The sequence below is a fragment of the Lemur catta genome, chromosome Y (genome assembly GCF_020740605.2).
Source record: "Lemur catta isolate mLemCat1 chromosome Y, mLemCat1.pri, whole genome shotgun sequence".
In the NCBI taxonomy this organism is placed as follows: domain Eukaryota; kingdom Metazoa; phylum Chordata; class Mammalia; order Primates; family Lemuridae; genus Lemur; species Lemur catta.
In genome coordinates this window covers 1493482-1565570 of record NC_059156.1, presented here as the reverse complement: position 1 = coordinate 1565570, position 72089 = coordinate 1493482, and the positions used below count along the sequence as shown (strand labels likewise).

Here is a 72089-nt window from a genome sequence, read left to right as displayed (position 1 = left end):
ACTATGTTGAATAAGAAGAGTAAATATGAACATGATTGTCTTGTTTTAGATCTCAGAGGAAATGTTCAAAATTTCCTCGTACAGTATGGTGCTGACTCTGGATTTATCACATATGGTCTTTATTATTTCAATGTCTATTTCTTCTACAACTAGTACTAGTTTAGAGTTTAATATTGAAGGAATATTGGGTTTTCTTGGATGCTTTTCTTCACCTTTTGAAAGGACTGATTTCTTAATGTAATGTATCACATTTATTATTTTTTGTATGTTGGATCATCCTTGCATTCCTGGGATAAATATCACTTAATTAAGATGAATAATCATTTTAATATGTTGTTGGATTCAGTTTGCTATCATTTTGTTGAGAATATTCACATCTACTTTTATTAGTAATATTTGCCTATACTTTTATTGTGTCTTTATCTGTTTATGGGATGAGGGCAATGCTGGCCTTGTAGAATGAATTTGGAAATATTTCCTCCTCCCTGAATTTTTTGAATACTGTCAGTAGGATTAGAATTATTTTGTCTTTAAATGTTTGGTAAAATTTAGCAGTGAAGCAATCAGGTCCTGGGTTTTACTAAGGTGAGAGACATTTTATTACTGTCTTTATCTCATTATTTGTTCTGGATATGTTCATATTTTCTATTTCTTCATGGATCAACATTGGAAGGTTGTATGTGTCCAGGTGGTTATCTGTTTCTTCTAGGCTTTCCGATTTATTGATATATACTTGCTGATAATAAATTCTAGTGACTCCTTGAATTTCCATTGTATCTGTTTTAATGTCTCCTTTCAGATCCCTGATTTTTTTTTTTTTTGTAGCTTTTTCTTAGTCTTGCTGAAAGTTGGGTGATATAAAGCTTTAATAAAAATAACTTTTTGTTTCATTGATTTTTCATATTTTTAGCCTCAATATTTTTTGATTCTGCTGATATTTATTAATTTTTTCCTCCAAAGATTTGGGATTTGGTTTGTTATTCTTTTTATTCTTCTTTTAAGCTGTATAATAAGATTGTTAAAGTCTTATTTTTTCTAGTGTAGGTGTTCATTACCTATATATATGATATATATTACTATAATTGTAACATAATTTCTAAGATATTGTTTTTTGCCTCTCCCAAATAAATTTGCAATCAGCTGATATAAATGAAAACAAGACTTTAAGTATTTTAAAAAGTTTTAAAACTTAAGTATAGAGCTAGAATAATACTTTCTATTTTCACAATTTAAATAAACTTTTAGTCACAAGGTTAGAGGGTTTTTCTTAAAGGAACTCCTGGAAACAGAAAAACACATATTGTTCAGTCTCTCTACTAAAAATATTTGATAATTAAAAATTTAAATACTGAATACACAACTTGCTTAGAAAGTTTCTCATCTTATCTTTTCTCTCCACTAAATATCAAAAACATAGCATCAGGGCTTATTTTCAAACCTGGCATATTTCATTGTTTTACAAAGCAGTTATGAATGATATTGTGAAAATAAGAGAGTAAGAAACTACACAGCCTGTTTCTATATCTTTGGTATTGTAAATAGTATTGCAATAATCATAAGGACATAGACTTCTCTTTGTAATGCTGTTTTTAATCCTTTTAACATAAAACACTAGTGGGATTGCTAGATGATATATGGTAGTACTATTTTTAGGTTTTTTTCTCTCATAATGACTATACTAATTTACATTCTCAACAATGTACATATTTTTTATTTCTTCTTGTCTTCTACAATGCTTGTAATTTCTTCTTGTCTTCTACAACACTTGTAAAACTTGTAATAATAGCCTTTCTAACAGGTGTGAGTAGATATAAATCACAATAGCCAAGATATAGAATCAAACTATGTTCCAAATAATAGATAAAAGAATAAAGAATGTCTTATATATACACAATGGAATACTATATACCAATTAAAAAGAAATACTATGTCATAGGTGGCAATATACATGGACCTAGTAGACACAGTGCTTTAAGTAAAATGAGGCAAGAACACAAAGGAAAACACTGGATAATTCACTTATATATGAAATCTAAACAAGGCATACTTGTAGAAGCAGAGCACAGGATGATGATTAACAGAAACTAAAGGTGGGGGAAATGAAGATATGTTGATCAAAAAATACAAATTTTCAGTTAGACCCTGAGTAAATTCTGGCACAGAATATACAACAAAATTACTACACTTAATAATAATGTATTGACAATTTAAATTTTACTAAGTTTTTGTACGTGTTCTCACTACCTAAAATGCAACCATGTGAAATGGTAAGTTTGTTTATTAGCTTGACTATGATGATTACCTCACAATGTATATGAATATTGTAACATCGATTTGTATACTTTATTTTACTTTATTTCAAAATATTAAGAGAGTACAGATGTTTTGATATGGGGACTGGTTCAGTGTTATAAAAGTACCCATCATTGGAAGAGTCTTCATTGTATTATACATGCTAGGTGGGGTTGTGTCCCTTCCCCCTTTCCTCCCACTTCTTGATTTCCAATGACTTTTACTTCCTTTTGTGCACTTTCATGATTACTGATTAATTCCAATTTATTAGGGTAAACGTGGTGTTTGTTTTTCCATTCTTTAGAAACTTCATTTGGGATAATGGTCTCTGGTTTCTTGCATTAATTTTTGTAAATGATGAAAAATAGAGGTCCTGCTTCATTTTTCTGCAAGTGACATTATAATTTTCCCAGCAGGATTTATTGAATAGGGCTTCTTTTTCCCAGTATGTTATTGTCCTCTTTGTCGAAGATCAGTTTCTTATAGGTAGCTTGTTTTGTGTCTGGGTTCTCTGTGCTGTTTCATTGATCTATATCTTTATTTTTGTACCAAACTGTATGGACAATTCTCAAAGAACTAAAAATAGACATAGCACTCAATCCAGCAATCCCACTACAGGGTACTTACGCAAACAAAAAAAAAGTAATTTTATCAAAAAGACACCTACACTAAAATGTTTATCTCAGCATAATTCACAATTGCAAAGACACAAAATTGAAACAATAATTAAATATCTCCTAATGGAAGAAAGCCCAGAACTAGGTGGATTCATAGTTGAATTTTACCAGACCTACATGGAGGAAGTGGCACCTATTCTAGTGAAACTATTTCATAAGATTGAGAAGGGGGGTATACTCCCTAACTCATATTATTAAGCCATAATCAGCATTATGCCAAAGCCAGGACAGATACAAACACAAAAGTGAACTACAGACCAATAGTTCTCATGAACATAGATGAAAAAATTCTTTTCAAAATATTAGAAAACAAAATCCAATAGCATATTAAAAAGATAATTAACCATTATCATGTGGGTCTTATCACAGAGTGGCAAATATTTTCAACATAGACAAGCCAAGAACCATGTGATTCACCACAAGAACAGCAGCAAAAATAATATTTATATGTTCAACTTGATAGGTTCAGGAAAACTATTTGATAAAATCCAGCACCCCTTCATAATAAAACCTGCAAAAAAGAAGGCCTAAAAGGAACATACTTCAAAATTAAGAAAGCCACATATGAAAAAGCCTGTTATTGGGTTATAAAGATTATCTCCAAAAAGGGAGGGGGTCAGGATGAGGAATGTCTGACCTCCCTCTTCTTGGCACACAATTCAGTTTTAGGATATCCCCTTGGCCATTCAGGCAGCTGGTCGTGGGGGAGCCATAACATTTCATTTTAGTTCACAAGGAAACCTTCCCAGTGATGTGGGTTTCAATTTTTTAAAAGTATGTAAAAAGATGAATTCCTGTTGTTAGGCTTCAAGAATTCACCCTCCCCAAACTTCCATAGAAAACTCCTATAAAAAACACCCTTTTCCTCTTCCTAGGGTGCCTTTTGGCACACAGCTTTCCCAGTCCCCTAGGAAATTAAGAGAATGAAACTGAAAAGGGAAACTTATTTTCCTTATGACTTCTGATAAGGATTAAGTATATCCCTCTGGGTTGTTCCCTAGGGAGATAGAAAAATAGAATGTAAGGAGGGAACTTACTTTCCTTATCTCTCCAGCTTGTTTGAAAAGTATTTACTCCTCCCAGAAAAACCCTCTATAAAACTCAAGGTTCTCGCCTTTTCTCTCATGGATGCCTTTTTTGGCCTTCAGCCATCTGCACCTATATGCTCAAAATGAACATTTTGCTACACATAAGGCTTCACTTATCTCTTTCTTGGCTCCAGATCTAACACCTATCTTCTACAGTAATTTAACAAAAACACTTTGAAGAACAAGTGTAAAAAGAAAATCAAGGGGACAATAGACAGTGAAGTACAGAATGGCTGTACCCACCTCACCAATGAGTGAGACAGGTTCAGCCCCACAGCAAAGTGGCTTGTTCTCCCCACTGACCTTCACACCCACTCAATCAGGGATCTGATGAAAGTCGGTGCAGAATCACCAAGGGAGATGTGGAGCTCTGTGGACAGCTGGGGAGCTACTGTGGGCTCCAGTGCTCGCCAGGCCCCTGGCCCTGGTGCCTATTGGACTCTGAACATTCTCCCCCAGCACCGGCAATCTGCAGGTGTGCAGTCACCATCTTGAGGTCCACACCCTAGTCGCTGGGGTACTATAGGGTGCCAGGTGGCTCCCTCACCTAGTCTGTGAACCCACACCAAGAGCTCTGGCTTTGTATGAACTCTGTGGATAGGAGACATCAGTGGGAAACAGCTTAGACTTAGGGGATCTCCGCAGGGACGCGGCACTTAAAGGGAAAGGGGCAGAACTGGGCTAAGGCGAAAAGCCACAACGGGTCATGGAATTAAAGTTTTTTTTTCTTTTCTTTTTTTCTCCTCTTTGGTGGCCCTCTAGCTGGGGAACTACTGTGGGCTCCAGTGCTCACCAAGCCCCTGGCCCTGGTGCCTGCTGGACTCTGAACATTCTCCCCCAGTGCCAGTGATCTGTGGGCACACGGTCACCATCTTGGGGTCCACAGCCTAGCTGCTGTAGAACTATAGAGTACTGGGTGGCTCCGTGGGTGACTCTCTGCCGTAGTCTGTGAACCCATGCCAAGAGCTCTGGCTTTGAATGAACTCTGTGGACAGGAGACATCAATGGGAAACAGCTTAGACTCTAGGTGATCTCTGCCAGGATGCGGCTCTCAAAGGGAGCAGGATGGAACTGCGCCAAGGCGAAAAGCAGCAAAGGGGTCACCGCATTACAGATTTTTTTTGTTTCTTCTTCTTCTTTTCCTCTTTCTTTTCAGTGGCCCTCTAGCCAGGGAGCTGCTATGTACTCCTGAGTTAGCCAGGCCACCCACTCTGGTGCCTGCCAGACCCTGAAAATTCACCCCCAGTGCTGGTGATCTGTGGGTGGGCAGTCATCATTGTGGGGTCCAAGGCCTAGTTGCTGTGGAGCCATAGGGTGCTGGGCAGCTCCTGGGGCAGCTCCTTCCTCTGGTCCGTGGGCCCTCTCTAGGACCCTCACCTGTGTGTGAACACTGACTGCTTCCCCAGACACAAGAGTGTGGAGCCTGGACCTCAGGGACACTGAGACAGGGCAGACCTTTGCCCATGGGAGCTGCAGCAGCTGGGGCACTGAGCTAGAGGGGGCACCACCTCGTCCCCCAATCAGTGTCTTCCTTGCAGAAAGAGGCAGAAACCACCCCTATAGAGGAAAAACCAAAACACAGGAAAAAAAAAAAAACAGATAGACTTTCTGCCTGCAAATAGTGTGAATCCTGCCTGCTAGTGTGAAAGTGAAAGTCCACAACACAGTGACTTAACTTGCCAAACCAGTCTTAGGTCAAACTAATCCTCTGGGGCTGGACCCATCAGAAGCAGCCCACAAACTGAGATAGAAAAAACTCTAAATAATACACAACAGTCTCCCCCTCTGGACAAAGGAGGCAACATACCTAGCTTCTTTCACAGCCTAAGAACAGAGTACAGGGCATGCTGCTAGCCAGACTAAAGCTGTGAGAAAAGATCTACTGATAGATCCAGATGGGAAAGGCTCAGCAGAAAAATACAGAGAGCACAAAGAATCAAATGGAAATCTCGAGGGGGGCAAGATGGTGGAGTGGAGGTGACCTCCTGGATTTGTGCTCCCGGAAAGGAGGCATGGATCTCGACGTGCCACAACACTAGAGGATTGCTCCCCCACAGGAACGGCGGGGTGAACCTATGGAGAATCACCGTGGGACAAAGAGAACAAGAAAAAACAGAGGCGAGTCGGAAATCAGACTGAGATAATTTGGAGAGTGCAGGACAGAAAACAGACAGCGGAGTGTGGGACGGCCGTACCTGCCTCACCAAGGAGTGAGGCAGATTCAGCCCCACAGCAAAGCAGCTTGATCTCCCCACTGACCCCCACATCCACTCGGTCAGGGATCTGACTGAAATTGGTGCAGAATCACCATGGGAGACGTGGAGCTCCAAGGACAGGTGACATAAGCGGGAGGGAGCTTAGACTCGGGTGGGTCTCCTTTGTGCCCTATCTCCTTGGTACAGACGCGGACCTGCACCGAGGTGAGGAGCCGCGAGCATGAAATATTAAAGAGGGACTTTTTTGCTCTTTTCTCCCCCTACGGCGGCTTTCCGGCTGCGGAGCTGCTGTGGGCCCTGGCGCCTGCCGAGCTCTGAACACTCTCCCCCAGCGCCCGCGACCAGTGGGCGCGTGGTCGCCATCTCGGTTCCCACAGTTCACCCACCGCGGATCCATAGGAGGCCATGCGGGTCCCAGGGCAGCTCCCCCTTTGATAGCCCATGACACAACACCAAGAGCCATGGCTCTGAGTAAACTCTGTGGACGGGAGACATCAGCGAGAAAGAGCTAAGACTCTTGATCACGGAATAACAGGTATTTTTTTTATTTTATTTTAAATATTTTTTATCTCTTTCTTTCTTTTTCTTTTTCTTTTCTTTCTTGTTCTCTCTTTTTCTTTTTCTTGTTATTGATTTATTTTTTATTTATTTTTTATTTATTTATTTTTTATCTATTTCTTTCTTTCTCTTTTCTTTCTTGTTTTCTCTTTCTTTTTCTTGTTATTCATATTGTTTCTTTTTTTATTTTTTTATTTTATTTTATTATTTTTTAGTATTATTATAGTGGTTTTTTGTTTGCTTGTTTCTTTTTCTTTTTTTTCCTTTATTTTTCTTTTCTCCCTTTCGGTGGCCCTCCAGCCCAGGAGCTACTGTATACTCCTGAGTGCTCCAGACCCCCAACTCTGATTCCTACCGGACCCTGAAAATTGCCCCCCAGTGCCAGTGATCTGCAGGGGGGCAGCAGCAATCATGCGGGCCAAGGTCTAACTGCTGCAGAGCCATAGGGTGCCAGGTGGCTCCCCAGCAGGCTCCATACCCTGATCCATAGACCCTCTCCAGGTCCCCTTCCCAGGTGTGAACACTGAGTGCTTCCCCAGATGCAAGAGTGTGGAGCCCGGACCTTGGGAACACTGGGACAGTGTAGACCTTTGCCCATGGGAGCTGCAACAACTGGGGCACTGAGTGAGTGAGGGCACCACCTCATCCACCTAGCCAGTATCTTTCCTGCGGAAAGAGACAGAAACCACACATCCAGAGGAAGAACCAAAAGACAGGGGGGGAAAAAAGAAAAAGAGAGGGAGAAGAGGCTTTCTGCTTGCAAATAGTGTGAATCCTGCCTACTAACTGAAAGTCCACAACACAGTGATTTAACTTGTCAAGCTGGTCTTAGGTCAAGCCAACCCTCTGGGGGTGGACCCATCAGAAGCAGTCCCCCAACTGAGATAGAAAAAAACTCTAAACAACACACAACAGTCTCCCCCTCTAGAAAAAGCAAGCAACATACGTAGCCTGTTTCATAGCCTAAGAACAGAGTATAAGATGTGCTATTAACTAGGCTAAAGCTGTGAGAAAAGATCTAAAGATAGAGCCAGATGAGAAGGGCTCAGTAGAAAAATATGGGGAGCAAAAAAAACCAAACAGAAACCTTGTCCCCAAAGAGAAATACCAATTCTCCTCCAATTGGCACAAACCAGTTTCAGAATACCAACATGTTACCAGAAGAATTTCAGTCTTGGGTTATAAATAAGCTGAATGATATACAAGAAAAAATAGACAACCAACACAAAGAAACCACAAAAAAAAATCCAGGATTTGGAAGAAAAATTGACTAAAGAAATAGAAATATTGAAGAAAAACCAAACTGAACTCCTAGAAATGAGGGATTTATTCAGGGAGCTACAAAACACAGTGGAAAGTCTCAAGAACAGGGTAGATCAAATAGAAGACAGAAGCTCAGAGATCAAAGATAACTCTTTCCAATTAAATAATACAGTCACAGAGATAGAGCAAAGAAATAAGAAAAAAGACCAGAGTTTTCAAGAAATGTGGGATTATGTGAAGAAACCTAACGTAAGGGTTATAGGCATCCCTGAAGGTGAAGAAGATAATAAGCAAGGGCTGGATAAACTATCAGAAGACATAATAGAAGAAAATTTCCCAGGCCTTGCTAAAACTTTAGATATACAGGTTCCAGAAGCTCAAAGAACCCCTGGGAGATTCATAGCAAATAGGAAAACACCACGCCACGTAGTCGTCAGACTGACCAAAATATCCACTAAAGAGACCCTTCTTTGAGCTGTAAGGAGGAAGAAACAAGTAACATACAAAGGGAGACCCATTAGAATTACGCCAGATTTCTCAACTGAAACCTTACAAGCAAGAAGAAGTTGGGGCCCCATTCTCACTCTTCTGAAACAGAATAATGCCCAGCCTAGAATCTCGTACCAAACTAAGTTTTCTATACAAAGGAGAAATTAAGACATTCTCAGATAAACAAGGACTGAAGGAATTCACCAAAGACAAGACCAGCCCTCCAAGAAGTACTCAAAGGAGATCTACACACAAATCAGCACAAAAAACACCCATGAATGTAAAACACTCAAGAGCTAAAGATAAAATACCAGCCACCACAATGGCTCAAGAGAGAAAACAGAGGAATGAAATTCTACCCAACAAGATGAAGAGAAATCTGTCCCACTTATCAGTTCTCTCACTAAATGTCAATGGCCTGAATTCCCCACTCAAGAGACATAGACTGGCCAATGGATAAAAAAACACAAACCAAGTATCTTCTGTCTTCAGGAAACTCACCTAACCGGCAAAGATGCATTTAGACTGAAAATAAAAGGGTGGAAATCGGTATTTCAAGCAAACAGTAGCCAAAACAAAGCTGGTGTGGCAGTTTTAATTTCCAATAACTTAGTTTTTAAACCAACAAAAGTAATAAAAGAGAAAGATGGTTAATATATACTGGTGAAAGGCACAATTCAATACAAAGACATAACTATACTTAATATATATGTGCCAAATTAGGCGCACCCAGATTCATAAAGCTAACCCTACTTGATCTGAACTAAATGATAGACAACAATACTGTAATAGCTGGAGACTTTAACACCTGACTGACAGTAGAGGACAGATCATCCTAACAGAAAATAAGCAAAGAAATAATGGACTTAAATACAATGCTAGAACAAATGGGCCTGACTGACATCTACAGGACATTCTACCCAAAATCCACTGAATATACATTCTTCTCATCAGCTCACGGGACATTCTCTAACATTGACCATATCCTAGGACATAAAATATGTCTCAAAAAATTTTAAAAAATAGAAATCATACCATGCATCTTCTCAGACCACAGCGGAATAAAAGTAATAATGAACCCTAATAGAAACTCTCATTCCTACTCAAAGTCATGGAAGCTAAACAACCTTCTCCTGAATGATTATTCTATAAAGGAAGAAATCAAGTTGGAAATCAAAAGATTCTTTGACTTAAATGACAAACGAGACACAGCTTATCAAAATCTATGGGACACAGCTAAAGCAATCCTGAGAGGAAAATTCATTTATAAAAATACATGTATCAATGAGACAGAAAAGTTACAAATAGACAACGTAATGAATAGACTCAAAGAGCTGGAGAAGGAAAAACATATCAACCCCAAATCCAGCAGAAGGAGAGAAATTATTAAGATCAAATCAAAATTAAACGAAAAGCACAACAAAAGTACCATAAGTGAAATTAATAAAAAAAATGTTGGTTCTTTGAAAAGATAAACAAAATAGACACATCTCTGGGTATACTAACCAAGAGCAGAAAAGAAAAATCCCTAATAACCTCCATCAGCAACATGAAAGGAGAAATCACAACAGATGCCACAGAGATACACGATATCATCTATGAATTCTACAAAAGTCTTTATGCACACAAACTGGAAAATGTGGAGGATGTGGACAATGTTTTAGAAACACATAGCCTTCTCAAGTTCAATCAGGAAGAAATAGAATTCCTGAATAGACCAGTGTCAAAAACTGAAATGGAAACAGCAATAAAAAACCTTCCCCAAAAGAAAACCCCTGGTCCAGATGGGTTCACATCTGAATTTTACCACACATACAAAGATCAATTGGTGCCCATCCTACATAAACTATTCTCCAATACCGAGACGGATGGAATTCTCCCCAACACGTTTTACCAAGCCAATATAACATTGATACCAAAACCAGCAAAGGATGCAACAAAAAAAGAAAACTACAGACCAATTTCTCTCATGAATATAGATGCAAAAATTCTCAATAAAATCCTAGCAAATTGTATCCAAGTATTTATCAAAAAATAATTAATAACGACCAATTTGGCTTCATCCCAGAGATGCAGGGGTGCTTCAACATTCATAAATCTATAAATGTAATTCACCACATAAATAGAAGCAAAAATAAAAATCATATGATCCTCTCAATAGATGCAGAAAATCATTTGACAAAATTCAACACCTTTTAATGATAAGAACACTTAACAAAATAGGCATAAATGGGACCTACCTAAAAATGATACAAGCCATATATGACAACCCCACAGCCAACATCATACTAAATGGGGAACAATTGAAAGCGTTCCCACTCAGAACCAAAACCAGACAAGACTGCCCACTGTCTCCATTACTTTTCAACATAGTATTCGAAGTCCTTGTGAGAGCTATCAGGCAAGAGAACAGAATCAAGGGAGTCCAAATAGGGAAAGAAGACATCAAACTCTCACTCTTCACTGATGATATGATGTTATATCTGGAAAACCCCAAGGATTCAACCAAGAGTCTCCTGGAATTGAGTAATAAATTCAGTAAAGTCTCAGGATACAAAATCAATATACGCAAATCAGAGGCATTCATATATGCCAACAACATTCAATCAGAGAAGCAAATTAAAGACTCAATACCCTTCAAAATAGCAACAAAGAAAATAAAATACCTAGGAATATATTTAACTAAAGAGGTAAAGGACCTCTATAGGCAGAAGTATGAAACACTGAGGAAGAAAATCGCAGAACATGTAAATAGGCGGAAAACCATACCATGCTCGTGGATTGGAAGAATCAAAATTGTTAAAATGTCTATACTACCCAAAGTGAGGTACAGATTCAATGCAATTCCTATTAGATTGCCAACATCATTTTTCACTGATTTAGAAAAAAAGATTATACACTTTGTATGGAATCAGAGAAGACCCCATATAGCAAAAGCAATTTTAAGCAATAAAAACAAAATTAGGGGTATAAATTTGCCAGACTTCAAACTATACTACAATGTTATGGTTCTTAAAACTGCCTGGCATTGGCACAAGTGCAAAGACACAGACCAGTGGAACAGAACAGAAAATCCAAAGATAAAACCATCCTCATATAGCCATCTAATCTTTGACAAAATAGACAAAAACATACTCTGGGGACAAGAATCCCTATTCCATAAATGGTGCTGGTAAAACTGGATAGCCACATTTAGAAGACTGACACAGGACCCAGAGATTTCACCTCTCACAGAAATCAAATCACAGTGGATAACAGATTTAAACCTTAAATGGGAAACAATTAGAATTCTAGAAGAAAATGTAGGAAAGACTTTTACAGACATTGGCCTAGGCAAAGAATTTATGAAGAAGACTTCTAAGGCAATCACAGCAACAACAAAAATAAACAAATGAGACCTGATTAAATTAAAAAGCTTCTGCACAGCCAAAAAAACAGTCACGAAAATGAACAGACAACCTACAGTATGGGAAAAAATTTTTTGCATACTACACATCAGATAAAGGACTGATAACAAGAATCTATTTAGAACTCAGGAAAATCAGCAAGAAAAAAATCAAACAACCCTGTAAAAAAGTGGGCAAAGGACACGAATAGAAATTTTTCATAAGATATAAGAATGGCTAACAAGCGTATGAAAAAATGCTCAACATTCCTAATCATCAGGGAAATGCAAATCAAAACCACAATGAGATATCACTTAACTCTGGTGAGAATGACCTTTATCAAAAAGTCCCAAAACAGCACATGTTGGCATGGATGCCGAGAGACAGGAACACTCATACACTGCTGGTGGGACTGCAAACTAGTGCAACCCCTGTGGATATCATTATGGAGAAACCTTTAACAGATTCAAGTAGACCTTCTATTTGATCCAGCAATCCCATTATTGGGCATCTATCCAAAGGAACAAAAGTCATTCTACATCAAAGTACCTGTACCTGAATGTTTATAGCAGCACAATTCACAATTGCAAAGATGTGGAAACAACCCAAATGCCCACCAATTCACAAATGCATTAGTAAATTGTGGTATATGTATACTATGGAGTATTACTCAGCTACAAGAAATAACGGTGACACAACATCTTTTTGATTCTTCTAGAGAGAGTTGGAACCCATTACATTAAGTGAAGTATCCAAAGAATGGAAAAACAAGCATCACATGTACTCACCAGAAAATTGGTTTCCCTGATCATCACCTAAATGCACTTCAGGGAATGATACCAACTGGATATCAGACTGAGGTGGGGGGTGGGGGGAGGGGATGGTTGTATGCCTACATGATGAGTGCCCTGCACACCGTCTGGGAAATGGTCATGATTGAAGGTGCTGACTCGGGAAGGTGGGGGCAGGGGGAAGAGGATGGAGGTATGACTACATGGTGAGTGCCATGCGCACTGTCTGGAGAATGGACATGCTTGAGGCTCTGACTCAGGGGGATGGGTGGGACATGGACAATGTATATAACCTGAGCTTTTGTACCCCCATGATGAGCTGAAATAAAAAAAAAAAAATCAAGGTCTCAGGGGCATCCCTAACTCCTTAGGCAAAAGAGAAGGCAAACAGATATCAAAACCAGAACAGGACAGAAAATAAAACTACAACACAACATCATTTGAGTATGAATGTAAAAATCCTCAACAAAATTGTAAGGAGGGGCTTGCTGATATAACAGAAAAATATCTAATCCTGTAATTTTTTGTTAACAGACAAAGATTAATACAAGGAGCTCTCTCTGCTGGCAGGGAACTTGCTGGAGATCAGTTTTCACAAACACCTGAAAAGAGCCCAGAAAGGAAATGTAAATCTTACACAAAAATAACAAATCTAGAGGTAGTACATTACCTGATTTCAAGTTATACTACAAGGCTATAGTAAAAAAAAAAAAAAAAAGAAAGCATAGTTATAAAAGTAGAGACATAGCCCAGTGGAACAGAATAGGGAGCCTAGAAGTAAAATTATCTACCTATAAGCAACTAATCATTGACAAAGCAGATAACATATACTGGGGAAAAGATACTGTGTTCAATAAATGCTTGTGAAAAAACTGGATAGGCACAGACTGAAAAATAAATCAAGACATTGAGACAATATTTCTCAACATATACAAAAATTAATTCAAGATGGATTAAAGACTTAAATGTAAGACATGAAGGCATAAAAATACTAGAAGAAAGTGTACAGAAAAGTTTCTATAAATAGCCCTAAGTAAAGAATTTATGACTAAGACCCCAAAGCAAATACACAAGGAACACAAGTAAATAAATAGGACTTCACTAAATTAAAAAGCTTTGGCATGGTGAAGGAAATAACAGAGTAAACAGGCAACCTACAGAATGAGTACAAATATTTACAAAGTATACATCCAACAAACAATTAATTTACAATCTACAAATAACTCAAACAAAATAGTAAGGAAAAAATGGACAGCATCATCAAAAGTGTACAAACTAAAGGAAAAGAATTTTTTCAAAGAAAGACAAATGTCTCATAGACATATATAAAAATGTTCAATATAGCTAATCGTCAGGACAAAGCAAATGAAAATTACACAAACATACTACCTTATCCCTGTCAGAATGGTCATTTATTAAAAGTCACAAAACAGAGATGGAATAAAATTTTTATTTAATATTCATTTAATACAATTTATTAAAAGTCACAAAACAATAATGCTAGAATGGATATAGAAAAGAAGGAATGATTTTTCACTATTGGTAGGACCATAAATTAGAACAACCTCTCTGAAAAATGATATGGAGATTTCTCAAAGAAATAAAAGTAGTCTTAGAATTTGACCCAGCAATCCCACTACTGGTGTCTACTCAAAGGAAAAGAAATTTTATGGAAAAAGACACTTCCACTTGGATGTTTATTCACAATTAAATTATGAAGAGGGGAAATCAACATAAGTGTCCATTAATTCATCAATGCATAAAGAAAATGTGGTACATATATACCATGGAGTACTACTGAACCATATAAAGTAATGAATTAATGTCTTTTGAAGTAACTTGTTTGAAATTAGAGACCATTATCTTAAGTGAAGTATCTGAATAATGGAAAACAAAACACATATTCTCTCCCTAATAAATGGGAGCTAAACAGTGGGCACATATGAGCACAAAGAGACGTAAACACATTGGAAACTCAAAAGGGGAAGATTGGAAATGTGTTGATCACACTTGATCATAGTGAATTATCTCTTTGATATGCTGTTGAAATCTATTTGCTGTTATTTTTTCTAGGGTGAAAAACATAATAGGTGTTGACAGTGGTGGTGGAGAAAGATTTCTCATGCAGAAATTGAAAGTAAATATATATATATATATATATATGTATATATATATATATATATATATACATATATATATATATATATATATATATTATTCTTTAGCAGGACAGAGGTAAAAACTTATTTATTGGGTACAGTGAAGAGTATTCTGGTGATGGGCATAATAAAAGTTCCAATTTAAGAAATATATAATATATGCAACAAAAATATTTATAGTCCCTTAAAATTTTGAAAGTTTAAAAAATTAAAAAATAATTTTTACGATTCCTCAAAAAAAAAAATTAAAACAGACTATCATATGATCCAGCAATTTCACTACTTGGTATTTATCTAAAGGAAAGAAAATTTGTATCTCAAAGAGAATATCTGCACTCATGTTTTTTGTAGTACTGTGCACAATAGCAAAGATATAGAATCAACCTATCTGTCCATCAATGGACAAATGGACAAAGTAAATGTGGTATATATATTTACTATGTAATACTATTCAGCCATAAAAAAGAATAATATCATGTCATTTGCAGAAACATCATTGGAACTGGAGGATATTATGTTAAGTGAGATTAATCCAGCACAGAAATATTGCATGCTTTCACCACTAATATGTGGGAGCTAAAAAAAATGATCTCATGGAGGCAGAAAATAGAATGGTAGATTATTGAGGATGGAACTGTGTGTTTGTGGGAGGAGGATATGAAGAGAGCTTTGTCAATGGAATAAACATACAGTTAGATTGAAAAGTAAGACTCCTGCCATTTAAAAGCAGAGTAGCATGACTATAGTTAAAAACAATGTATTGCATATTTCAAAGTAGCTATATCAAGTATCAAATCCCATTTATTTATTTTTGTTTTGGTGGTAATTGAAAATTTATTGCCTAGGCCAATATCTAGAAAAGATTTTTCTATTGGAATTTTTATACTTTTATGCCTTACATTTAAGTCTTTTACCCATTATCAATTAATTTTTTGTAACGAGATAGGGGTCCTGCTTCATTCTTCTACACCTGGCAATCCAATTTCATGAGCATTATTTATTGAATAGGATTCATTTTCTTCAGTGTATGTTGTCTTCTTTGTCAAAGATCACTTGCTCGAAGACAGATGGTTTTATATCTGGGTTCTACATTCTGTTACTTTGGTCTATATGTCTATTTCTTTACCAATACCACACTGTTTTGGTTATTATAGCCATGTAAGATAGTTTGAAATCTGGTAATGTGATGCCTCTATGTTTGCTCTTTTTGTTTAATATTGCTTTGGCTATCTCAGCTCTTTTCTGAACCAAACAAAACACGAAAGTTATTTTCCTAGATCTGTGAATATGCCAGTTGTACATTTTAAAATTTATTTCTAAATTTAGAAATATTATGGGGGTACAAATATTTCAGTTACGTATATTGGCTTTGTACTGCCCAAGCCAGAGCTACAGATCCCCCAGACAGTGTGCTTGGCACCCATTAGTTGTAAATTTGCTTAACCCTTCACTACCTCACTCCCCCCTGCTAGGCACCTGATGAATGTTACTACCATGTATGCACATAAGTGTTGATCAGTTAGTACCAATTTTATGGTGAGTACATGTGGTGCTTGCTTTTCCATTCTTGTGATACTTCACTTTAAAAATGGGCTGTAGCTCCATCCAGGATATAGAAGTGTTAATTCATCCTTGTTTTTTGGCTGAGTAGTACTCCATGGGACACACACACACACAGACACATACCACATTTTATTAATCCACTCATTGATTGATGGGCACTTGGGTTGTTTGCTCATCTTTGTAACTGTGAAGTGTGCTGCTATAAACATTCAAGTGTAGATATCATCATTATAGAATGACATTTTTCCCCCTGTAGGTAGATGTCCAGTAACGGGATTGCTGGATCAAATGGTAGTTCCCCTTGTAGCTCTTTGAGGTATCTCCATATTATTTTCTATAGAGGCTATACTAGTTTGCAGTCCCTCCAGCAGTGTATGAGTGTTCCTATCTTTCCACATCCACAACATTTGTTGTTTTAGGACTTTTGATAAAAGCCATTCTTGCTGGAGTTAAGTAATATCTCATTGTGGCTTTGAATTTGCATTTCCATGATTAGAAAAGTTGAGCATTTTTCTATATGTTTGTTGGACATTATTCTGTCTTGTTTGGAAAAGTTTCTGTTCATGGCATTTTACCATTTTTCACTGGGGTTGTTTCATTTTTTCTTGTGCATTTTCCTAAGTTCTATATAGATTCTGTTTATCATCTTTTTATCATATGTGCAGCACATGAAGTTTTTTTCCCATCCTGTAAGTTGTCTGCTCACTTTAATGATAGTTTTCTTGGCTGTGTAGAAACGTTTTAATTTGATCAGGTCCCATTTATATATTTTTGTTTCTGCTGCGATTGCTTTGCAGTTGTTCTTCATAAATTTTTTGCCCAGGCTGATGCTTAATGACTATAGGAGTTTTCCCAACATTTTCTTCTAGAATTCTTATGGTTTTATATATTAGGTTTAAGTCTGTTATCCATCATGAGTTGATATTTGTGAGAAGTGAGAGGTGTGGATCTTGTTTTCATCTGCAAGTGGTATCTAATTTACCCAGCACCATTTATTGAATGAGGATTCTTTTCCCCAGTGTGTGTTTTTGTCTGCTTTGTCAAACATCAGATGTCAGTATTAAGATGGTTTTATATCTGGGTCCTCAGTTCTGTCTTTTGGCTCTATGTCTCTGTTCTTGCACCACTACCAAGCTGTTTTGGTTACTATAGGCTTGTGGTATAGCTTGAAGGCTGATAGATTGATGTCTGCCATTTTTTTCTTTTTGCTTAGGATTACTTTTCCTATATAGGTTCTTTTCTTGTTCCATATAAAACATACAATTATTTTTTCTAGATCTGTGAAAAATGAATTGGTATTTTGATATGGATTACATTGGTTCTGTAAATCACTTTAGGTCGTTAGACATTTTAACGATATTGATTCTGCTAATCCATGAGATCATAAGATATTCCATCTGTTTATGTCTTCTGCAATTTCTTTTCTCAGTGTTTCATAGTTCTCCCTATATAGGTCTCTCACCTTCTTAGTTAAATATATTCCTAAATATTTAATTTTCTTTGAAGCTATTGTGAAAGATGCTGTATCTTTGAATTGAAACTTGGCTCGACTATAATTGGTATATAAGAAAGCTACTGCTTTGTATACATTGCTTCTGTATCCTGAGACTTTGCTGAAGTTATTTATCAATTTCAAGAGTCTTCTGTTGAATCTTTGGAATTTTCAAGATATAAGATCCTATAGTCAGCAAAGAGTGAAAGTTTGACCTTTTCTTCCCCCCATTTGGATACGCTTTGTTTTCCACTCTTATCTGATTCCTCTGGGAAGGACTTCCAGCACTATGTTGAATAAAAGTGGAGACAGTGGGCAACATTGTGTTGCTCATGTTCTAAGTGGGAATACTTCTAATTTTCTCTTCTTCAGTATGACATCGGCTGTGGGTTTATTGTATATGGCTTTACTAATTTTGAAGTAAGACCTATCTATGCCTATTTCAATAGGAGTTCTTGTCATAAAAGGGTGCTGAATTTTGTCAAAAGCTTTTTCTGCATCTATTGAGAGAGTATCATATTGTCTTGGTTCTTGCTTTTGTTTATGTGGTGAATTACATTTATGGATTTGTGTATGTTGTACCATTCTTGCATCTGTGGGATGAAGTCCACCTGGTCATGATAAATGATTTTCTGATATGCAGTAGAGTTTGGTTTCCTAAGATTTTATTGATAATTTTTGCATCTGTATTCATAAGGGATATTGATCTGTAGTTGTGTTTTTTGTTGTGTTCTTTCCTGGCTTTGGTATCAAGGTGATACTGGATTCATAGTATGAGTCGGGGAGGATTACATCCTTCTCAATGTTATGGAATAATTTCTACAGTATAGTTATGGGTTCTTCTTTGTGGGCTTGGTAAAATTCAGGTGAGAACCTGTATGGTCTGGGACTTTTTTTTCTTGGAAGATTATTTATTGCTGATTCAATTTTGTGCTTGATATTTTCTGTTCAGGAATTCAATTTCTTCCCGATTGAGCTTAGGGAGGTTGAGTGTTTCTAAATATTTGTTCATTTCCTCCACATTTTCAAGATTTTCAACAAAGAGGTTTTTATAGTAGCCAAAGATGATGTTTTATATTTCCATGAGGTCAGTTGTAACCTACTCTTTTTCATTTCTAATTGAGGTTATTAGAGTTCTTTCCTTTCTGTTTTTTGTTCTATCTAAGAAGAGTGCTGTTGATTTTCTTTATCTTGTCAAAGAACAAACTTTTTGTTTTATTAATCTTCTGTATAGTTTTTTTGTTCTGGATTTCATTTTGTTTTTCTGTGATCTTGATTATTTCTTTGCTTTTGCTGGTTTGGAATTGGTTTACTCATGCTTTTCCAGTTCCTTGATATGGTTAATTATGTGTGGATTTGTGATCTTTCTGTCTTTTGTGTGTGGATATTTAAGGCTGAGTTTTCTTCTTAGAAATGCTTTTGCTGTACCCCACAGATTTTGGTAACTTGTGTCCCTGTTATCATTTAGTTCAAAGAATCTTTTGATTTCCATCTGGATCTCTTTTTCGATCCAATTGTTATTCAGCAATAGATCCTTTAATTCCATGACTTTGTGTAGAGGTGAGTGCTTCTGATGGAATTAATCTCTTTATATTTTCACACTTTTATCTGAGAAAATAAATGATATATTTTCTATTTTTTCTTTTTTAACTTGTTGAGATCAGTTTTGTGGCCTAGCATGTAATCAATTTTACAGGACGTTCCATGAGCTAATGAGAACAATGTATATTCATTTTTGGGTGGAATGTATTGTCAATATCTGTTAGGCCTATTTATTCTAGAATTCTGTTTAAGTCCATTGTTTCTTTGCCAATTTTCTGCTTGGAGGATCTATCCAGTTCTGTCACAATGGTGCTGAAGTCCCTGGCTACTATGGCATTGCTGTTTATCATTTTGTTTAGGTCAAGCAGGGTTTGCTTTATGTATCTGGGTGCTCTTTTATTGAGTGTATAAATATTTAGGATTGTTAAGTCTTGTTGGATTCTCCCTCCACCATTACACAGTGACTGTCTTTCTCTTTTTGTATTTTTATTGGTTTAAAGTTTATGTTGTCTAAGATAAGAATATCTTCCCCAGCTTTCTTTTACTTTCCATTTTCCTGGAAACTTGTTTTTCTCCCTTCTCCTTGAGTCTGAATGAGTCTTTGTGGGTAAGATGTATATCCTAGACACAGCAGACACTTGGCTTGCATTTTTTAATCCATTCAGCAAGCCTAAGTGTCTTCAGGAGGCAATTCAAGCCATTCACATTTTTTTTTTTTTTGAGAGAGAATTGATACTTGTGGTCAATTTCTGTTCATCATGTTGGGTAGATTAGTGTTTTGTTTTACCTCTCAAGCCACTGTGGAATCTATACTTTAATCTCTGAGTGATTTTACACTGGTGGGTATCTATCACACTGGTCAGTGTATAATGCCAGTCTGAGTATTTCCTGTAGGATGGGTCTGGTCTTTGGAAATTCCATCAGAGATTGCTTGTCTGGAACAGTCTTTATTTCTCCCCCACATAAGAGGTTTACTTTCGCAGGATAAAGAATTCTAGGCTGGCTATTATTCTGTTTCAGAAGACTGAGGATGGCTCCCCCAGTCCCTTCTGGCTTGTGAGATTTCTGCTGAGAAATCTGCAGCTAGTCTGAAAGGTTTTCCTTTGTAGGTTACCTCCAGTTTTCACCTTACTACTGAAAGGAGTGCCTCTTTCAAGACATGGTGATTGTCTTTTCACATTGAGTTTCCCAGGAGTCCTGCGTGGTTCTTGTACCTGGATATATAGGTTTCTTTCTAGGCCAGAGAAATTTTTTATTATTACTTCAAATATATTGTCCAGTCCTTGTACATTTTCTTCTTTGCACTCGGGGGTGGGGGGCGGGTGGTGCCTATGATTCTTATGTTTGGTCTCTTTACATAATCCCACATTTCTTTTATGCCTTGTTCCTATCTCTTGCTTCTGTCGTCTTTCTCTTTCATTGATTTGTTAGCACATAGGTGTTATCTTCAACCTCTCAGATTCTTTCCTCTGTGTGATCCAGCCTATTCTTAAGGCTTTTTGTAGTTCCTTGAATGCCTCATTCATTTCCAAATGTCTGGTTTTTCCATATTATTTTGGTTTCTTTAGGCAATTTCCCATTCAATTCCTGCATTGTTTTTATGGTTTCTTTGCATTTGGTTTCTATTTTGTCTTGTTTTTCACTGAGTTTTCTTATAATCCATATTCAGAATTCTTCAACTGTTATTTTAACCATTTCATTTAAGTTGGTATCTGTTGCTGAGGAGCTAATGATTCCCTTGGGGGGTATATTTTCCCTCTGATTTTTCATGTTTCCTGAGGTCTTTCACTGATCTGGCCTTTTGGTTGAGATGTTGGGGTGCTAGGGCTGGCTTATGGCCTTGTCTCCAGGTCCCCAAATGCTTTTCCCTGACAGTGTTGGGGAGATGAGTATTGGTCCTGTATTCCCTTAGGGGCATTTTAACAAGTTTCTTGAATTTCTTGGATTACCTCTGACCTGTTGTCTTCACCTCTTCCCAATGGAGTATGATGAGTTTTGTCCCTCAGGTTAAGCTCTAAACTCATGGATTGTTTTATGAGTATGAACCCACTACTCCCTATTAGCTTGAGACGGAAGGTAATACCTTTAGCTGGGAGGTTGTTCTCCCAGTTGTTGATTGCAGTTTGCTTAGAGGAGCCATTTACCCTGATAATCTGTTGTGCCTGTGGTAAACCCTGATTCCCCTGGTGGGCTATGAAAGCCTGGGTGTGTGAGCTTCAGAAGTTGTTTATTTGGCCACTAGGAAGAGCTGCTGATAGGGACTTCAGGCTATTTCTTCAAGCTTGGAGGGCTGCTTCTGACGGGAGGGACTAACTGGTGCAATTGCTGAGGTCCCCATCCAGGATTTTTCCTTTCCTGTCCACAAACCTGGGGATTTTCCCCTTCAATGGGACCACTTATGTTTTCTCTACACCCAAGATGGGCTCTCAAGTATCCACACAGTTTGTATGTCTGGTCCATAGGCATGTGTCTTTGTGTGTCACTTGCAGACAGAGGGATCTCCAATTGTACACCGTTTTTCTGCCTTTAGACTCCAAACTGAGGTGGGTGGACCTATAGAATTGCTACTGATTGGTATGCATTGATTTGTTGAATTTATTTATCAATTCTAGGAGTCTTTGAGATTTTCTAGATATAAAATCATATTGGCAGTGCAAAGCAATAGTTTGACCTCCTCTTTCCTGATCTGCATCCTCTATTTCTTTTTCTTGTCTGATTGCTCTGGCTGAGACGTCCAGTACAATGTTAACTGAAAGTGGAGACAGTGGATACACTTGTCTTGTTCTAGTTCTTAGTAGAAATGCTTTCAGCTTTTCCTCATTCAATGTGATGTTGGCTGCAGGTTTGTCATAGATGGCTTTCATAATTTGAGATTTGTTCCCTCTATGCCTAGTTTGTTGAGTATTATTATGAAAGGGTGCTAAATTTTGTCAAATGTTTTTTCTGCATCTATTGAGATAATCATATGGTTTTTTTTTTTTGCTTCTGTTTATGTACTGAATCACATTTTAAATTCATGTATGTTGAACCACCCTTGCATCCCTAGGATGAAGTCCATTTTGTGATGGATTAGTTTTTTGACATGCTGTAGAATTTTTGCTAGAATTGTTCGCTAATATTTTGTTGACAATTTTTGCATCCGTATTTATAAGAAATATTGGTCTGTAGACCCCTTTTTTTGTTGTGGTCTTTCTGGCTAATGTTATCAGGTGATACTTGCTTCACAGAATTAGTTGGGGAGGATTCCCTCCTTCTTAATATTATGCAGGAATAGTTTCCAGCTTTTCTTTAAGGTCTGGTAGAATTTGGCTGGGAAACCATCTGGTCCAGGAGTTTTATTTATTTATTTATTTATTTGGAGGGAGGGAAGAGATTTTTTTTATTACTGCTTTGATCTCAGTGCTTATTGTTGGGCTGTTCAGCAGTTTTATTTCTTCCTGATTGAGTCTTGGGAGGCTGTATGTTTCTAGGAATTTCTCATTTTTTTCTACAATTTCTAGTTGAAATGCATAGAGATTTTTGTAGTATTCACGGATGATATTTTGTATTTCTGTGATATCAGTTTTTATTATCTCCTTTTTCATTTCTGATTGAGCTTATTTTGGACCTTTCTCTTCTATTTCTTGTTCTTGTAGAAGGAGGTCTATGGATTACAAAAAAAAAAAAAAAAAACAGCTCTATCTTTCATCGATCCTTTGTATTATTTTTAAATTTGTTTTTCATTTTATTTAGTACTGCTCCAAGCTTTGTTATTTATTTATTTTTTTTTTTTTTTTTGCTTCTGGCTTAAGTTGGTCTGCCCTTTCTTTTTTTAGTTCCTTGGATGTGACATTAGATTGTTAACTTGTGATTTTTCGGTATTTTTGATGTGGGCATTTAAGGCTATGAATTTTCCTCCTAGAACTGCTTTAGTGAGTCCATAGGTTTTGATACCTTGTGTCTTTTATCATTCAGCTTGACAACCCTTCCGATTTTCATCAAAAACTGATAACCACATACAGAAGAATGAAAATGGATCCCTATCTTTCACCATATATAAATATTAACTCAAAATGAATTAAAGACTTAAATATAATACCTGCAGCCATGAAAATTCTGAAGAAAATGTATAAAAAAACTCTTCTAGACATTTGCCTAGGCAATGTATTTATGAGTAAGACCCCCAGAGCACATAAAGCAACAACAAAAACAAGTAAATGAAACTTAAACTAAAAAGTTTCTGCACACCAAAGAAATAATAAAGAGTAAATAAACAATCTACAGAATGGGAAAAAATATTCACTAACTATTTATCTCACAAAGGACTAATATTCAGAATCTACAAAGAATTCAAACAAATCAGCAAGTAAAAAACAAAGAACACCCTCAAAAAGTGGGCAACAGTCACGAACAGATTTTCCTCAAAAGAAAATAGACAACTGGCCACTGATCATGAGGCAAATGTACGTTACTAATAATTACACATTGAGAGACCACCCTACCCTTGTCATAATTGCCATTATCAAAATGCCAAAATGCAAAAAAACAGATATTGGCATGTGTGCAGTGAAAAGGGAACACTCATATACTGTTGGTGGCAATGTAAACTTGTACAATCACTATGGAAAGCAGTATGGAGATTCCTGAAAGAACTAAAATAAATTCTGCCATTCAGTCAAGCAATCTCACAACTTGTATCCACCCAAAGGAAAAGAAGTCATTATATCAAAAAAATAATTGTACAACTGTACCCAAATGTTTATCTCACACACACACACACACACACACACACACACACACACATTTTTCCACACCATGGAGTGTATGTGTGTGTACATACACTGAAAGCCCTGACTTCAACATTACCCAGTTCATCCATATAACAAAAAACTTACACTCTCTACATTTTTTGAAATAAAAATATAAAAAACTTTAAGTTTTATCATTATTTAGATATGGCGAGGCCTACAACTTAGGAGATAACCTCCACTGAAAATATAGTTCATTAACTTACAGATCCCAAGAGGAAGAAGCATGCCACACATGGAGCATGACCCATGTACAAGCACTAGAGTTGGTCAAGAGCTAGAGGAAGTCTGGAATGCGGATAAGGAGAAGGAGGGCAAGATCCAATATTGATTTCCATGGGAAGAAATAGGTGAGGCAGAGCAATATATTTACTGGCTAGTATGAATAATTTTAGTAGGCTCTGGGCAGAGGGACTGTTCTAATTTGTACTTTGCCCTGAGGTGACTAGGGCAGAGGAATACTGGCTTAGAATGTGAGAGTTCCATAAAGGACATGTGGTTGGGAGTGTAAGCTATGGATTGGTTGGTTTGCATACAGAACATACACTCCTAGGTGAATTGTTTCATATCCTTACAAATTAGCTAGCTCCGGAAGGGGGCAGTCACTCTACTGTCAGCAAGGATCCAGATATAAAACATCAAAATATAAGAAGTAAAAGCCTGCTGAATGCAACAGAATATAAATGGAATTATGCATGTGACCTTTTGTATCCATCTTCTTTTACTCAGTATGCTTTTGAGGTTCATATATGTTGTTGCATTATTTTGTTCTTCATCATATACCATTTTATAGATATACCAACATTTATCCATTTATCCACTGATGGAAATTGAGTTGACAGTCTCCTAATCCAAAGGTGGGGAATTAAATTTTCTGTTTATGGAAGTTTTGGCTATTGTATGTAGTGCAACTATGAACATGCATATACCTGTGTTTGTGTACTTTTTCACTTAGGAGCTGAATTGCTGTGTCCTGCAACAATTCTGTTCAAGCTTTTGAGGAACAAATTCTTTTCAAGAGCAGCTGCACCATTTTACATTGCCTTAAGCAGTTAACAAGAATTTCAGTAGGTCAATATCCTCTCCAACATTTGTTTTCCTAGTGTTTATTTGGTAGTGCTATTTATTATGGACTACTGATTATGACTTTGATTTGCATTTCCCTAATGTTTACAAGTGCTGAGCATCTTTTCATGTGTTTGCCAATCTATTTTATGTCATCTATGGAAAAATGTATATACAAGATCTTTTTCCAGTTTTTAATTGTGGTGTTTGTTGTTGACCTGTAAGAGTTCTAAATATTCTGGGTACTATAATCTTATCAGATATATTTTCTTCCACTTTACTTTTTAAGTTTTTGGACACAATTTTTTAATTTTGATGAATTCTAATTATTTTTTTTTCTCATTTGTTGCTCAGGTTTTGGATGTTTTCTCTATAAAAATTTATTACCAGAATTCAAAGATAGATTTTATTCTTCATGTACTTCTTGTAAGTTTACTTCTAAATTTTATAGTTTTGGCTTTAATATTTAGGTCTTTGAGACATTTTGATTACTTTATATGGCATAAAGCATAGGTATGACTTCATTCTTTTACAAATGGATATCCAGTTTTTCCAGTACTATTTCTGGAAGAGACACTTCTTGCCCAATAAAATGGTCTTAGGTACATTTGTTGAAGGTTCACTGAGCATGGATATGTGGAGTTTTTCCTGTATTACTAATTCTATTTCACTGAGTTGCATACTGTCTTTCTAGGAGTATCACACTATTTCAATTACTGTGGCTTTCTACTAGGTGTTGAAATCATGAATTTTGTCTGCTCATTTTATCCTTCTTTTTTAATATTGTTTTTATTATTTGGAGGTTCCTTGCAATTCCAATTCTGAGGATTGGCTTTTTTGTTTTTGGACAAAAAGCTGTTGGACTGTTAATAGGTATTGCATTAAATCTGTAGATCTCTTTAGGTAACACTAACATTCTTATAATGCTGTTGTCCAATTTATAAACATATCTTTTGATGTACTTAGTATACCAGTCATTCACCTCTGTGGATAAATTTATTTGTAGAAATTTTTATTCTCTTGAATGCTTGTATAACTGGAATTTTTTTAAAGTTTCATTTTAAGAAAATTTTAGAACTATCATTGCAGGTATATAAATGTCTTTTATGTTTTACTCTTTTACTTTGAATTTTCATTAAAAATTATATTAACGGCAATTTTATATATATATTATTTATTTCAGCTTATCATGGGGGTACAAAGGTTCAGACTATATACATTGCCCATGCCCCCCCATTCCTCTGAGTCAGAGCTTCAAGTGTGTCCATTCTCCAGACAGTGCGCATCTCACTCATCACGTATACAACACATCTGTTAAAAAAAAAAAAAAAACTTCAAGGCTAATAAAATATTTCCACATAAAAAATGTGAGTTCTCTTGTCTTGCTCATAAACTTAGGGGAAAATCATTCTTCAGGTGTGTTAACAGTGTTTCATAAATGCTTTTAATCTTGTTATGGATGTTCCCTTATGTTCTTAGGTTATGACTGTTTTTATCCTGAAAGCATGTTACTGCCAAATTCTTTTTCTGTATGAATCTATACAACTATGTGAGGTTTTCACATATTTGTTATATTAAGGTAGTATAATATATTGACTTTTGCATATTAAGTCATACTTGCATTTCTGAAATAAATCCGCATGGTTAAATAACATAATCCATTCTCTAAATATGCTGCTTGGACTGTTAGCTAGTAGAATTTGTAAAGAGTTTGGCATTTAAATTAGACCGATATTGATATACTGGTCTAAGGTTTTCTTTACTTGTAGTGTCACCATTGGTCTTTGGAATGGGAGTAATGATGGCTTCGCAGAATGAGTTTGAACGTGTTTCTTCTTTTTACATTTTTTAGAAGAATTTGAAAGATTGGTGTTAGTTTTTTAAACATTTGTAACAAATTACCAGTGAAGCTATCTGGTCTTGGTTTTTCCTTTGTAGGCAGAGTTTTTATTACTGAATCAATCTATTTGCTATATAGCTGTGTTCAGATTTTGTTGACTGAGATTTGGTTTTGTGTGTTTCTAAGAATTTGCCCATTGCATTTATGTTATCTAATTTAGTGGCATACAATTCTTCACAGTATTTTCCTATAATCATTGTATTGTGTGGTAGTAATGTCTCCATTTTCATTTCTGATTTTACTTATTGGCATCTTCTTTTATTTTTAACTAGTACAGTTTACAGTTTGACAAATTTAATCCTTTTCCAAGAACCAACTTTTGGTTTCAAACATTCTATTGCTTTCCTATTCTATCAGTCACTCTGCTCTAATCTTCATTTCCTTCCTCAATTAGCTCTGGTTTTAGTTTGCTATTCTCTTTGTAAATTCTTAAGGCATATACATTTTTTTAAATTTGAGACCATATCTTATAATATGTTTATAGATACTAATTTCCCCAAGGTCCCTTTTACTGTACCCATAAGTTTTGATATCTTGCGTTTTGTTTTTATTAATCTCAAATTATTTTCATATTTTGCTTGTAACCACGAAAGCCAGCAAGCTGTACCACTAAAGTGGACTCCTATGCCCACAGTTGTTGCCAGGCTAGAGAATGTGGGAGAGTAGGCAGGTAATCAAATGCCACAATACTTACAGAAATTAAGGAATTCTTTTCTTCTAAATTAAGCACTCCCCTGGTTTCTCTAAGTTTATATTAAATTCCAGGATTCCAAAAGAGTTGATTGTATCAGTGGTTGTCAACTAAATGGCAATTTCAATAAAAAATGATTCTTGACTCTTCCTATCTCTATTTTTCATGATGTTACTCTTATTCTCCATCTTTAAAAGTAACTTGACTAGGCACTTTTAAACCGAACTAGCTTTCCTCAGGTTGTTTTCCTAAAAAGTAAAAGCTGTCTTACTTCCTTATACAGAATTATACGTTCTTAACTTTGACTCATCCACATAAATAAAAAGACACTGAAATTCTTTACACAAACATCCTCTGGCCAGGCACAGTGGCTCATGCCTGTAATCCTAGTACTCTGGGAGGCCAAGGCAGGTGGATCACTCGAGGTCAGGAGTTCGAGACCAGTCTGAGCAAGAGTGAGACCCCGTCTCTACTAAAAATAGAAAGAAATTATCTGGCCAACTAAAATATATATAGAAAAAATTAGTTGGGCATGGTGGTGCATGCCTGTAGTTCCAGCTACTCGGGAGGCTGAGGCAGTAGGATCACTTAAGCCCAGGAGTTTGAGGTTGCTGTGAGCTAGGCTGATGCCACAGCACTCACTCTAGCCTCGGCAACAAAGTGACACTCTGTCTCAACAAAATAAAAAATAAAAAATAAAAAAATAAATAATAATAAAGAAAACATCCTCTGCTATCCAAAAGTTCCCAGTAAATTTAGATATGCTGAGGTCAACTCAGACTAGAGAAATTATTAGTCCCTGTGGTTTTTTAAAAGACTTGCCAGAAGTTACACTACAGAAATCTCATAGTCACCTACTTTATGTGGGAGAGAGGGGAGGTGCCTACAGAGCTCTGGCTGAATAAAATTATGTTTCTGCTAGCCACTAAGATGGTAGTCTCCCATACCTCCTGCTTACTTAAATTGCACAATAATTAAATACATTTTAAGACCTGAGGAATATCAACTATTTCCAACACTTACTTTGAACTTGACTGTTATGCAATTAAGATCACATTCATTAAAAAGAATACACAGAGGCTGTTATACTAATCATTACATCTTTACTTAACCTTAACAGATTTGACTAAAATCAGATTCACATTAGTGAAAAATCTATACAAAATGTCTTTGAAAAGCAAAATAGAACTGCCTCTTATCAATTTGTATCCTCATGAAAGATGTGAGCCAAAAATAAAGCAGTGTTTTTACTAGCACTGCATTCTTTTTTCAGTTATTTTCATTTACAGTTTGAAAGAGGTAGATATTTCTGCAACACCTGAGAATTCAACTATGATAATCAGGTATAATAAAACAGTTACATACACAACCAAAAAATATTGGCCTCTAAAGTGAAATGCTCTGCCATTTTAACCAAAGTTTTTTCTTTATCTTGGAATCCACTGCCATTAAACATATTAAAACTTCAGAAGAGTCCACAAAATGGTGCAACAAACACAATGTAAGTGATCCCAACAGTTAAACTTTTCCTGGGCTAGCTACAGCCCTGTTCTTAGACAGGGATGAACAGGGCCATTCTCTACATATTATGTATTTGTTCAACTCTGCAGTTGTAGAGGGAAAGCAGCCCTAGACAACAGAGAGACAGTTTACCAACCCCTGTTCTAGAATATAGTTAGTTGATACTGAGCATACTCCGGACCTGTTTAGAAGAGAACTCTTTTCAAAGGGTCCTATTTGCTTTTTGTTGTTGTTTTTTCCACTTTGTAACCAGAAGAACTCTGAAAGGAAAAGCAAATACTTTCCAAACAGAATCCAGCTCCAAAATTTTCTATTATTTTACAGAGTATCTAACATACATTGTGTGCCAAAAACAAGAGACCTAGTACTGTCAATCGCATTGCTTTCAGCCCAACACTTGTCTTCCACACAAAACAAATACCATGAGGAAATACGGTGGCTTACACAACTGTCTTAACAAAACACTAAGAACTTAACAGTAGGATTTTGGTAAAATATGATTGTTCTTATTACCTTTAGGGTAAAGTATCTTCATTTCTCCTGAAAGAAATGGGTTCAGTATTTCATTTAGTAGCTGAAAAGAATATTAATAAATGTGGTTGGGGATCTCTTTTTGTTTTGCTCATTTTAGCAAAGTAATTAAATAAATCTGTCAAATTCCACGTAAATTGCTATTCCCCCACTGTCTGGCCCCTTAATTATCACAGTCAGTAGTAGAAGATTACAAGACATCTCACATTCCAGACTTTTTCCTATCCACTGGAAATTTTTCTATTTTCTTCCCATTTAAGACCATGAATGTGACAGGGACATGTAAGTGAAACTGTTCAGCTACATTATATAGTGCAATAACACAAAAATTAAGGAACAAATTCAATAGTTCAGAATTGCCGATTCCAACTGCAGAGGTCTAGATACTGATATTTTTTCTTTAAACATCTTTTCTAACCTGAAACTAAAGCAGGACTATTTTAACTCACATAAACATCAAGCCTTTTTGCTTAATGACTTTCCTGTATATGCTACTTTCTTTACAAATGACATCTTCATATACATATTCTGCCAACTCTGAGGGATTCAAGGCTTGTAGTCACATCAATTGTCAAGTAATATAATTATTACCAAAAAAAACCAAACTGACTCAAATACACTATACTTGTTTCTAATTCCACACTTGATGTTTAGTTGGCACTTAACAAAACTAATCATCTTTGCATTTCTCTTTTTAAAATCATGGGCTAGAAAGTTTAAATTAGTATTTGTTTTCAACTCAGGAAACCATTATCAAAACATGACTCAATTTAGTTAAGATAATTATGCAAGGCACAGGGATAAGGAAATGAACACACAAATGTACACAGTGTTTAAAGGACAAGGCAGTGAATACATATATTCCAATGAAGATAAAAAATCTGAATGATGTGCAACACAACTATGGAAATTTATAGATTACAACTACCCAAAACTTCTAAATAGCCTTCTATAACATATAGTCCAGTAGTTCTAAGAAAATACAAACATGGTACAAAAAGTACTGAGATTTGAACCATAAAACCAATAGTTACTACTGACAGAGAAAGGTGTACACAAAAATATACCTCAAAAGAGTGATCACACTTTCTTAATCAACTGGATCAATGCCTGGAAGAGATCCTGTGGACAGAGTCTTTTGAGTGGCATTTTGTTTCATTCACTCCCTTGGGCCTAACCTCCAGGCATACTCCCAAGGCTCTTTTTGAGGAAGTGTTCTGGTCCTTGTGAGAATGCAGTGCAGTGCAGGGACTCACCCCAGGTGTTGCTAAATTCCTATCAGTCACTTTGGCATAGACCTGCTCTTTTAGGACTTCCACCTTCTCCTTGAGCTCATTCCTTTCTGTCTGAAGAGCCCCATACAGCTTCTCTAACCGTTCCAGTTTTATTTGAAAGGCCCTGTGCTTTTTATCACCAACAGTTTTCTATAAGAAAAAAACAGGTAGGACTTATGTAACCTCATTAAACATAAACCAGGTTACTACATCCAAAATTAGGTTAAGTTGACCCATAATGAAAACTACTTTTTATCACCTATTACAACTCACTACATAACAATTACTATTTTAAATATTTAAAATTATTCTAGTGCAATGCAATACAAATTAAATTAGTAGTGTTTTTTTAAAAAAAATGAAACGAAAATGCACTTTTTGACTATAAGTATTAATTGACTTAGTTAAGTATTAAGGGAATTCAGGATCTTAATCATAAATGCTAGCAAAGGTTTTCCTATCGAAGCATAGGTTAGTAATGTTATAATTGTTTATAAAATATAATTCATCAAGGGAATGCACATCTGCTTTCTGAAAAACAATTTGCAAGTATAATTATTGCTATAAATATTATCATATGCACAGTATAATTTAAGAAAATGTGAAGAAAAAATGCCAGCAATAAGAGCTCATTTAACACATTAACTGCCATGTGAGCTGTATTTAATTCATGCTAGTTTTGAGCCTGGGGCCTCATGAAGGCTATGTAACTTACAAGCCTCTTCACTTTGGGAGCCACTTGAACCATTTTTAAGTTGTGTATAACTCATGCATAGAAAACAATAAAAAATAAATTTTTCATTAAATTAGAAAGGATTGTTTTGTTTTCAAAATTTTTATTCTATTTCATAACAAAATATCATGGCCCTAAGAAAAATAATTTTTTCTAGTGTGGCAGTCAATGTGTTAAGTTCTCATTTTCACATGAGTTTTTCTTCCTTTCTACCTTATTTTTGAGAAGAGATTACTACACATGTCCCAATATTTTCACTTATGAAACGTTATAAGCTATTCTAATCCAATACACAAAAGTGAAAAATTTAGTGACGGCAAATAGGATATATCTCAGAAAGTTTACAGCAAACTTGGTAAAAGTACTTTGCTGCCTTTTGGAAAAATAAGTGCAGGTTACAGCAAAGCAATTGAGCTACGTGTTCCCATGAACTAGTAGCTAGTTCATGAGCTACTTTTTCAGGGAAATCTGAATAGAAAGCAACCTTTTCCGTAGAGCAGTGACTCTCAAAGGTATGGTCCCTGAACCAGGAACATTATTAGCATTACCTGGATACTCAGGAACACAAATTTCTGGCCACATCAGAATCTAATGAAGCAAAACATATTGAGGGGAGCAGAGGAGCAGCATACAATGCTTAATAAAACTGAGTTTGTGCAAGCTCAACTTTGCTCTAGAAGAAAGCAAAATTTAGATATTGTGTAACTTTACAATAAAAGCCTGACTTAACTAGTTACAGCAGGAGTGTCCAACCTTTTTGGTACCAGGCACCAGTTTCATGGAAGACGATTCCACAGTCTGGGGTTGGAGGAGATGATTTTGGGATGATTCAAGCACATTACATTTATTGTGTACTTTATGTCTAATAATATTACATTGTAATGAAATAATTATACAACTCACCATAATGCAGAATCTAATGTCACCACTGATCTGACAGGAGGCAGAGCTCAGGTGGTGATCTGAGCAACAGGGAGTGGCTGTAAATACAGATGAAACTTTGCTCTCTCACTCACCCACTGCTCACTTCCTGCTGTGTGGTCCTGTTCCTAAGAGGCCAATGGTCCTAATTGGTCCTAATGAACCAATACTGGTCTTATGCTTATTTTCCTTACTGGTCCTGGGAGTTGGGAACCACAGAGTTAGGCGAAAGAAGTTTAAATAACTCACTCAAGACAACCTAACTGTTAGGTTAGGAAAGAGAATGTATTAATATAAATCAAACCTACATTTATTCAGCAAATCCACAGCACTTCCTGCCTGTTTTAATACTGAAATAAATGAGTATTCATTATTGAGTCATATAAAACCTTCTCACCTCTTCAGCCATTTGCAGAAGTATTTTATTATTATTTTCCCATTTGGTACGCCATATTATCATTTCTTTTTCTAGTTTTTTAATTTTTCTTGTCATCTGTGAACCAAAATAATCAGAAATTTAAATTCTAAGTTTCATTCTCTGACCCAACACAAAAATCATTTCATAATGTTATTTTCTTCCCTATCACTGCACTTCTCTTAACCAACTGACAGCTGTGCTGTTTTTGTAAAAGTAACTGCCTATCTTTTGTTAACAATGCTTATCTCAGAAGTTCCTAAGACAAAAGCAACAGCAACCAAAGCAGAAGTTTTATATTAAAAGAAAAACAAATTTGGTCTCCTCAATTTCATAGGAAGATGAACTTTCTAGTTAAGGCTGCTGTGTAATGCATTCCAGCTCTGGGTACCAAGAGTCAAGAACTACTACTTGCAAGTTGCCTGAAAAAATGTCCATGGTTCATGAGTTTTCTAGAAAGACAGTACAATAAACTAATTCATCAGATTCTTGGCAAGATAGAGTCTCAGTCCCAAAGCAGATCAAGAATATGAAACCACATTAGTGTAAGAATTAGAGGTAACATAATAGGTAAGTGATCAGGAAAAAAATATTAAAACTACTGAATCCTTAGAGTTACTTATTCTCTCAATTCAAAAGACTGTTTTAAATAGTTCCAAAAATAAGAGGAGGAAGAACCTAAGCTACAAGAACCAAATTTTTATAAACTCACAGGAGGATTTAGCTATATATCCTTCAATCAGTTCTGTTCCAAGTACAGGTAATGAGCCAGGTGATGTTAAGGAAAATAAGCATAAGACAGAGTCAGTACCTTGTGCTTTGAATAATTACACGCAAAACTGTACCTCAAGGCAAACTGGTTCAAAGCCTATGGGAATAGCTCTGGAAGATGTATGTTAAAATGTTGACATATAATGATCTCTGTAGGCACTAACATAAAGGAACATATTTCAGTACAAGATTCTTTAGCATTGCAGAGAATTTTGGAGTCTCTCCTTGACTTCTTTTCTGCTTCAGTTGTGAGCTTGCACTACAATCCAGCTAAGCTAACAGGTCCCCTTCTACGGAAGCCTCAGCTGAAAGAAATGGCAGGCAGAATTCATCTGCTGCTCAATGAAGTCTCCAAATTCCTAGACCTAAACATAGATATAGGTAGTAATTTGAGCACTTAACACAGCCAAACACTGCTTGAAGTACAATAGATGTTTTTGTTAGTTTCATTTTTAATAAGAAGAAACATCAGGGCATGGAAAGGTTAAACAACTTGTCCATGGATATACATTTTATGATATAACGGTTATTAATTCAGAGAACTTGAAGAAACTCAACCACTATGTAGCTCCAATAATAATCATGGCTAATGTCTACTGAATGCTTATAAATTTCCCAAGTACTACTGTAGTATCCCCAACCAGCTACCACCTTTTAAAATCCCAACTTTAAGAGGGAAATGCCAAGCTAAATAACTTGCCACAAGGAAGTCATACAGTGCAAGTAATAATCTCAATTTCAGAATCCATGCTTCGAACCACAGTGCTATCTGCTTATTTCAGAGAAGAGACAGAAAATTCTACTCTTTAAAATTGTTTTCTTTAGCCTATATTATGAACTGCAATGCCCCAGAATATTTTTCTACACCTAATTTTAACAAATAGTTTTTAAATTTTGTACTAACTAAGGATGCAAGTGTATATTGTATACAGTTAAAATTAGAAAGAGTAAAAATATTTCAGGTACTAGTTAGGTCCTCAGAAATAAATCTATTCCAACCAGAACACATTAGTGTTTTCCTAGACCTGGATTTTTGCAAACTAATTTATATAAGGCTTTGTGAAACAAGCTGAGGTGTGACTATATGAGGTAATTTAAAAAAAAAAACTAATAAACTACTCTTAATAGAGGAATTCCCTTTAGTTATGATAGAAGTTTTAGAATACTAAGCTCATTAGCAATCCTCGATAATTTCAGGGCAAAAATGTCTGAGTAAACTGGTGGAAGATCAGAAAAAATAGTAAAAATACTGTGAGATCAATATAAACTCAATTAAGTAGCAATTATGGTTAAAACAACCTCCTATATAAATGTTTTTACATAATATTCCACTAAAGTACGTAAATACCTTTTCCATTTCCTGCTTGAAAGTTGTGAACAGTTCATTGCTTTTTGCCATGGTAGTCTGGAATTCTTCAAACTTATCCATATAAAGAGAAAGCTACAAAAAGAATTATCAAATATTCTGAATTTCACATAAGCAACTTAAAATCCCAAAGATATTCAAAAGAACATAATACAGAAGTGTAGCCAAGGGAGTTGACTAGAGACATGGCTTACAGGAGCATCCCAAAGGGAAAGAAAGAATTCAGATAAAGGAGAGGGGAGAAAGAGCACAGCTCAGGTATAAGTTAGAGGAAGAAGTACCAGAGTCTCCAGGGGATCTGAAAGAGGAAAATCACAAAGCAGAGAAGGAAGAGGAAAAAGGAATAAAAAGATATTGGCAATGATCCACCTCAGAGAGGCTCGGAGCCTAGTGACTGGGTATAGGGAGATCCCTTTCTCCCTCCCACAGTCCTTCAGTGATAAGCAGGCTACCAAGTTACTTGGAAGCTTTTCCACTCCAACAAGCCCAAGCACTGTGGCAACCAGACTTGTGGAGAGCATTTGTGTGATCCCAGAGCTTGGACATTTCGTGTGGGGACTCCAAGGCCACAGAGCTGGCTTTCTCCCATTCAGACTCTTGTCCTTCCCTGCCCCTCCCCAACGCACTGCAACAGGGAGAGAAGTTTGAGCTCTGAATGTGGCAAGTGGCCTCCTCTCCCCAACTGGTGTTGTCCAGCAGTCTGAGGTTTCCACAGACAGTGGGACCCAGGTCTCTCCTCTTAAGGATCTACAGTGGACACAGGGAGCCCAATCTGGGAGTTCCCTGCCTGCCAGCATTTCCCAGAGATGCATGCTAGCAGGTCAGACACTCAGGCTGGACTCCATGTCTCCAGGACAGAAGTGGCTTGCTAGGGGACAAAGGAGAGAAGTTTTAGAGTTGGACTCCAGAAGTCAGGGTACCCACATGAGCAGAACTGATGGGAGTCTGAGACATATAATATGGGAGAGCACCCATTCCCCCCTCTCCAGGAAAGTCAAGCCATGGGACTAAGGGGGCGGGGGGGGGGGGTCCTCTGGAGGGGAAAATCCCAGCCCCCAGCATGATAGCAACCAAATGCAGCATGTTCAGGGGCCCATTTGCAACTGGATACCAGTGGGCAGCGGTAGCACAAAAGGGGCAGAGCTCACTCCCAAAAGCCAGTCAGGGAACTGCAGCCCCTTCCTCACAAGCAGCCTTCCTGGTCTGGGGACCCTGCATCAACCCTCCTCCCAGTGGCTCCCCATAGCACCTGGAAAATGACCTCTGAGCTGCACCGAAGCTTTCCAGAGCCTTCAAAACTTGCACACCTAACCACATCCAGCCTCACTCCTCCACCCATCTCTGCTTTGGGGGAGAACAAGCAATGCCCTAGGAGCTATGGGACCCCTCCTGACACTGGTGGGTGTCTGCAAGCAGCAAGGCAAAAGCAATAAATAACCTACAAAAGAAAACCTATCAGGCTAACTACAGACTTCTCAGCAGAAACCTTATAAAGGACCCATCTTCAATCTTCTTAAATAGAACTACCGTCAGCCTAGAATTTCGAATCTTACAAAACTAAGCTTCACAATTGACAGAGAAATTAAGTCTTTTCCCGACAAGAAATCACTGAGGGAATTTGCCATGACCAGACCTGCCCTACACAAAATATTCAGAATAGCATTATACATAAATCAATACAGTAGACACCTATCAGGGTAAAAACACCTAACCCTCTCCAAAACTTGTAACTCTTATAAAATAGAACAAGAGGTAAAACAAAGCAATGAGGGACTATCCAACAGGATGAACAGACCAACATTCCACATATAAATACGATCAATTAATGTTAACGGACTGAATGCTGCTCTCAAAAGACACAGGCTGGGTGAATGGATGAATAAATACAAAGTAACTGCTGTCTCCAGGAACCCCATGTAAACCACAAGGACACTAACATGAAAGGATGGAAAAAATGTTTCAAATAAATGGATATCAGAAGGAAGCAGGTATAGCCATTTTCATATCAAATAGATTTTAAGCCAACAAAGGTGAATAAAGACAAAGAGGGTCATTAAATAATGGACAAAGGTAGCAATGCAACAAGATATATTAGTTCTAAATATATATGTGTCGCTCCCAAATACATAAAGCAGATTTTACTAAAACTAAACAAAGAAATAAATAGCATTATCGTAATTGCCAAGGACCTCAAAAATGCACTGTCAGAGCTAGACAAATCATCAAAGGAAAAAATGAACCATGGCCTTAAACTAAACTCTGAATCAGATGGATCTAATAGACATTTACAGAATGTTCCTCCCAAAAAATACAGACTACACATTCTTCTCAGTAGCACATGGACATTCTCCAAGACTGATCATATCTTATGCCACAAAACAGGTCTTAACAAATTCAAAAAAACAGAAATCATACCATGTATCTTCTCAGACCACAGGAGAATAAAACTAGAAATCAATCAAAATAAAAACACTTAAACTTACAAAAGGCATGAAAATGAAACCACCTGATGCTGAACGATTATTGGGTCAAAATGAAATTAAGATAGAAATAAAAAAATCCTCTGAACTAAATAACAAGGCGGACACAAGCTATCAAAAATCTATGGGACACAGCAAAAGCATTCTTCAGGGGAAAATTCCTAGCCTTATTCAGACATCAAAAAGAAAGATCACAAATTATTAATAACAGTGTAATATTACACCTCAAGAAACTAGAAAAAGAAGAACAAACCAAATCCAAAGCCAGCAGAAGAAAAGGAATAATGAAGGTCAGAGCAGAACTAAATAATTGGAAAACAACAACAAAAATACAATGGATCAACTTAACAAAAAGTTTGTTCTTTAAAAAGATAAACACAACTGACAGACCTCTGGCTAAATTAACCATGACTAGAAGAAAAAGGACTTAAACAAGCTCAATCAGAAATGAAAAAGTGACATTACAACTGAAACCGCAGAAATACGAAACATGATCTACGAATGCTACATAACTCTTCATGCGCATAAACGACAACATAAAAGAAATGGACCACTTCCTGGACACACACAATCTCTCATGACTCACTCAGGAAGAAACAGAACTCCTGAACAGATCAGTAACAATCAGTGAGATCGAAACAGTAATAAAACACCTTTCAACTTACAGTGAAAATTCAGGAGGGGTCAAATATCAGAAATCCTTTGCACGTTTCATTGCATAGAAAATTTGAATCCATCACTCTAGCAGCCCTGTACATTTAGTTGTCCATGTAAACAGAGATAAGAATCTATGGAGAAAATGTAAAGGTGGCTTTGGAAGATGGTCTTGAATGTGAGAGTCATTGATAATGTGTAGTAGAAGTTCCAGAGGGCTGTCTCACCAAGCCACTAGGCTAGGTCCAATTGTGCTATACTGCCAGCAATGTAGCTTCTTTTGTCTGCAATTTGTGCCACTCATAGTCTTCCACTTTTGAGTGCTTTATATAATATTATTACATTACAAAATGTTCCCAAAGATAAATAGCACTCAAAAGTGGTGCTCATGAAGATGCATGCCAGTCTCAATATATTAGTATACTTTAGAACTAATTAAGAGTCTTTACATTAAATTTGTCATATAATAATTTTTTAAAACAGGTACTACTTTTTTCAACATTGCAATCTAGGCAATTTTAGGAGGGTAAATTATATGTATCAAGACCTAATCACTCCTGTCTATGAAGAACAGGTTGGTGTTAGTAAACTTTCACAGATGAGGTGCATATTTCCTAAACATTTCCTTTGAGCTTTCTTTATTTCACAAAAAGTAACCATGCAAGGACTAAAATAGAACATCACACACATCTGGATTGAAAAATGAGAACTCCAATCTTTTTTTTTTTTTTCAACACACACACACACACTACCTTACTTGGAAATAGGACTAAGCATATGCAGTATTTTTAAACAATACATAGTTGCTCATAGGACAAAATTCTAAAGATATCAGACAGAATATCTAGGACAGAGGAAAGGGGATATTGAAGACAGGCAAAGCAGCCATCCCAATTTACCTAGAACTGAGAGGTTTAGGACTTACAGTGGTTAACAGTAAAAAAAAAAAAAAAAAAAAATTCAGGCAAATCAGCATGAGTTTGTCAACCTAAAGAAAAGAAAAAAACTTCAGGAGAACAACTGATCTCTTTTCCAGGTGGTTGTGGCTGGAAACAAGGAGACTTAGAAATTCTTTTGTCTGTTGTCAAATTACCTGCTGTTTCAGTTGTACTTCTTCTTGTTTCATTTCTTCATATTTGTGCCTTGATTCTGTTGCTTCTTTTAATAACTAGAAGACAAAAATATTCTCTTAAATCTCTAACAGCAATTACACATATAGCAAAAATATCAAATGACCAGATAGTTTCACTTAGTCTTCCATTCATTATTTTAGCAATAGTCACAGATGAATCCTATTACCTCAACTGCCAACTACCAATCTTTGAGCAGTTCCACTTGAGAATACTTAGGAATATGGGAATAATCTTTAATTGATTAAGAAGAAAAAGTACCCTAGATACAACATAGAGCTCACAAAACTCAGGATTGAAATGTACTTGAGAGGAAAATAGGTCTCTATAATCATAAACAGTAAACATCACTAGGAATCTTGACATTATCTGGGTCATTTAGAAAGCCACTCTACTATGTAAGAGACAAGAGGAGAAGGGTTGAAAAAATAAGTAGCCAAGCATGAAAATAAAAACACTGTTTCTGATCACTTTTTAAAAACTGTAGAAAAGGAGAGGCTAGGGGCAGATACCTGTGTTAGTACTTATTTTTAAGTTTCTTATTTAAAAACAAAATGCAACAGTATGTAGGAGACCCATGTTTAGTAAACTTGGTGTGAAATTTAACAGTCTCTAACTCTCGAGGCCTAACTTATCCAGTAACTGGCACAGTTCCTGGACCTGTTAAATAAAAAGAAAGAAAATATTCTCAGCATGGAAAAATCAGCCATGCGCTGGTTTGTCCACTAATTTGGTCTAACCTGCAATAAAGTTTTACATAAGAATTTCACTACAAATAAAAAGCTGAATTTATTCTAACACACATACACCCCCATATCAATCTAGAGAGTAAAAAAGCAAATTGTATGCCCTGGAACTATGGTAAATGAAGAATGAGTTTAACTGTTTCAAACAGTTTGCTAAAATTTTGGTAATTTTTTTAAGCTAGAACTTACAAACTCTCTCTCTCTCTCATGTTTTTTATCAGCTTCTTTTATCAGCTGTGCTGTTTGCTGAAGTCTGGCATCCACAAACTGTTGCTGCAGTTCCTTATGTTTGAACACTTTCTCAATATGCTATGGCAAAAGTAAAATTTCTTGTATTACATAATGAAGAAAGGAACACAGTGAGGAGGAAACATAATGCAAGTTATAGCACCCTCCTCCCCTGCTAATACCACCAGCTAAAAATTCTGAGTATTTCTGTCTCTGAACTCATAGAAGTAACTATTCAACACCATCTTGCAAACCACATTCAGAAGAGCACTGTCATCAGCCATGTCAGAAGTGGGCCACTCCCATCATCACCTTTGTAGTACCTGTTTCTGCTCTACACTGAAAATAACACTCAAACTGCATCAAGACAAAAGATAAAAAATCAAACTCATAAATTCATTCATCATACACATAATTCCTGGACATTTTTTTCCTCATTGTATCTTCCCAAATTTCTTAGTTTTAGACAGCATAATATAATGACAAGAATGGCCTGGGTCAAATCCTATCTAGATCATTGTACGGCCCAGGACAAATTACAAATTCTTCTTTTTGAATCAAACAGTTCCCTCTTCTGCAAAGGCAGATGACCACACATACCTTGCAGAGTTGTTGTCCAAATCAGAGCAATAATTAAACCATGCAGGGTTTTCAATGCCTGGCACATACTAGACATTTGGTAAGAGCTTTCCAAACTAAATCATCAAGTAGTTATGTAGTTACAATAAAGTCTTCAGAACATCCCTTCAATACATGAAGAAGTTACAATATTCTTTTAGTTACAATATTCTATGTGAAAGGAAGAGATGCTAGTTAATAAGTTATCCTAATTAAATTTTGAGGAAAATGCAACAGATAACTGTCTTGAACTGAATATAATTTAATCACTATTTGATGATATCCTGATCAACAAAAAAAGAAAAAGAAAAAGTATATAATATCCAAACTAACGAAGCTTATAAGTAACAAACTTGAACATATTTATTTTCAAAATTTATTACTTCTGTGGTGAGGCAGACTATCATTCTTAAAAACAATAAAACTTAAGGAATCTTTTTTAAAAAGTTGAGTATTTTAATAAACAAATTTAATAAAAGAAAAATTCACTTGATAGGCATAAAAACATTTCTTTAATAAATACCCTCCAAGGAGGTAAAAAGGGAAGAAATCTAATATTATAAGAAGACTTGAAACATATCAAGCAACAAAATGCATAAACTCTAGTTTGATGTTGATTTAAACAATCTTAGAAGAAAGAAGGGAGATAGAAATTTGAACAGTGACAAAATATATGATTAGTAACAATTGTTAAAGTTTTAGGTGTAAAAATAGTATGTGGTTATACTCTGGTGATGAATGAAATATATTTTGGATTTGCTTAAAAGTAGATGAAAAAAAGAAAGTAGATGAAACAAGAGTTACTAGATATATGCGTTACTAAACAAAATAGGTAACTTTTGAAGCTAAATGATGTATTCAACTTTAAGTTCACAACATTTCACAATAAAGAAGTTAGCAAACTGCTTAGAGATAAAGTTAAAAAGATAGCCAAAATCTTCAAGAAAAATGTTTTCAAAGGTAGTGTGAAGAGCTATAAATTAATCTAAAATTTGATTGAAAATTGCATAAATGCTAGTCTTTTATTTTTCTATGGTAGATACACATAATATAAAATTTACTTTTTTGATTATTTTAAAGTAGTTACATTCTTTTTTAATTATCAATTTTAATGTATTTATGTAAGGAATTCAAATACATAAAAGCACAATATTTCACTAGCCAAAAGCGTAATAAAGATAGGGAATGCACGTTTTGAAAGTCCAAAGGCTCTTACCCTAAGCATTTGAACTTTAAAAGTAAAGAAGCTTAAATAAGCGAGTTATCACCTATTTGCTTTTATCTAGACACTCCCCAAATGCCTGAGTAGTTTATAAAATAACTGCAATGATCAGGTTCACCATCTATGTATGCTTCTAGTAGACTTTTTACTTCACTGGGTAGGTGACTACCAATACTGCTAGGTGAAGGGCTATCAGTAGATTCCTTTTTCACCCAAGTAGCATAATACCCTATTTTTATACTCAATATAGTACAGTAGTTATAATACAATGGCACTATACATTGTACAGATTTGGGGGCCAAATATTTATTATTAATCTCAATAAAAGAAAAAAATTTGTATGCCCAAATTGCAATCTTTCAGTATCATATATGGGAGACAAGTAGTACTTAACATGTCTCCTAGACGTCAGCTCACTTATGCAAATTCACTGACTCCTGGGCCAAGTGATGATCCCAATTACTTATTCTGCTTGCATTGTTCCCACAGGCATTTCTAACACTTAATTTCAACTGTGTATATACAAAAGTTCTAAAATACTGTCCGGTGACATTTTTACTTTAGTCATGATTCGTGAAGCTTTTCCTAACATTAAGAAACTGTCCGTAAACAAACAGAATGTGGTTACCTCTTCCCTCAGAGTATACTCTTCAAGGAGCTTCTTTAGCTTTTCTCCTAGTTCGATGTTCTCTTGTTGGAGTTTGGCATTGTGTATGTCATGTTGTTCCATCTGAGCCTGAATTTCATTTAAAGTAATTTGGAAATGTACAGTTGCTTCTTTACGACTTTCTTCCTCCTCCTTTGCTTGCTGCATATGTTCTTCCTTATTATCCAAAATAATTTGTGTTAATCATATAGAACTATAGATAAAACGATAAAAAGGATGTGCTACAATGTGGGTTCATTTATTGCTGCTCTCAATGTTGGTTCTAAACTACAGTCCCTTCCTCTTATTTATGGCAAGAAAGCTCTTTAAAAATCAAGCAGCTTTTCCTAAATAGATAATAAGAGAAAAGCAAAGTGCTCTTCTATAAGTAAGTGCTATCAGTGCTAACTATCTAGATATTCACTATACTAAAATGTAATTAAGGTGCTTTCCCACATAGGCAGTTTCTTCCATATTATTTTTCCAAATACCCTTGTGCCTAGTTAATCAAGGTTTCATCCTACAACAATGTGTAAATCTTGTAGCTTAGTCTCTGAGTCACACCTTCCATTTTCTAAGGCGCAAGGAATAAATGCAATCATTATTTTAGAAAGCTTAGTCTCAAAGTCTTGTTAGAATATAAGTGTCAAAAGACCTTTACCTATATAGTTAACAATCTAGTCAAAATGTTGACTTGGTATTGAAAACAATACTATCTACTTGCACTATATTTAAATGCAAGGTTTCAAAAACAAAAACAAACAAATAAAAAAACTCCTCATATCAAGTAAGGACACATTTCAAAATTTGTCCTATATTCTTGAGTTTGCTATGATGGAGGTAGTCAGAGATCCAGCACCATTAAATTCACACTGCAACTATATACTTCCCTAGCAATACCATAGGGGCAGATAAGTTCCCCTGACATGGCAGATTCTCTTCTAGGGTCTCTGGTTTTTCCTTCTTCCTCTATTCATACAAATTTTGATAACTGATCCCTCTTCCATTAAAATCACCCTACCTGTAAATACTCTTCTAAAACTAATCAGCAATGAAAAAGCCAAAGATGAGCACAGGGCAGTATAGCACTCTATCCAATTAAAACTCATAGCAGAGTTTCCCAACTTGTTTTTCTTTGTCAACACGCATTAACTCAAGCTTTTCACTCCTTACCAGAGGAGGGCGTCATAATCAACTCTATCAATGATCAGCTGAAAATATGGCAACTTTGAGCTTCCTAAGCAAGAGAGCTGTGAACATAAGTATCACTATCAACTAGATTTCCTGTGATCAATTATAAGGCAAATTAAGGAGCTTGTCCTTGAATTTAAATCCAAAACTTAAATTTACAAAGACCTCACATGCAGCATCAGCTCAAGCAAAGCTCAAGACAGTATCTCTGTGCCCAAGAATCCTGCAATCTTCTGCCTAGGAACCTGATCTACTAGCACAAGTATACCTGGGAGTTATTAACAAGTGGCCATTAGTACAATTAATTCTCATTAAACCAAGTAGCACAATAATTTATTTCAAGTAGATATAAAGTGATTTTAAGTTCCTTCTGAAAAACAGGAAAATAAACCAACTAACCTTTAAAGTCTTATTGTGACGCTGAAGTTCCCTGCAAAGTGACTCTAGTTTGCTTCTTGCCAAGAAAGCCTTGCTTTGTTCACTCTGCAAGTGAACTTTTTCTTTCACAATCTGGGCTTGCTTCTTCTGCAGAGTCTTGATTTGTTTCTGAACATTTCTGCTCTCCTCCAGCTAAAATTAACAAGCACTTTACATTTAGGAAGTACAGTACAATCTTTGAGGTGCAGATAGAAGAACTGCAATTGCAACCATGGAAACTTTTCTACTCCTCTCTTTCCTAGTTTTAACAGGAGGTATGCAAATTTAGCGTAGGAAGAAATATCAATCTTAATCTACATTTCTTTTAAAAGCAAAAACTAACCTTTTAATCAAAAGTCTGATGCAAAAACTTCTTTGGGATCAGTACCAGCTAGTTTCACTTCTCTACAAGAACACATAAAATCTATTTTATTAAAATCTCTGTCAAAATTAGAACATAATAAATAGCACTCAGGATTCTTTGTGAGTTTTAGATTCAGAACAAATTATTCTATTTCACACTAACAGATAAAATAGTCTTGCTTACACTTGAGTAAAGCTTTTATAAAGAATAAAATATTAATGGGTCAACATTTCAAGAGCAAGAGGAACATATCAAGAAACAAAAAGAGAACTTTTCTGGAAGATGGCTGATCAGTGGCATTGGCTGCTAGATAATCTCAGAAAGAAGGAAAGTTTTAGATTAAAAAAAAAATAGATTGTAATTCTAAGGAAAAAGTGCCAGAACCTACCAGACATTCCATGGAGAGAAAGTGTAGAGCAAAACAAGGAGGAGTGAGATACCAACAGAGCTCAACCCCTCAGAGAGGCTTGCAGCCTGTCCAGAATTGTTTCTCCTTCCATCAAGCCTTGGGAAGTCAGCAGGCTCCTGAGGTGCTAGAGAGCCTTTCTACCCTTCATGAGCCCAAAAGTTGCTCCCAACAGTGAACTGAAAGCTTCTTGGAGTCAAAGCACCAGGCTGCCAGTGCCCTCAGGATCACTTCTCATCACCAAAGACCTGAGCCGAGTACACTTGGTCTTCAGGAAACACATCTAACTTACATGGACTTATATGGACTCAAAGTGAAAAGATGGAACAAATATTCCATGTAAATAGAAATAGAAAACAAAATAGAGCAGGTATAGCCATTCTCATATAGGAAAAAATTGACTTTAAATGAACAATGGTAAAGAAAGACAGAAATGGTCATTACATAAAGGTAAAGGGGGCAATTCAACAATCAAACATAAGAATCCTAAATATCTGTGCACCTAACACAGGAGCTCCCAGATTCATAAAGCAAATTTTACTAGACTAAAGCAAAGAGAAAAAGGGCAGCATTCTAATTGCTGAGTACTTCAATGCCCACTGACAGAGCTGGAGAGATCATCAAAACAGAAAATAAAGAAAGAAAGACTATACATAAGAGGGACTCTAGAATAAATGGGTCTAAATAAATGGGACAGAGCTGGAGAGATCATCAAAACAGAAAATAAAGAAAGAAAGACTATACATAAGAGGGACTCTAGAATAAATGGGTCTAACAGACATTTATAGAACATTATACCCAGAAACTACTGAATATACATTTTTTTATCAGCACATGGAATATTCTCCAATATTAATCATATCATATGCCAACAAAGTTAAAAAAAATAGAAATCATACCACGCATCTTCTCAGACCACAAAGGAATAAAACTAGAAATCAATTCCAAGAGAAACACTCTAATCTACACAAAGGCATGGAAATTAAACAACCCACTGCTGAATGATTATTGGGTCAATAATGAAATTAAGACGGAAATCAAAAGACTCCTTGAACTGAACACAACAAAGGGGACAAAAGCTATCAAAATCTACGGGACTTAGCAAAAGCATTCCTCAGGAGAAAATTCATAGCCTTAAATGCCCACATCAAAAAGATAGAAATTAACAAGATAAAATCACCTCAAGGAACTAGAAAAAGAAGAGCAAACCAAACCCAAAGCCAACAGAAGAAAAGGAGTAACAAAGGTCAGAATGAAATGGAAAACAAAAAACAATAAAAAGGATCAATACAAAATATTGGTTCTCATTTGAAATGATGAACAAAACTGACAGACCATTTGCTAGATTAATCAGGAATAGAAGAGAAAGTACACAAATAAGCTAAATGAGAAATGAAAAAGGAGATATTACAACTCATACCACAAAAATACAAAATATCCATGAATACAACAAAAATCTCTATGCATATAAAGTAAATAATATAGAGGAAATGGACAAATTCCAACCTTCTAAGACTCAATCAGGAAAAAACAGACTACTGAGCAGACCAACAATGAGCAGTGAAATCAAAACATCTATAAAATATCTTCTGATAAAAAAAAAGACTCAGGCCAGAGAGATTCACAGAATTCTATCAGACCTACAAAGAGCTGATAACGATACTGCAGAAATTATTCCATAACATCAAGAAGGATGGTATCTTCCTGAATTCATCCTACGAAACTATTATCACCTTGATACCAAAGCCAGGAGAGGACACAACAAAAATAAAAAAAACTACAGATCAATATGAATATAGATACAAAAAATCCTCAATAAAATACTAGCGAACCAAATTCAATGGCACATCAAAAAAAAAATCCACCTATTTGGGTAGGCTTCATTCCAGGGATGCAGGATGGTTCAACATATGTAAATCAATACATGTGATTCATCACATAAACAGAAGCAAAAATAAAGACGATATGACCTATGACTCCCTCAATACATGCAGAAAAAGCATTCAACAAAATCCAGCACCCTTCATGATAAAAACCCTCAACAAACAGGTACAGAAGGAACATACCTCAAAACTGTAAAAGACAAGTATGACAACCCACAGCCAGCCAACATCATACTGAATGGTGAAAAGTTGAAAACACTCTCCCTAAGAACCAGAACAAGACAAGGTTGCCCACTGTCACCACTTCTATTCACCATAGTACTGAAGTCCTAGCCACAACAATCAAGCAAGGGAAAGAAATGAAGGGGCACTCAAATTAGGAAAGAGGAGGTAAAACGATGGCTTCTTGCTGATGATATGATCTTGCATCTACAAAATCCCAAAGACTCCACGAAAAGACTCCTGAAATTGCTAAATAAATTCAGCAAAGTCTCATGTTACAAAATCAATGTACACCAATCAGTTGTATTTCAATATACCAATAACAGTCAAGCTGAGACTCAAATCAAAGAGTCGATACCATTCTCCCAATAGCTACAAAGAAAATAAAATACTTGGGATACAATTACCAAGGAGAAGAAAGATCTCTTCAAAGAGAACTATCAGACACTGAAGAAGGAAATCACAGATGACACATAAAAATGGAAAAGCATCATTCTTCTGGATATGCAGAATCAACATTGCTAAAATGTCAAGGCCCAAAGTGATTTACAGATTCAATGCAATCCCTGTCAAAATACCAACATCACATTCACAGGTCTAGAAAAAATAATTCTATACTCTATTTGGAAACAAAAAGAGCCCAAGAAACCAAAGCAATCTAAAGCAAAAAGAACAAATCTGGAGGTATCACATTACCAGACTTCAAACTATACTACAAGACTATCTTAACCAAGACAGCATGGCACTGGAACAAAAACAGAGACACAGAGCAACAGAACAGATTAGAACAGAACAGAAAACTCAGGTATAATACCATTTACCTATAACCAACTAATCTTTGACAAAGCAGATAATATACACTGGGGAAAAGAATCACTATTCAACAAATGGTGCTGGGAAAATTGGATAGCCACATGTAGAAGAATAAAATAAGATTCGTATCTCTCACCACTCACAAAAATTAATTCAAGATGGATAAAAGACTTAAATCTAAGCCATGAAACCATAAAAATTTTAGAAGAAAATGTAAGAAAAAGTCTTCTAGATATTAGACTACCCAAAGAATTTATGACTAACACCCCAAAGGCAATTATAGAAACTATAAAACTAATTGAGATCTGATTAAATTAAAAAGCTTCTGCACGGCCAAGGAAATAAGCAACAGAGCAAATAGACAACCTACAGAATGGGAGAAAATACTTGCAAATTATTCATCCAATATAGGGCTAATGTACAGAATCTACAACAAACTCAAACAAATCAGAAAAAACAAACAACCCCATTAAAAAGTGGGCAAAGGCATGAACAGAAACTTTTCAAAGACAGAACAATGGCCACTAAACATATGAAAAAATGCTCAACTTCTCTAATCATCAGGGAAATGCAAATCAAAACCACAATGAGATACCAGTTATCTCCAGTGAGAATGGCCTTTATCAAAAAGTCCCATAACAATAAATGTTGGCGTGGATGCAGACAGGAACACTCATACACTGCTGGTGGGGCTGCAAAATAGTGCAACCTCTGTGGAAAGCAATATGGAGATACCTTAAACAGATTCAAGCAGACCTACCATTTGATCCAGCAATCCCATTATTGGGCATCTACCCAAAAGAACAAAAGTCATTCTATAAAAAAGACATCTGCACCCGAATGTTTACAGCATCATAATTCACAATTGCAAAGATGTTGAAACAACCCAAATGCCCATCAATGCATGACTGGATTAATAAAATGTGGTATATGTATACCACGGAGTACTACTCAGCTATAAGGAACAGTGGTGATATAGCACCTCTTGTATTTTCCTGGATACAGCTGGAACCCATTCTACTAAGTGAAGTATCCCAAGAATGGAAAAATAAGCACCACATGTATTCACCACTAAATTGGTTTCACTGATCAACACCTACGTGCACATATAGGAATAATATTAATAGGGTGTCAGGCCGATGGGAGGGGGGAGAAGGTAATGGTTATATACATACATAATGAGTGCAATATGCACTGTCTAGGGGATGGACACACTTGAAGCTCTGACTCGGGGTGGGGGCGGGGGGGCGGGCAAGGGGAATATACATAACCTAAACTTTTGTACCCCCATAATATGCCGCAATAAAAAAAAGCATTAAAGGTTCTATATATTATCTCATAAAATGAAGTCACACAACCAATCATAAATACCAAGGAAGCAGATTCTTTAAATCTGGAAAAAAATATATAATTTTACACCTAAGACTACATCAAAATTATTCTTAAAACTGTATAAAGCACATATACATTTGGCTACATTTTATGTATGCCCTACTCCATTGATTAAACACTCACAAGATCGGCATATTTCTTACAGAGAGCTGCCAGTTTCTCCTCTGGAGTTGAAAGACTGTTTAGGGCTTCCATCAATAATAAGACTTCTTTTCCTAATGATCAATAAGATAAAAAAAAATTCCAGAAGAAGGCTGAAATCAATTCAATCTGTAAATTCTACGTAAAACTTTTAATGTTCAGTCATCCAGAGTAAAATGAGTTAAGGCTATAATGTGGAACAGATTTACCTACTAAATTAGTAAGACTATCTTGAAATTCTAACTGAGCAGACACTTTCTCTTTCCTCTAGCCCCTCAAATTTCTTCACTTACCAATTACCACTGCTAGCTATCTGGCATTTAAGCTTAGTGAAGGACATATAAAAGAAAGTTTAAGAACTCGTCTTGTCTAATTACTGTTAAGACATTAACATTCCAAGTTAAGATATTTTAAAAGGGTAGCTAATATTTTTAAAAGCTTCCTTCTAGCCAAGCATTAACAGAAATAGAGAAGGAAGTTCAACTGCTACTAGCTACACATAAACCTTTGTAACCTATAACTTTTTCTATTAGCAGTTTAAATAAGTTATGATTGTTTTCCGAAGATCTACTAAGCATATTTTGGGTATTAAGTTTAAAGAAAAGTGAAGTCAAAATACCTCTTCTCTTGGGGAAAATAGTTTTAAAAGACTAATAATAACTTTGCAAGGGAGAAAAAGTGACTAAGACAGGAGGGGGCAAACTGTGCTTCAAAATACATATTAATGTTCTATCTGTTAAGCATCTTTTCATTTTTTCTTTTTTTCCTTTTTTTAATAGAGCCAGGGTCTCTCTCTGTTGCCCATACTGGAGTACGGCAATCCGATCATATAGCTCACTGTGGCCTTGAACTCCTGGGCTCAAGTGATCCTCCTAAATCAGCTTCCCAAATAGCTGGGACTACAGATGTGTGCCACCACATCTGGTTAATTTTTTAATATTTTTCATAGAGATGGGATTTTGCTACATTATCCAGGCTTGTCTCTCCTAGACTCAAGTGACCCTCCTGCCTGGGTCTTCCAGAGTGCTAGGATTACAGGCATTGAGTCATTAGGCCTAGTTCTTTTGGTTTTCTAAAATGTTCACTCAACATTTGAAAAACTTTAACATTTGGTAATACTTTATAGCATGCTATGGAGAAAGGGAAAACAGGCTAACTTCAACCAGCATTTTTCTATGCATACAAAATTTTAACACTGAATTCTCTTCTCATTCACTCCAAGGTCAAATAAGAAAAAAACATAAAATGTTGTTACTGAATGTGCAAGAAACACCTGTAACCTGCAATTTCATGAAGTTTTTTAATCAAACCATTTAAACTATTCTTGAGTGTTTTAACCTCAAGATATATATTACACACATAATTGTGGCTATTAAGCTTGAAGATATTTCTTATTTTCAAGGACCTATAATTGTTTTTACATTCTTATAATTATTTAAGTTTTCCAAAGTAGCACAAAATAGATTAAAAAGAAAAATTCCAAGTTACAGTCATGTATAGAAGTCACTCATCTATGTAAATCTTAGTATAATAAAGACAAAAAAGTAAAGGCAATTAGTAAGGCAAAATAAAAAGAAATTTCATTCATGAAATTTAACATGTCACTTTCTTACCCTTAATTGCCAAACTAACAAAGCAGAAGGGATAAAACATATCCTGGAAATTCTAAACATGAACAAATGCACAGTTTTCATAGTTATTAGTCAAGCTATCTTAAAAGGCACAAACAAGGCAAATTAAACATTTCTGTCAAACTGTCTCCAGACTTTTTCAGAAAAAACAGTTCTCATTAAACAGAAAGAAATTACTAAGGTTCTTATGTAACTAAGCTTCCTAGTCTGCTATTTTTGTCCCTTGTACATAATTGCAGCTGACAGGCAGACTCACTTGATCAAAAAATAAGTGTAATATTAACAGCTAAGCAACATCTGTCTCCAAACTGATCATGTTCATAATCACCTGTTCTGCAGAAATATAAATATTATAAAATGAGCAGCATGTGAAAACATCCAACCACAGAGTGGAGATTATTACCTAAGGTTTTTTCCTTGTTTTTCTTGTGATCTAAATCTTGCTGACCATTAGTGGGGTCTGTTTGAGCTTTCTGCTCAGGAGGTTCCTCTCTTGACTTTAGTGTGCAGTACAATGGGCTCACCAAATTCCTGTTCTTTGTTACAAAATCACTGCCTTCATCCTCTTCCAATGAATGCTTGTTACTTGTGCCACAATTTGAGTCCTGATGTTGAAGAATATCATTTGATTGAGAGTTATACAACATATCCACTTTCACCCCTCGCCCACAAATTCCAGCTTTTTCCATTGTGCCAGTTGAACTAGAGGGAAGAGGAATGACAAAAAAGATGAAAGGGGTTAAATCAAATGTAATCAAGGAAAGAAAACTATGCAGTACTGAAACATACAGTTTTTTTCCATCCTCCTGTGCTCATATTTAAAGTTACTTTGGTACTTTTTGTACATCTTTCGATCAACAGGCAGTTCATATAGTTTGGCAGCTTTTTTTTCCCTTTCATTAGTGGCTTATAAAGTAACATTGTTTCTTAAAATCCAAAGTAATTAATTATGGTAGTTTCTGAGTTTCAATGAGATGTAATATAATTGCAAAATATAAAGATATTAAAATTAGGCTGGGCAGGGTGGTTCATGCCTATAATCCTAACACTTTGGGAGGCTCAGGAGTTCAAGACCAGCCTGAGCAAGAGTGAGACTTTGTCTCTACAAACAATAGAAAAATTAACTGGACATGATGATGTGCACCACCTGTAGACCCAGCTACTCTGGAGGCTGAAGCAGGGGGATCTCCTGGGCCCAAGAGTTTTAGGTTGTAGTGAGTTACGATGCTGCTGCTGCTGCACTCCAGCACAGGTGACAGAATGAGACTCTGTCTCAAAAAAAAAATGCAAAACAAAAAGATAATAAAATTTAAATCAATTATTAGAGGTGTCACCACATAATGATGGCATATGAAAATGCAAGACTCTGTCTCTCCACAAAAGAGGAAATGAGCTGAGAAATCTGTCAGAATAAACTTCTGCATACTTCTAGAATCTTCTAAAACCTTATAACATGGGGAAGTCTTAGTGAATAAAGTTGATTTTATTTAGGAGAGTGCTGTAAGATTTTACATTGCCTGCCTACCATCCCCCATATCCCAGGACAAGAGCAACCATAAAAATAATAGCCCGTACTCCTTATGCAGGAGGAGTCATACTGATGTGGACCCCTTCTCTCCCTTCATATCCACTAATTTCTACCTCTCTCTGTACTCTGTGTTCAGCCATGTTAAGGATGATTAGGCTTGGGGACAAGGCCTCCCTGGGCTCCCTAATGAAACCAAAAGCCATAGACAGCTGTCCTAACATGCTGGGGAACTGTGGTAAATGGAGGGACTCAAACTCTTTTGGCTTTGTTGGAAACAGGTACCCAAGTCACTGTTCCATCTGGTTCTGTGGAAGTAGGAGGTTTTCAAATTCAGCTGAATTCAACAGGGTTCCCCATATAGCAAGAAAGCTAATATGACCATATGGGTGGAGCTCTTTGGGCTGACTGAATATACTATGATTGTTGCTTTTATATCTGAACATACAGCAGAAATTAAAGTATAATATGCTTTTTCTTAACCACCCCACAGGTGCTAGTGAAGCTTCTCCTATTTGGGAACAGCTATAAATAGAGCACTTTGGAAGCCAACAAACCCAAATTATCCTATTATAAGTCTCCGTGATAATCAGAAAAAGAGAACAGCTTTCCCGACATACCAGAACACCCCTTTTAAAAAGTAGCAATTAGCTTGCTTCTGGGCTCTTGTCACAACTGAATACTTAATCCTTAAAGCCCTCCCAAGTCTGCCTGATATCCATACACCTTAGAAAGGAATGTTGGAACACTGAATGTACCTAACTCCAGAAAGGGACTGTGAACTCTCAGTCTTTTCCTGGGTAATGATCAGGACAAAGGGGTGGAGGGCTATATAAGCTCATTTTGAATACTCAGCATTCTACCCTAACCATTCCTTAAGCATTATGCTCTTTTCTTTTCCCCACAGCAAACCCAAGCCAGCCTAGATGGCACACTTTCCAGGTAAGGAATGGGGCTTTGGCGATTCAAACTTTGGTTCAGTTACCTGGATTTTCTTGTGGCATTGACATGGCCCTGGATCACAAACATACTCTGGTGGACCAAAGTGAAAGAGGAAAACATAATGGAGCTCTGTCAGAAAAAACTCCCTTATCCCTCTAGCACCTCACTCATTTGGAAAAAAAAAGTCTGCTGAAAGTAGGGGATGACTGGACAAAAGGCAAAGTTGTAGCTACTAGAAATACAGCCTTTGTGCCAGTACAGAAACCTAGGCATCAGGGAAGCAAAATGTTTCGACTCTAAGGTAGGAGGGAGGGAGGGCCATTAATGATGCTGCATCTTTCAAAACTGTTCCTGCAGCCTGCCTGAGAAGAAGAAATATGCCTTGGTGTGTTTTCCCCAAATTGTTACAATCTGCTAAATCTGCCTCCCTAGTCAGTCAGCTCAGATGATTTGATTGCCATTCAAGTGAAAATAGCAGTAGATGCCCCAGGTTCTAAACCTCCCAAATAATGCACAAGACAGTCTCCCCTGCTCTCACTCTTCCAGTCCTTTAGTCATCTAGGGACAGACTAATGCCATACAGCTGGTGTCACAAACGGAAAGGACAAATTGGGCTGAATGGTCTCAAACAGGCCCTACAAAAAAAACCTCAGTTCAATTATTCAATTAGAAAACAAGGCTTACCAGCCAGCCAGGGAGTCATGCTCTAAAAAGAAGTAACCCTATGCCCACATGTGACTCTGGGTCAAAGCTAGGCATTTACTTGACTTCCTTTGGAAAACACTGTGACTTCTACCTTAGAGGTAGTTACAACAGATCTTCAAATGTTTAAGTAAACACAACCAGCAAATTGTGTAGCCTAAAGACAACTGTGAAGTGCTCTCCAAAATGAGGCTAACTTTGGTTATTTTTAGGATCTCCCTAGAGAGACAAATGACTTTTCATTTATTCCCATACTACAGGTGGTTATCACTACAATAGGAGCCATTTAATTATGAGTAAAATTTGTCTGAGACTTTAGCTGAAATTACTACTAATAAAATTGTCCTAGACTTCCTTCTTGTGAGCTATTTACTGATACATCTTGCTATACCATCAGCCCAAATGGAAGGGGCAAAATAGAAATATAAGAAAGCTACATGGGTCTCTGAAGTAGACTTCAATGTTTTATGACACTTATTAAGCTGGTTAGGTCAGGGACCCTGCTGTCATGGTTGAAGTCAATCCTGTAGGCTGGCCTCTTTCTGTCGGTTGGAGACTATTGATAGTAATCTATGAGATAAACTGAACAGATTTAATCCCAGCCTAGGTTGTTATAGATTAAACACCATGGCAATGGACTGTATACTCAAGGGAAATTTTTACCAGCAGCCAAGATGGTATTTCTGCTTCTCCTGTGAGCAAAGACACGAATGGCCTTTCCAGTGGTCCCCCATCTTTTTGGCACCAGGGACTGGTTTCATAGAAGACAATTTTTCAACAGATAGGCGAGGGAAGGGAAGGAGGTGGAGCTCAGGCACTGATGGCCAGTCCAGGGGTTGGGGACTGTAGTAACTAGACTATCTTTTCAAGGATGCCTATACAACAAACAGCCTTAGAAAAAAATAGAAATACTACCCACCTAAATGACCAGATTTCAATTGCTGCTGTAACAAATTAGTAGCTTGTTATCTTTTTTCTTTTGGAGGCTTTTTGGGAGCATCTGTTACTTAGCCTTTTCCAGATTCTAGAGGCTTCCCACATTCCTTGGATTCCTGCTTATCCCATCTTCAAAGCCAGTAATGGCAAGTCAAGTCTTATGCACAATACCCCCTCTCTGGTTCTCACTCTTCCCTTCCTCTTTCATTTATGAGGATTCTTGTGATTTCATGAGGTCCAACAACACAGGATAATCTTCCCCTCTCAAAATTCTTAATTTAGTCAGAACAACAAAAGCTCCTTTTGCCAATATGATAATTGGCACAGGTCCCAGGGCTTACGGCATGGTCGTCTTTGGAGGGCCACTATTCTGTCCATCACACTGTCTAGTATAAAAGTTTCAGGTTCTCTAAGTTTAGTATTCTTCTGCTATACAGGTATCATATGGTTCTGGTTACATCACCCTCTAGGAATTGAGGAAAAAGTACACATGTGGACACTCTGGTAAATACTACTGTAAAAAAACTATCTGATGCTGCAATAGTTCTGTCAGCATCCATAAACTATGGCAAACTTAGTTGTGCACATAAAATAGTTGCTATTACCATGGTTATTCTAATTAGGGCAAATGGCAGACATTTTATAGAAAAAGAATCACATAAGCATGGCAAGATAAACAATGACAGTATTTGCTGTAATGATGAAAGTTATGTTTTCCCATGCAAATTAGAATTTTGAAAGATTTCAATCAGCCTCCAAGCCTGGCAGCTTGCCGGTACTTAAAGACTTCTCTGATGAAATTAGTGAATATAAACAAATGTAATTTTCTAATATGATAACATTCAAAAGATCTATACAACTCAGTGAACCAGTATTTACAAATGACAAATGTGTTCTAAAATGATTGAAAGGTACAAAAGGATAAAACAGACCATAGATTTTAATACAACACATTAGAAAAAGCAAATCAACAGGGCTTCAGATTCCACATTGAGATCCTCAACAACTTTTAAGTAAAAGCATCTTGAGGCCAAGAAGTTTGAGAACTGCTCTCCTGAGTATAGTGAGGATAGACAGAAAAAGAACAAAAGTAAAGACATGATCTAGGACAGGTCCGTACCTCAGCACCTATTTCAGGCAGATCCATCTTTAGGGAAAATGTTCTCACTAGATAGAGAACTAGGAAGAGTTCCACTTCCTTCTTGGCCAATTATTCCTTAAACTATAGGCCTCCTTTTCTTAAATGATTGGTGTATCAATCAGTATAATCCAAAAAGGTGGTGAGAGAGAACTGATATACAGCATTTCCCCTTAGTCTTCATTGTCTGGCTCACTCTGACGAAGCCATCTGATTTACAGTTGATCTACTTCCTCACTTAATCATGAGTAATATCTGGTAGGCAGTTGAGATGAACAAACTCCAGTGATGAGCTAATTTCAAACACTTTGCCCAGGGATATGAACCAAAAATATGGAAAAATAAGAATAAATTATCAGTAACTACAACATTCCAAAGAGCATATTCTTCCCAGAGCAAATCTGATAAAGAACATCAACTGCCAGCAAGATAACTACTCTAGGAGTTACTGTAAGTATTCCTATTGGCAGCAAAAGGACCTACAGTAATTGCTGTGGTACACAAAAGTACATACAGATGTATGATAGGTAAATAAGAAGAAAAGAAGAGTTAACTAATGCTAAACTTAAGGATTTGGAAACCTATACAAGCCAGGAATAAACAAGAGTTTGGAAAAAGGGGAATTACAACATAGTCTTGTTTGGTTTCATAATTTCTACACTACTAGTAAGTTCTCAAATGGTATTTATAATATATACTACAAACACTATTTGCGTTTTAAAGAAGCACAATTACTTTATAGGTCACATTTAACACCTGTAACTATTTTATGGTCCTCTACTTTTCTGGTTACCTCAATGGAACATCTTTGTACAATTTTATGAAGCCACACTTCGCCAGCTCTGAGCACACCAATCATAATACACCTCTGAAACACTGAACCTTCTCTTTTTATTTGTGCTACTTAACCAGACCACTTTAACATATGTTAATACTTCTATAAGAGTGATAGGAAAAACCAAATGCTAAATCTCAATATAGAATACTTTACCTCTGGTCACCAAAATGTATGGTAACTTCTCCCCACAACAACCAATTCTTCATCAGAAAACAAGCAGGTATCCTAAGATTCAATTCAGTTCTGGCCACTATCAACATGGAGATAGCAACAGTTCCCACAGGTTAAGGGCTCAGTCCCATCAGACTACCCCCACTTCAGATGTCAATCACAGATCTCATGCTGTGAGTTATATGACCGAACCAACCAACCATAAATCAAAGGTTCCTATAATCCCCTCCTCAGGTTCAATTAATTTGCTAGAGTGGCTCAAAAAACTCAGGAAACACTTATGTTTACCAGTTTAAAGATTATAAAGGATAGAGATGAACAGCTAAAGAGAAGAGATGCATAGGGTGAGGTATACAAGAAGGAAGAGGCACAAAGTTTCTATACTCCAAAAACTTTCAGGGACCCTCACATGTTCAGCTATCTGGAAGCTCTTCAAACTCCATCTTTTTCAGTTTTTATAGGGACTTCATTATATTGGCATGATTGACTAAATCACTGCTCACTGCTGATTGACACAACCTTCAGCCCTTCTCTTCAGAGGAGTGGGAAAGAATCCTCTAATTATATGGTGGGTTTCCCTGACAACCAACCCCAATCCTGAGAATGTCTAGAAGCCCACCAAGAGTCACCTCATGAGAACAAAAGATGCTGTTATCATTCAAGAAATTCCAAGAAATTTAGGAGCTTCTCTTGAGACATTATCACAGCGGAAATGACAAAGGTATTAGCAGTTCTGTCTCAGTGACTGGTGTCAAAGACCAAATATTAGAACAAAAGATTCTCCTAACACCCCATCCTATCTATAAGGGTTTTAGGAGCTCTCTGTCGGCAATAGGGGACAGAAACCAACTATATACTTATTTACCATTTTACAGCCCACCTGCTTGTTTCTGAATACAGATCCCTTTTAACAAAAGTATAATAACAGTTTAAAGATTATCATAGCTATATTGATTGTACAGACTTTTAACAGAAATCAAAATGTGTCTCTGTTTGACACTATAACACACTAACTGCCATGTGAGTTGTATTTAACTCTTGCTAGTTTTGACCCACCGGCCTCCTGAAGTATATGTAACTCAAATGTCTCTTCACCTTGGGAGCCATGTGAACTATTTTTTGAGCTGTATGTGACTCACACAAAGAAAACAATAAAAAAGAATAATTTTTTCACTAAATTAGAAAGAATCATTTTGTTTTCTAAGTTTTTATTCTATTTTCATAATAAGACACCTTGGCCCAGAAAAATCATTTTTTTTCTAGTGTGGCAATCAATGTGTTAAACAATAGGCAATTTACTCCATTCAATCTTTAATTTACACTTGGAGGGGAGAGAGGTTGGTCAACTGGCTGTTTAGGAGGAAAAAACTTTGATCTACTGTAGCAAAGTAGGGTGACTCCAGTTAACAATAATATATTGTACATTTCAAAACAACAAGAGAAGAGGACTTTAATGCTCTCACCACATAAAATAATAAATGTTCAAGGTGATGGACATGCTAATTACCCTAATTTGATCATTACATAATTTATACAGGTATCCAAAGTTTATACTTATATCCTCTAAATATGTACAATTATGTGTCAATTAAAAACAAAATAAAAAAATAAAAATACTTTTTAAAAAAGTCAAAAGAAAACAAGAAATTACACTTGGAAGTGTTTCTGGAGACAATTGCAATGCAGCACACTTCCTAACTCATGTATCTTAAAGTCTACCTGGGGCCTAACTGAATGAAATAGAGGTATAAGGCTCAAAACTTACCAAGTCCCATTATTATAACAGATTTCTGATAATTCCTAATCACCCAACCCTATCCTTAATAATTTATTTTCATTTAGCAAAAACTGTTACTTATTTACTTACCAACAGGTTTTGCTCACGTTCAACAAGAAGCACATTTTGACCTTACCATGCTTAACAAACTTGTTCTAAAAAACACAGATACATGGAACAGATGATAATTTTGAAGCACAGTCCAACACTTGAATTTTCCACTTACTATCCTTTGTCTGGTCATGGGAAGGTCACCCTGCTAGATTTCTTATTTGTAAACTCAGTTCTATAGTGTCTACCTTCCAGAATTATAATAAGATTAAATATAATGAATACAAACATAATGAATACAAATACATAGCAAAAATTATAATAATAGGTGAAGAAGAGCATTTTACTAAATGTATTAGCTTCCTATTACAGTTGTAACAAACACTGCAAACACAGTAGATTAAAAAACACCAATTTATTATCTTACAGTTCTTGAGTCCAAAAGTCAAAGATGGATCAGCAGGGTTATGTGCTCTAGGAAAGAATCTCTCTTCTTTACCTTTTCCAGTATCTAGATGCAGTTTCCATTACTTGGTTTATCTCTTCTTCCTTCATCTTCAAAGTCAACAACACAGAATATGTCTCTCTCGCTTTCTCTCTCTCTCTCTCTGGCATCTCCCTCCCTTTCTTTTTTTCTTTAGCTATAAATTCTTCTTTTTTATTATTTTTATTTTAAAATACTTAGTTGACAAATAAGGCTTATATATACGTGAATATATAAGGTATATATATATTCATTCTAGGACACCTATTTTTCCGACTCTGATCTTCCCTGCTTTCCTGGTAAAAGAACCATCATGATTACCCAGTGCCCACCAGATAATCTAGGATAATCTCCCCATCTCAAGATCCTACTCAATGACATTTGCAAATTAACTTTTGCCAAACAGGGTAATATATTCACAGGTCCTATGGATTAGGGCATGTATATCTTTGCAAATGGAGGGAGGCATTATTTTATCTAGCACACATATATTCTCACCTTCAATATGGTTCACACTTCAATTCTTAAAAGAAAAACTTTCTTCTAAACTAATGGTACAATTTATAGATTCTGCTCCCTACCAAACAATTTTACTTGTCAGACAACAAGAGTCACCTTAGCATATAAGTATTACTCATGGCAGATTAAAGGGGGAGAAGAGTAGGAGAGTAAGCATCATTGAAGGACATTTGAAATTGTTACATTAGGATTCAAATCAACACCCAAGACAATAAACATTACCAAAATTATCTGGGCAGCACAGATATACAGCACTGGACATTTGGTAAAGACTTTTCCATCAAGTCATAAAATGTACATATTTGTAAGTGCCAACATTAATTCAACTAAGAAATAGTCTGATTTAGAAAAAAATATAATCACAGGGCCTGAATGAGTCTTAAATGTCAACTAACATTTTTTTCTTCTGAAAATGTCCTACCTGGAAAAATGTTAATATAGTTAATGCTCAACACCTTGAACACTGTATTAAATTTGTATAATACTTTGTAGGTTTTACATAATGTCACCACATCTATCATATTATGTGGAAGTTACTTTACCAATAATTATGACCAAGAAAAAAAGAATTGGGAAGGGACAGAGAAAGGAGGCAAATGGGTTTAACTGAGAACATAAGGTTAAAACTTACTTTATGTAATCAAAAAAATGTCCATATCAACTTTTTTGGAATTCTGGAATATAATCAGAACTTAAAATAACCAGAGAAATCCTTGATGAAGAAAGCTGCTACATGTCAGAAACAGAGATTTATGGCATTTTAATTTACCTAATATCCCCTAATCTCTACCTTGAGAGTGACTAGTAGGAAAGCAGGTGGAATTCCTGCTATAAAGTGCTGGTGCCAAATTGGATAATACACACTTTGCAGTGGTAGGGTGTGACCTGTCTAGCAGCTCCCTGAGTAAAGGCTGCAGAACTTTCTCAGGGCTGTAGTGGCCTGCTGGTGGTGTTTGTTGAAGTTACAACAGCCACTAGGGGCAAGGAATAACAGAGAAGGTAAGGAGTGGACAGAATAAAAATCTGGGGAAAATAACAGTCTGGAGAAAAGAAATATGGAAAAATAAGGGCTTTGGAAAGAATCCACATATACCAAGGAATCTAGTAGTGCACATGCTTCCCCAGTGAAGGATGTATGCTCAGCAAAGACCTGAGAGAATACTAGGCTTTCATATTTGGCTGACTGTTACGATGTACACAAGAAAGTATAGTCATTTCTCAGTATCTGTGGGGGACTGATCCAGGGATTTGGCTCCCTTCAGATTGAAGTCCATGGATGCTCAAGTCCCTTATATAACATGGTATAGGATATGCATATGACCTGAACACATCCTCCTATACACTTTATTTCTCGATTACTTATAATATCTAACACAATGTAAGTGCTATATAAATAGTTGTTATGCTATATTGATAAGTGAATAATGACAAGAAAAAAGTCTGTATATGTTCAATACAAATACAACCACCCATTTTTATTCTTTCTGAATCTTTTCTGTCTACAGTTGGTTGAGTTCACAGACATGTAACTCACAGTTTAAGAAGGGCCAACTGCACCCATGGCAAGTTTTAAACGGCCCAGTTAATCATTAAACACAGGCAATCTGCAAAGATCTGAAGAGTTTTTGCTGCTGTTCCTGTTTTCTCTAGGGTGTTCACAAAATTGCTTTCAAATCACTATCTGACCAAAAGCTAATGGAAGAGAATTCTGAGATTCACACACAACAAATGAAGTCTTCACAAAAATAGTTTAGTTAACAAACAAATCCAAAAATGTCCCAGAACAAAACCATAACATGCAGCAACCAGAAGCCCTGGGAAGCAGGGAAATTCCAGAGTCACAAGCCAGTGTTCACCATTGCCATTTAAAAATAAGGCCCATAGTATCTCTGCTTTGCCCTAAAATTGTCATTCTTCTCTCCTCTAACAGACCCCTGAATTTTGTCTTACTTGTGATCAAGCACTAAAATAGAGGATATGCTTCCATTAACAGCTCATCGAAGAGTTGGCTGACCACAGTGATACACATTTCCATGTCACCTGTTCACGCATATTTGCTAGCTGAATTTCTCATTAAAAGTTTCCACAATCCTGCTTACCCATCCCTATAAAAGAAAAATCTGTTTCATTTTCAGATGCTTGTAGATTTCTGAAATCAGAGTGTTCTTCCTGTTGCAATATCTTCCCTGTGTTTGAACCTAGATTTGTTTTTCTTTTACAGTTACCACATCATAATATTCAAAGCCTTAAGTTTCCACCCCACCTCCAAAATTATAAATCATGCAAAAAAACACCCAGAAAGTACAGACAATTCATAGGGAAAACAAAAATTAAGAGAAAACATCCTGGAGGAAGCCCAGGCATTCCACTTACTAAAGATTTTAAGCCAGCTGTCATAGATATCTTCAAAGGGCTAAGGAAATCAGGAAAACAATGAATGAGCAAAATAACATAAATAAATAAAAATTATTGTTTAAAAGCAACCACATTGAAATTCACTGAGGAGGCTCAACAGCAGATTTGAACAAGAAAAATCACCAGACTGGAAGCTAAATTAACTGAAATTATAGTCTGAAGAACAGAAAGAAAGAAAGAAGAATAAAGAAAATCAACACAACTTAACAGACCTGTGATACCCCAACATACCAAAAGCACACCAACATATGCACAAAGTCACAGAGCAAGACGAAAGAAAGGGGTAGAATGGATATTTGTCGAATAGCCAAAAACTTCTTCACATTTGATGAAAAGCATTAATCTACATATCAAAGAAGCTCAATGAACTCTAAGATAAAATAAAAAACTACCCTTCAAAAATGAAAGACAAATTGAAACACTCCCAGATAAACAAAAGCTGAGGGAGTATGACTAGCACACTTGCCCTGCAAAAAATGCAAAGAGCTTTGTTGGTACAGTGGTACGCACAGTTGCCTTCCAAAATATGTCCTCCAGTCAAAAATTAAAGGATACTAGACAATAAATCGAAGCCATACAAAGAAACAAAGTCGTAAAGGTAACTACATAGGTCAATATAAAAGCCAGTAACACTGAATTTTAGGTTTGTAAGTTTTTTCCTACATGATTGAAAAGACAAATTTATAAAATAATAATTATAAATCTATATTAATGACAATGTGCAAATATGTAATACGTGACAACAGCAAGGAATAAATCAAAACTATATAGAAGAGAGTTTCTACACACTACTGCAGCTGATTGAAACTAGTTTATTATACACTTAATAAATTAATTCAAACTACTACACACGTCAATTTTAATCCCCTTAGTTATTTAAGATAAAACTAACTACATACAGGAGAAGAAATGAGAAGGGAATGAAAATGCTACACTGCAAAAAAAAAAAATCAATTAAATACAGTGCATAAGTAATAAAGGAAATGAGGAACAAATAAAGCTAGAAGACATGCAGAAAACAAATAGGAAAACAGCAAAAGTAAATCCTTCCTTATCAGACCATGTAAATGGACTAAACTCTGTAATCAAAGGATAAAGAATGACAAAATGAATTTAAGAAATCACAGTCCAACCACATGCTATCTACAAGAGCTTTACTTTAAATCAAAGGACATAGACTGCAAGTCAAAGAATAGAAAAGGACCACCAGGCATGGTGGCTCATGCCTCTAATCCCAGCAACGTGGGATTATGTCTTGAGGCCAAAAGTAGTTCTAGACTAGCCTGGACAATATACAAAGAACTGGTGTCTACCAAAGTTAACCAGGTGTGGTGGTGTGTGTCTGCAGTTTCCAGTTACCTGGGAAGGTCTGATAGGAGGATCACTTGAGCACAGGAATTTGAGATAACAGTGAGCTACAATTGTGCCACTGCACTCCAGCATGGGCAACAGTTCTTAAAAAAAAAATAAGAAAAAGAAAAAAATGGAAAAGGATATTCCACCAAAATAATAAGCAAAAGATAGCTAAGGTGGTTATCCTAATATTACATAAAATAAACATTGAGACAAAATTGTTAAACGAAAGGACACTGTATGTTGAGAAAAGGGTCAATCCATAAAGAAAATATAACAATATATACACTTAACTGAACCACAAAATATATTAAGCAAAAAAGACAGAACTGAAGGGAGAAAATAAAGTTCTAGAATAACAAAATCTAATAAAGCCCATCTCTTCTTGTTCCTCACTTCACATCCCATAACCTAACCAAGAAGTGGCAGAAGAGTCACTATTCTTTTAATTCCCTTAATATTTTAAAAATAGCAATGCAAATATTATTTCTGCTTCCTGGAAAAGAGAGGTAGAGGTTAAGTCAGAAATAAGAATTTTTTTTTCAAGTCAGTGATGCAGAGGAAATAAAAAGTAAAGAGTCATAAGGAAGTAACCTAAAAGGTAAATCTGCAGATGCAAAATATTCATCCACTTTTTTTAAAAATGGGAATTCAGAAATACTTGTCTATGTATCTCAGTCTCATCTCAGTCAGCTTAGTGAGGAAGGGAAGAAATCAAAAGTAAAGAGATGTTCAGACAACCATGAGCAATGAAAGGAATATGTCTAAGTACAGAACAATGAGACTGCAGAGGCTGTGTAAGGTAGCTAACACCTGTAATCTGAGCACTCTGGGAGGCTAGATGATTGCCTTAGATCAGGAGTTTGAGGTTACAGTGAGTTATGATTGCACCACTGCATTCTTGCCTGAGGGACAGAGCAAGACCTTCACACTTTAATTAAAAAAAAAAGGAGGAAAAAGAAAGAGTAGACAGTAGAAACACAAACAGATTGATTATTCATATCCAGCTATGAGCCAGAGCTCTGCAACTCGCAGGGTCATTAGTTTTACCATTTAACTTGGTCATTTAAAATGCTCCCTGATTAGTTCTTTGTTTCTATTTCGGGGACTTTCTGTTCTCATCTCAAGGAGCACAAACAGGAACTTATGACCTAAATTATGGTGTTTTTTTTGTTTGTTTGTTTTGTTTTTATCAGAGTTCTCTCCTAGAGGAGGGCCTATGAAATCAAACACTGGGGATAAGTGAAATTCAGTCCATAGCTTCTTTTCTAATCCTGCAAACACTAGAATACAAGTAGGAGAAGGTGGGAGAAAGGACAAAAACGGGGAAAGGAAGAAAAAGGAAAAGAGAGAGAGAACTGCTAAGGGGTAACACTCTCAGGCACAAACACACAAAAATACCTGACTATAAAAAAGGCCCCCAAAAGCTAACATTACTCAAATGTAAATATAATGTAAATGTAAACTTACTCAAAAAAACACTTTGTTCAAATGTAAACTGTATTGTTGTCCTCCCTTCTCAAGTTCACGAAACACATTAGAAAAATATTGCATAATTTCAGATAGAAATGATTTTTATTAGTATTCAAGTGCATAATTAAGTCACATAAATAGCTCGAAGTGATCAAGCAGGATGTTCAACATTTCAACATGTTCAAATTCAAGGGGGAAAAAACGATATTTCCACCTTCTTAGGTCCCCTCTCCTTGAAATTTTCCTCTCCAAGGCCCTGAAAACCCCATACTCCATAAAAACTATTCGTTGTAAGAAATTTGTCGAACTGCAAACCCCGAACAAAAGGGATTTCATCCATTCTGAAAATGGTCTTGATATTCACGTATTCCGACACCAAACACTTCTTGACCTGAGTAAAGACAACAGAAACTGCTGCAGTGTGTCTCCAAGCCTGAGACTAAAGGCGCTTGAGTTTTCGCTAGCGGATAAGCGTGCGGACATACACACAAAAGGAAAGGAAGAAGGGAGGAAGGCAGACACGAGGAGAAAAAAGATCACTGGCAAGACAAGTTATCACACGACGAAGCTCTCCAATTTGGACCGAGGTCCTCTGGCGTCACTTCACATCCCCGGACTGAAGGGCAGCCAGGGAAGAGACCCGCAGAGACCAAGCGGTCTCACCACTACGCAGAGGGCGCCCGCCAGGTCTCGCTCTGGTTGAAAATGAAGCGAGACCACCAAGGGTTGGGGTTGCAAAGAGCAGCCCCAGCCACAGGGCAGCTATCTTACTACGCAAAAGCCTAGCCAGCGCGTAATAGCATACGCACGCCGTACTCTCTTGCTCCAGTAGAGGACGAATCCTGACCCCAGCAAGCCCCAGACTGCGGCGTCCAGCGCGGGTAGTGAGTCGACAGCGAGGGCTGAGAGACAGAATAGCTTGTGTCCGGGAGACCAGAGGTGCCGGCTACACGTGGCTGTCACACCCAGCGTGCCCCCACCTCGCGTTCTTCGCCCTGAGACATGGTGCGCCCCCTGACCTCCTTTCCCGCTCCCCGCGTCCAGACCCCAGCCCACCCGTAACTCTATTCCTATCCTATCTACACCCCGCCCGCACGACTGCACTCACCGTCCTCGACGTGGCACCGAGGAGAGCCAAATGTTCGTCTAGTGGCTAAAGATAACCGGAGAGTGAAGAGGAGATGCTGTAAAAGGCAGCGGGCGCGCACAGAGACACACCCCAGGACCGAGATGTAGTTTTCCCCGTCCAGCCTTAATCGCCTTCTCGGAGCTATGCCTCTTCCCCGCGCTGCCGCTTTTACCAGCTCCTCCACGAGCTAACACAGCAGCCAAACCGGCAGTCAATGTAGCATCACGGAAGCTCGTGGGCCTACAGCTTAGCCCCGGAACCTTCGTGACCAATCGCCGTTAGGAAGGCACCCCATGTGACCAGAAAAGGCGCTACATACGTATATACATATATATACATTTTTTTTCTTTTTTTTGCCTCCGCCCCACCTGCCCTCCAATACCTCATTATCCCCCAACACCATACTTTATTTAGCAGTGGCCTGGGGCTGAGGAGCATCAGATTCTGGGCGGGGCTTCAACAGCACCCAGGAGCCAAAAGTGGCAAGAGTGGGTGCCTGTAAAACTAGAAGACCACAAGCCCCAGCAGGCTGTGCGGCCACGCCTCGCCTCGGCATTGGAACTCAGTGCGGTGTTCTGAAAAGGGGAGGGTAGTCCCTGTTTCCTGTGCAGACTAGTGGAACTTGTAGTTTCTAGGGCGGTATTCCGGTGTCCGCGCGTACTAAGGTCCAGAAAAAGTTCCAGTGTTTGAGAGGGTGCAGGAGCAGGGACAGGTGGAAGTAGTCATAAAGTTGTTGTACTTTCGTTCTTGCTACTTGATCCTGTGGGAGTATCACCTGGTGTTTTTATCCATAATGATTTGAGGATAGGGGAAGTACTTAGTAATTTTAAAGGGAACGTGGAACTGGCTGCCCTTGGCTCACACCTGTACTCCCGGTATTTTGGGAAGCCGAGGCAGGAGGATCTCTTGAGGGCAGAAGTTTCGGCAACATAACGAAACTCTGTCCAAAAAAAAAATAAAATAAAATAAAATGAAGAGGAGGTGTTTTAGCTTTCAACGTATGATTCTAGTTCCGACAGTCTTAAAGAGTCCTGCCGCTCCACCACACACATCAGAGACTTGGCTATTGGAACGCAGACCTCATGTAAAGGATTCCACTTTCTCCACCATCTGTTTCCTTAAGTTTATTAAATCTATATTCTCCTTGATATGAAGGGGAATATGATATGATATGATTGATATAATATGAAGCTTCTCTGAAGAATATTACCTGTTTCCTTTTAATGTAATCAGAATTCCAATAATCATGATTTGGGAGTGAGGGTAATTCACACACCATAAAATTCCCCTTTTAAATATACAATTCAGTGACTTTTATTATATTGACCATGTTGTGCAACTATAAGTTACTATATAATCCCAACAACAGCAGCAAAAAATAAAATAAAATAAAATAAAAATCAATCCTCTTTTCCCTTCACCCCAGCAATTGGCAACTGCTAAATCTACTTTATGTATCTATAATTTTGTCTATTCTGTACATTTCATATGAATATAATCATGACATGTGGCCTTTTGTTTCTGGTTTCTTTCACTTACCATAATGACTTCAGGGTTTCAAGCTTGTAGCATATTTTCAGTACAGTCAGCACTCCATATTGGTGAGTTCAGAATTTCTAAATTCCTATAGGTGGATTTAACCAACCACAGACCACAAATACTTGGAAAAAGTAAGTGGGTGGTTGCATCTGCACAGAACATGTACAGACTTTTTTTCTTGTCATTGTTTCCGAAACAGTGTAGTATAACCTACTATTTAAATAGCCTTAACATTGTATTTGGTATTATAAGTAATCTAAAACAAGTTAAAGTATACAAGAGGGTATGCCTAGCTCATATGCAAATACTACACCATTTTATGTAAGTGACTTGAGCACCCATGGATTTTGGTATCCCAGGTAGGTCCTGGAACCAATCTCCCAAAGATACCAAAGGGGACAACTTTACTTCATTCCTTTTACTGCTCTAATATTCTAATGATTAGAGTTATCACATTTTGTTTATCCATCAATGGACAAGTGGGTTGTTTTCACTTTTTAGCAATTTTAGTGCTGCTGTAAATGTTCATGTATAAGTATTTAAGTGTCTGTTTTCAATTCTTTGGAACTGCTGAATCCTATAACAATTCTGTTTAACTTACCCAAAGAATTGACAAAATATTTCCACAGCAGCTGCACAATATTATACTCCAACTAGCATTATATAAAGACTCCAGTTTCTCCACATCTTCAATATTAATGTTATTGTCCACCCTTTTGATTGCAGTTATCCAAATGGAGGTAAAATGTTCTTTTCTGTTTATTGTTATTTTTACTGTTTATTTTTATTTTAATTAACAAATCATAATTATATATTTTTTGTAGTTTTGATTTGCATTTCCTTGATGGTTAATGATATGAACATCGTTTTGTGTGTTCATTGGCCATTTATATATTGTCTTTAGGGAAATGCTTATTCAGATCCTTTGCCTCTATCAAATTTGGATTCTCTTCTATTATTGAGATATGAGTTCTTTATGCATTCTGATAAAAGTCCCTTGAGAGATGTAATATGCAAAGTATTTCTTTTATTCTGTGAATTATTTTTTCACTATCTTTGTAGTATCCTTTGCCCCATAAAAGTTTTTAATCCAACTTATCTATTTTGCTCACTTCTACTTTTGATGTCATACCTTAAAAGCAATTGCCTAATACTAGGACATGATGATTTACTGCTATTTATTTTTCTAAAAGTTTCATGATTTTATTTCTTACACTTATAACTTTGAACCATTTTGAATTAATTTTCAAATATTGTATATGGTAGGGATGCAACATCATCCTTTCCTTGTTGATGTTCACTTATACTAGCACCATTTGTGTAAGATTATAAGAACACATCTAGACTATATGGCTATATTTCCTTCATTGAATTGTTTTGTCCTTGTTGAAAATCAACTCACCATATTTGTGAAAGTGTATTTCTAAACTGTGAATTTTATTCCATTGTCTATCCTATACCAGTACCACATTGTTTTTATTGTCATTTTGTAGTAGGTTTGGAAATTGGGAAGTGTATGTTCTTTAACTTTGTTTTAAGTATTGATTTGGTTTTCTGGGTTCCTTATAATTCCATATTAACTTTCAGATCAGTTTCCCATTTCTGGAATAACAAAACAAACAGATAAAAAAAGCCAGATGAGATTTTTAAATGGATTACATTGGAGGTGTATATTAGTTTGGGGAGTATTGGCATTATAATGATGCTGGAGTCCTCTAATACATGAACACAAATGTCTTTTAGTTTTTGTGAAGTTCTTTAATTTTTTTCAACATTATTTTGTAGTTAGATAAATCTTATACTTATTTGGTTAAATTTATTTCTATATATTTTATTTTGTGATGACATTATAAACAAAGTGTTTTCTTCACTTCATTTTCATTATTTATATTTAGAAATACAACTGGCTTTCTGTGTTGATCTTGTTTACTGCAACTCTGCAACATTTATATTAGCATTACTAGATGTGTGATGTGTGTGTGTTCCCTAGTGTTTGCTGAATACAAGATCATGTCTTACAAGTATAGTCATGCCCTGCATAATGACATTTCAGTCAGCTGATGGGACTGCATATACGATGGTGGTCACAAGGTATTTTTCCTATATCTTTTCTCTGTTTAGATATGTTTAAATACACAAACACTTTCCATTGTGTTACAATTATCTACATTATTTAGTGCAGTAGCATTCTATACAGATTTATAGCCTAGGAGCAATAATCTGTGCCATATAGCCTAGATATGTACTAGGCAGTACCATCTACATTTGTGTAAGTACACTCTAGGATGTTCATACAATGATAAAATTACCTAATGATGCATTCCTCAGAACATATCCCTGTGGTCAAGCCTAGACATGGAGAAAAACATTTCGTGTTCAACTAACTCACCTGGAGTTCCCAATATTGAAGAATTAACCCCAACTGTAATTTTTCCACCTGTAAATTGTCTACTTTTCCCTTTAAGGCAAAGCCACCCTAGAAAAACACCTAAAGCAATTACCTGAATAAAAATAATCTTCTTGTATGCACTTTCTTTCCTGATACCAGCTTAGGCAAACATGGATTTCTGGCCTTGAAGAATAGACTTTAACCACAGAGAAATTCCACTGGGCAGTCTAGGAGCCTCTGCATGCATAACCATTTAAAAGGAGCTTGTCTTTCCAGGGAAATACAAGAGGTGCTATATCACCATTGTTTCTTGTAGCTGAGTAGTACTCCATGGTATACATATACCACACTTTATTAATCCACTCGTGTATTTTTTTTTTTTAATTTCAGCTCATCATGAGGGTACATAAGTTCAGGTTATATACAATGCCCATGTCCTGCTCATCCCCCTGAGTCAGAGCCTCAAGCGTATGTTGATGGACACTTGGGTAATATGCTAAAATTAGAATTTAAAAAAACTAGATGAAAGGAAAATAATTCTATACAAAAATTTTTAATAAAAATATCATGATATAAGTATTTTTTTAAAAGATAAAAAAATAAAAAATAAAAGGAGCCTGTCTGTTAGGTTCGTATTTCTCCAAAATCCTTTTTTTTTTTTTCAACCCCTGATTTCGTGGACCTCCTAACTTTGCAGAAAGTGAGATTCCAATAAGTATGTCAGGAACATAAGAAACTCAAGTGTTAACTTTCCACCCCAAAGACAGCCTAGTGCTCAGCCTTTCCTTTGTAATTCTATCCTAGCACCCAAAGCCTCTGGGCCACTATGGATCTCCAATAGTTTCTACCTGCAAAGATGAGCAAGAGCCACAGAGGCCAAACACAAACACCAAGCTCCCGGAGCCTGCACAATGATAAATTGCTCATACAATCATAAATAAATCACATCTTATTTAGCCGATAATGCAAGGTGATATTTGCATGCGTTGCTTTCAAAATCCTGAAAAGAAAGGTGAAAGATTGCTGGGGCTCT

The 72089-nt window shown here is 36.4% G+C and overlaps 1 protein-coding gene across 4 annotated transcripts; it reads right to left on the bottom strand.

Moving 5' to 3' along the window:
• Nucleotides 1-26591: 26591 nt before the first annotated feature.
• On the bottom strand, nt 26592-67343 carry TXLNG (taxilin gamma). 4 transcript variants are annotated; one of them, XM_045539023.1, is made up of 11 exons: nt 67108-67343; nt 52079-52377; nt 50027-50118; nt 44806-44976; nt 43198-43392; nt 40691-40810; nt 39719-39793; nt 35474-35566; nt 33337-33432; nt 31079-31435; nt 26592-26679 (listed from the first exon to the last, which is right to left on the bottom strand). In XM_045539023.1, the coding sequence occupies exons 2-10, from the start codon at nt 52362-52364 to the stop codon at nt 31115-31117; spliced, it is 1449 nt and encodes a 482-aa protein (XP_045394979.1). In that variant the 5' UTR covers nt 52365-52377; nt 67108-67343; the 3' UTR covers nt 26592-26679; nt 31079-31114. The 4 variants fall into 4 exon arrangements, with proteins under 4 accessions (XP_045394979.1, XP_045394982.1, XP_045394983.1 ...); XM_045539026.1 differs by having other exon boundaries at nt 31268-31435; XM_045539027.1 differs by lacking the exon at nt 31079-31435 and having other exon boundaries at nt 26599-26679.
• Between the last annotated feature and the right edge of the window lie 4746 nt (nt 67344-72089).

Coding starts and splice junctions, on each gene's coding strand:
- TXLNG (XM_045539023.1), bottom strand. CDS start 52,364: ATGGAAAAAGCTGGAATTTGTGGGCGAGGGGTGAAAGTGGATATGTTG. Junction 44,977..50,026: donor GTAAGAAATATGCCGATCTT/GTGAGTGTTTAA, acceptor TGTTAATTTTAG/CTGGAGGAGAGCAGAAATGT. Junction 31,436..33,336: donor TTCTGCAAATGGCTGAAGAG/GTGAGAAGGTTT, acceptor TTTTTCTTATAG/AAAACTGTTGGTGATAAAAA.